Source organism: Daucus carota, chromosome 3 (genome assembly GCF_001625215.2).
Source record: "Daucus carota subsp. sativus chromosome 3, DH1 v3.0, whole genome shotgun sequence".
Classification (NCBI taxonomy): domain Eukaryota; kingdom Viridiplantae; phylum Streptophyta; class Magnoliopsida; order Apiales; family Apiaceae; genus Daucus; species Daucus carota.
The window spans coordinates 12894082-12965216 of NC_030383.2; the positions used below are offsets into that span (position 1 = coordinate 12894082).

The 71135-nt window shown below is 35.0% G+C and overlaps 7 protein-coding genes across 11 annotated transcripts in view; 5 read left to right on the forward strand and 2 right to left on the reverse strand.

The window, feature by feature from the left end:
• Nucleotides 1–2291, reverse strand: part of LOC108210780 (inositol-pentakisphosphate 2-kinase) — a 6812-nt gene extending 4521 nt beyond the window's left edge. The window contains exons 1-5 of one of the 2 annotated variants that reach the window (XM_017382186.2): nt 2001–2291; nt 1583–1786; nt 1183–1330; nt 389–429; nt 168–281 (exon numbers count right to left, since the gene is read on the reverse strand). In XM_017382186.2, coding sequence (XP_017237675.1) covers nt 168–281; nt 389–429; nt 1183–1330; nt 1583–1786; nt 2001–2105 — 612 coding nt within the window. In that variant the 5' untranslated portion in view covers nt 2106–2291. The remainder of the gene's footprint in view (nt 1–167; nt 282–388; nt 430–1182; nt 1331–1582; nt 1787–2000) is intronic. The other variant, XM_017382187.2, reaches the window with a different exon arrangement.
• Nucleotides 2292–8099: 5808 nt separating this feature from the next.
• Nucleotides 8100–15226, forward strand: LOC135151378 (uncharacterized). Its single transcript, XM_064089798.1, has 3 exons — nt 8100–8903; nt 8996–13629; nt 13795–15226. The coding sequence occupies exons 1-3, from the start codon at nt 8100–8102 to the stop codon at nt 14423–14425; spliced, it is 6069 nt and encodes a 2022-aa protein (XP_063945868.1). The 3' UTR covers nt 14426–15226.
• Nucleotides 15227–19705: 4479 nt separating this feature from the next.
• Nucleotides 19706–24959, forward strand: LOC108210611 (glucose-1-phosphate adenylyltransferase large subunit 1). Of its 3 annotated transcripts, XM_064090740.1 has the most exons (16): nt 19715–19830; nt 19931–19989; nt 20195–20428; nt 20871–20993; nt 21232–21405; nt 21606–21698; nt 21775–21858; nt 21944–21999; nt 22222–22315; nt 22564–22749; nt 22879–22959; nt 23277–23363; nt 23437–23541; nt 24093–24199; nt 24477–24537; nt 24659–24931. In XM_064090740.1, exons 3-16 carry the CDS (start codon nt 20198–20200, stop codon nt 24758–24760), a joined length of 1584 nt encoding a protein of 527 aa, XP_063946810.1. In that variant the 5' UTR covers nt 19715–19830; nt 19931–19989; nt 20195–20197; the 3' UTR covers nt 24761–24931. The 3 variants fall into 3 exon arrangements, with proteins under 3 accessions (XP_017237463.1, XP_063946810.1, XP_017237464.1); XM_017381974.2 differs by having other exon boundaries at nt 19706–19989; nt 24659–24959; XM_017381975.2 differs by lacking the exons at nt 19715–19830; nt 19931–19989 and having other exon boundaries at nt 20010–20428.
• LOC108210613 (mannan endo-1,4-beta-mannosidase 7) lies at nt 24792–27253 on the reverse strand. Of its 2 annotated transcripts, XM_064090741.1 has the most exons (6): nt 26630–27253; nt 26427–26527; nt 26059–26253; nt 25859–25981; nt 25510–25712; nt 24792–25411 (listed from the first exon to the last, which is right to left on the reverse strand). In XM_064090741.1, the coding sequence occupies exons 1-6, from the start codon at nt 26748–26750 to the stop codon at nt 25000–25002; spliced, it is 1155 nt and encodes a 384-aa protein (XP_063946811.1). In that variant the 5' UTR covers nt 26751–27253; the 3' UTR covers nt 24792–24999. The 2 variants fall into 2 exon arrangements, with proteins under 2 accessions (XP_063946811.1, XP_017237465.1); XM_017381976.2 differs by having other exon boundaries at nt 26427–27253.
• A 1760-nt stretch (nt 27254–29013) lies between these two features.
• Nucleotides 29014–33236, forward strand: LOC108215091 (proteasome subunit alpha type-1-B). The gene is made up of 2 exons (XM_017387431.2): nt 29014–29501; nt 32478–33236. Exons 1-2 carry the CDS (start codon nt 29151–29153, stop codon nt 32955–32957), a joined length of 831 nt encoding a protein of 276 aa, XP_017242920.1. The 5' UTR covers nt 29014–29150; the 3' UTR covers nt 32958–33236.
• Nucleotides 33237–36537: 3301 nt separating this feature from the next.
• On the forward strand, nt 36538–39458 carry LOC108213822 (protein RER1B-like). The gene is made up of 4 exons (XM_017385608.2): nt 36538–36666; nt 37073–37448; nt 38871–39051; nt 39204–39458. Exons 2-4 carry the CDS (start codon nt 37099–37101, stop codon nt 39246–39248), a joined length of 576 nt encoding a protein of 191 aa, XP_017241097.1. The 5' UTR covers nt 36538–36666; nt 37073–37098; the 3' UTR covers nt 39249–39458.
• Nucleotides 39459–58789: 19331 nt separating this feature from the next.
• On the forward strand, nt 58790–60529 carry LOC108210656 (NAC domain-containing protein JA2L). Its single transcript, XM_017382036.2, has 3 exons — nt 58790–59085; nt 59246–59514; nt 59635–60529. Exons 1-3 carry the CDS (start codon nt 58905–58907, stop codon nt 60187–60189), a joined length of 1005 nt encoding a protein of 334 aa, XP_017237525.1. The 5' UTR covers nt 58790–58904; the 3' UTR covers nt 60190–60529.
• Nucleotides 60530–71135: the final 10606 nt, after the last annotated feature.

Consider the following 71135-nt stretch of genomic DNA (forward strand, 5'->3'; position numbering starts at 1 on the left):
TCATATTTCTGTCAATGATTACATTATATTTTATATATACCCGCCTGCAAACATGTTATGGAACGGGATGCTTTATTGAACCAAATCTATAAACTAGTGGTTTAATCACTGTATTCTACAAATAGCAGCTTGTCCTCCAGAATAAAATAGCAGGGGATGAAAGATACCTTTCCTTGATGTAGTTTCAGTGCCTGATGCATTTTAAATCGAGTTATACACCTTTTTACATAATTTTCATCGGCAATAAATCTTGAAGCTGGCAGAAATCCACATTTAGGCTGCTTAACAAACATATATATAAATGAAACATTAGTAAAATAATTTGTCTATTTAAAAACAATAAACCAGCAGAAAACACTCATAGTGAGAAAAAAAGGAGGTCCAGTACCTTTATCTCAACAGAGATGCAGAATTCATCCTTAAGAGTACCTGGGTAAAAATGGAAAGAAAAAAGGCAGGAAGCACATCATATAGCAATCAACAAACATCATATGCACCTTAAGATCATTGACTATATTTGTACATGGATCCCTTTCTTCATAATGCTTATGTCAGGTACTTAGTTGATAAATCATGTGGCCACCCTTCTTCCCGAATAATCAAGGATATAGTGAACAATAAACAGTCGTGATAAAAGAAATGCAGCTTGGTTGTTCCTTAAATTTTAGCTGCTATGAATACTTCAGTTCTATGGTACTCAGCAATAAACGTAATCAAATATATGAAAGCAAAAATGATTCTCCATTCCAACCCTAGAGACTACTGGGGTTTATTCATTGTTTTCCATGCAACAATTACAATTATGCATTACAAACTCATGATCCTTGATACGAACAGATGTCATTCAAACTGTTACATTGTAGTCTGCCAATGTGATGACAATCACATTGTTTCATATTTAGTAAGTAAACTGGACAGGTGTTACAATGTCCTCACTTCTTAAAAGTAGTCAAACGAAGATCTGACAAGACATCACAACTGTTTTCGGTTAAGTACAAAAATCAACATCAACTAAATATTAAATACTTCTGACTTGAATCTTCTTAGAGCACAAATTTTCAGAAAGATGGTAAATTAAGTGGGAGAAACTATATTCTCTGGGACCTCCACATATTTCAGATTCGAAACAGTTAAAAGGTACATCCTTGGATAGTGTGAGCCCTAATAAAAGTTGGTTCTTACTGCGGGGAAAGACTGAGACATCAGATAAAAGAAGTGCAGATTCACATTGTGTGTTGGATATCGCATCATTGATTCGCCAGGAAGGACGTTGAGAAAGAACATTGCTTTCAACAGCCTCTAAAAATTCTTTGGCCACAAATACACAAGTCTGCCAAATATAGAAGGGCGAAGGTCAGCAATAAAACCGTTATAGGGGTAGGAGCCCAACTTATGAAAACATAAATGTGAACTTGTCGAATTAGCGCAAGTATAGAACACATCAAACATAAAATCATGGACTGCACTCAGGCAACAAGATTAACCTATCCACGAAGGACCTTGATTAACAAAAAGACCAAATTATAATTAAAGAACAAAAGACTTTGACAATTACGTAAAGACGCACAGATCACAACCTTACCCCAGAGTCAACATGGTCGGTACCCAGGAGCGGGCACATTACATGCTGCACATAAAGATGCTCGGCAAATTCCCTGGTAGGGGCTAGCACCAGATCATCGATTTCCTTCCACAAAAGGCACTCATGAATGGTTAAAGCTGTGAGGGCATTCTCACATTCAGAATCACTCCTCGAAACCTTATGCACACGTAGTACTTTCCCAACCTATGGATAACATAATCAGCAACAAGCAAAAGAACAAAACGTATAAGCCTCTTTTCGAGGAAATTGAAATATGAGCACTGTAGGTGAGTAATAACAGATAGAGTAAGTGGTCTATATTAACAGTGGAAAAGACAATTAAGTTAGTAAGAAGAATGTAGAGAGTAAAAGCAATAAAGTGGAGAAAATAAAGACAGAAAGTGAAAAGAAAGCATACAAAACGAGGAGAAGATCCGGAGTAAGCGAGAACAAGATTAGCAGCTCCTTCGCCCCTGTAAGTCCAATCTCCTGCATGTGTGGCGTCCAGGACCACTTTCTCCATCCAGATTTGTATGATATAAATACAATCAAATGTGTATAATATACTCCGATATAGCTACTACACATACAGGCAGTAGAGGATGATAGAGTGTGATCAAGCTTCTTGGGGTTTCTGCCCCAAACGGAGTGAAAAAAAACCCTCTACTTTTCTCTGCATTTTTAAGGTTTACTATTACCGGTTTACCCAAAATTAAAGATCCATGTTCTCTAAACGAGAAAATAATACTCCCTTTGTCCCTCTCATTTCTTTACAGTTACTATTTTGGGATGTCCCTCTCATTTCTTTACATTACCATAAATAGTAAGTTTTTTCATCATTACACCCACTATCTTCCCCCACTATCTCATATTTAACAATAAAAACTACTATTACACCCACTACTTTCCTCCACTATCTCAAATCTATTATTATGGGTCCCACCACTTTACTCACTTTTCATCTAACTTTACTCATTTTTCATACATTGTCTTGGTCTCCGTGTCCCCCTCCAATGTAAACAATTGAGGGGGACGGAGGGAGTATTAATGATTCATATAAGGGTTTTGTTCCATGAAAATCGATTGTCACAAACGTATTACCCAACACACAGCTCCATTGCCATCAGATTTTTATTTTAAAGGTTAGGATTGAAATCTGTTTTTTTAAGTATCCGTTATAATTTTTCGCGGATAGGGAAAGTTCCTATCCGCGGATAAGGATTATAGCGGATACTAAAAAAACGAAGTTTTAATCTGAACCCTTGAAATAGAGATCCGACGGCCCTGGAAGTGTGTATTAAATAACCTGTTCCTGACAACCAGTTGTCAGGGATCAGGACCCTTCGTATAGGGTTTTGGTCCATGACAATCGATTGTCATGTAGGTATTATCCAACACACAGCTCCATTGCCATCAGATCTGTATTTCAAGGGCCGGGATTGAAACCTGTTTTTTTAAGTATCCGTTATAATTTTCCGCGGATAGGGAAAATTCTTATCCGCGGAAAATTTCCGTGGATAGGGACTTTCCCTATCCACAAAAATTATAACAGATACTAATAAAACGAAGTTTTAATCTGGATCCTTGAAATAGAGATCTGACGGCCCTGGAAGTGTGTGTTAAATAACCTGTCCCTGACAACCAGTTATCAGGGACCAGGACCCTTCATATAGGGTTTTGGTCCATGAAAATCGATTGTCATGGAGGTATTATCCAACACACAGCTCCATTGCCATCAGATCTGTATTTCAAGGGCTGGGATTGAAACCTGTTTTTTTAAGTATCCGCTATAATGTCCCTATTTGCGGAAAATTATAGCGGATACTAAAAAAACGAAGTTTTAATCTGGACCCCTGAAATAGAGATCCGACGGTTCTGAAAATTATAGCGGATATTAAGAAAACGAAGTTATTATATCACTAGTAACTAGCATAAAAGCCCGTGCGACGCACGGGCCTCTAGTTTCCGTTGTATTTTAAATAATATTTATGTGTCAACTGTTATCATATTATTTTGAGCATAATTATTATGTTTTATTTTTTGAAAAAATATGTAAATATAAAACGTAATATTTGCAACCTAATAGTATTAATAGTAATAAGCACTATATTTTAAAAAAAATATATGGATCAAAAATTACATTTGGCCTGATTTTTCTATATTCAAATCATTAGGATAAAGAAGCTATTACCATATTATCAACATGTTCAAAATTATATTTAAAATTAATACTGAAATTTTTAGATTTTCGCGTTGTTTTACATGTATTTCTTCTTTTTTGAACGTACGTTTGTGTAATAGTTAAGTGATACATGATGGGGCAGATCATTAACACATTTTTTTTAGCATATGTTGCACACACTTTGTATAAATAAAAATTGAAGCATATGTTGTAGGTAAAAAGACCGGTACCTTATTTTATTATAAAAGCATCAATTGAACTACTAACTTTATAATTGTACCCATAAAAATTCTGACGCCTTTGATGTGTCTTACCCTTTTAATTTTCATATCAATTATATAATATTTCAATGTCTTAATTTTTTTATTGTTAATTTAAAATATTAGATGATTATTATTTTGATACAGTATGTTATAATATTGTCTCGTTATAAAATTTTAATTTACATCGTTAGTTTTTTTGAGTTTGTTGATTGAGTCTTGTAATGATTTTTCATGTAATTGTTGTAAACCAGCTCTCAAAATGATTTTCTGGAATTTTAAATAGCAAAAAGAGAGTAGATATGAGTTAGGCCTCATGAATCTCATAAAAACATGAAATATTTAGTTTAATTAGTCATGTGATTACATTTTTAGCTTTGTGCAAACTCATATTTTTAAATATATATTTTGATGCTCGTATTTTCTTAAGAGTGAGCAACGTAGTATATCATGTTCAGTTGTTAAAAATCAAATCAGGTATTCAATATTCTAGATGATGGAAAAACTATTCTTGATCTAGTCCCATTTAGTCAGATATTAATTTTCATCATATCGCGTTGGATTATCCGGTTCAGAATTAATTATATTTTGGTTCAGAATTAATTATATTTTTTAGTTTAATTTGTAAATGATCAATTAATTTAATTGTAGTATGAATCATTTTATTTACTTGGTATGTTATATATTGATTGATGGCATATTAATATTATAGTTTTAAGACCTTAATTAACATATATAACTTATTTCTCTGTGTTATTTTATTTTAACCAAGTAAAATTTCTAACTCAATTCTTTTTAGTAGGTCTCATAAACGTTTTTTATTATTATTTGGTTGATTTTTAATTAACAATATAGAATTTCTCTAAATTCACCTTATATCGCAAGTTAGAATATTTCAAATTCATATATCATCAAAAATTACGTCATTTAGATATATTTTCTAACACTAAATTTGATGTCTTTGTCACTATTCTTATATCTATAATTTTTTTAAAAAATATTTATTTACATGTCGAATTCTGAATTCATAAATAAGAATATTTTTTCGGTTATCTTATTTCGTGTTCTCCAAAATATTGTAATCTCTTTATAAATCACTTATTATAATAAAAAAAATTAATATGGCATAGTCCATGTTGAAAGTCTATCCATTTTTCCTTTCAAAGTTGCTCACCGAAATCTTAATTTTTGTGTTTATTCCTCACATTCAAGACTTAAAGTTTCTATAATATTGTATTGGTACTCATTTAGATTATTAAATTAGATTTAAATTTGTTCATTTCTATTCGAATATAAATTATATCTATTTTTAGAAATCTAAATCATGGTTCGAACCCGATTATTTAGATTCTTATTCAATTTTAAATTTATCTACGTAAATAATTAACTTATAGATATTAATCTATCATGTAAACAATATATGAGACTTTTTGTTTTTGAAATTGAACAATATATGAGACTTAAGTGAAATAAAAACTTAATCTCAAATAAATAGGCTATTGATGAAGAGAATATAAATGCAACTGCCTTAATGTATGTATTTGATGCATTTCAATAAAAGACTAAATGTTTGTGTAGCTCAAATGGTTTGAGTGGTGTACCTGAATTGGAGAGGCTTTGGGTTCGTGTCTTATAATAACATTTTTTTATATATATGAGAAAGAGTTAGGTTCGGAGTTAGGCTCGGATTCGGAGCTAGGTAATTTATTTGCTCAGGAGGGAGGCTTGACACTAACATGTTGGGCTATTATATATATAAGTAGATAAGTAGACACTAACCTGTTGGGCTATTATATATATAAGTAGATAAGTAGATTTTGCCGGATGGATCATGTTGGTAATTTTTATATTTTAAGAACTGATCATTTTATCAGTAAAAAAAAACTGATTATTTTTATTTGCAGACAGTGAATAAGAACAGGTCATTGTGTCTGTTTCCAATAAACTGTTCATTTCATGCAATTTTAATTATTTTTTGTTCAATTTTTTTTAGTGTCCCTATGTAATAGAGGGTTAACATTTATGAAGTTTGTTACTCAAAAGGTGAATATCCTTGATAAAATTGTACGTATCGTAATCGTAATTATAATCTATACTATAATAAGTCAACATGGATATAATTTGTACTATAAACTTTTAGTTATAATTTTTAGTTTGGTATTATCCCTCTGCAACTACACGTCTACAACATATGGAGGTTTATTACTCTCACATTATTAAATAATTTCAAATACTAAAAACACTAATGATAATATATTATCATATAATATTTCATAAAGAAATTATAATGATGTTAAAAATAAAATTGTAAATATATTATTTTGAATATCATTTTTTAACAAAAACCTTCATATAACTCTTTTTAACTCTAACATATTCTATTTCAATACAAACACAAATCATTACGTAACTTTTTTTAACTCTAATCTGTTACACAACAAATATATTCTTTTCTCACACATATGAAGATATACGAAATATGAAAAATCTAATTTAAAATTAATTGAATAATAAATTATCACATATTAATAACAGAAAAACATCTATAAATATATTATAAATTGTTAAAGTTAATTTTTCGTGAGAAAATATAAGTAGTTGGTTAATATAATTTAATTAAAATTCAATTCATTAATATTAAAATACTAATAAATATGTTAAAATTTAAATTATAAATAACAATTTTACGAATTATATAATCGTCCGTGCTTCGCGGGTTAAAGGCTAGTTATATACAAAGATCAATCAATAAAATTGATTTATTTTAATTGGTTTAAGGGGGTGTTTGGCCGGGCTTAAAGCCCGGCTTCTAGTTTATAAGTTAGAAGCACTTATTTGTATCGTTTGTGTAAAAAAAAGAAGTACTTATATAAAGTTAAGAATACTGGCTTTTATTTCATGGTTTCTGCTTCTTTGTCAAACACTTTAATCATATCTTAACTTATTTTTTACTTCTTTACTTTAAATAAGAAACACTTATTTTAAACTCACTCAAACCGCGTTCAAGAACCTCTTGCTTCGTTTGTTGCTTTAAGTATTTGTTTATATTCAACTAGCCTTAAACCCGTGCAAAGCACGGACGACAATATAATTTATAATTTATAATTTATAATTTAAATTTTAATATTATCTTAGTATTATTGATTAAAGAATTGGATTTAATTAAAATATATTAATCAACTAATTTTATTTTCTTATGAAAATTTAACTTTTATAATTTATTATTTATAAAACTAAACAAACACAACCAAAGCAAAAATTTGTACGATTATAAACTATATCTGGCTTATTATAGTATAGTAAATTATAGTATAGTGTTATATGCGAATTTGTCAAGATCAGCTAAATGGGCCGAGCCCATCAAAGGAGGTTTGTTCAGCCCAAGAAAGTCAAGATCACTTCAGTCTCAGAGTAACCCTGTCAAAAGATAGGGCGCGCCCTATCTTTAGGCGCGCCCACTTGCCGAGGAAAGTTCATTTTGTCATAATTTTGAAGGGCAGTGAGAAGGTACTTAATGTTTAGGGGGACGCCCTTGAACATGAGTAGATCTCATTGTTAAATTAAGAAGACCCTACCTTGTAGTCTAGGGAGTTGTCCTCCTTGGGAGGTAGAGGATAGAGAAGAAGACATCTTGGAAGGTCCTATCTCTGTAGTCTGGCGGGTTGTCCCTGTCGGGGAGTAGGAGAGCGTCCTTGCATTTGGGGTAAGCCCAAAAGGCTAGGCCTCATCGTATTGGACCCCTTCCAGGAAGAAGATTCTAGAAGGGGAGGCCCAGCCCACATGGGTCTCTTAGGAGAAAGAACTACGTAACGGCTTGATCCCCTATAAATAGGGGTACGTAGGCAGATTGTAGGCATCGATCATTCTTGAGAGCTATTCCAGTTAGCAATCTAGAACCCTTTGCTTACAATTGCAGCCGCCTCCATAACAAACAACCAACCACTCCCTATATTCTCGCCAACAGAAATCTTGATCCACACCGCGAACCTCATCTTTGTTAACCTACCAGTTTTCTCCGTTAACAAATTGGCGCTAGAAGGAGGGCATAGTTCAAGATTTTCCATCGAGGAGAAAGATGTCGAATCACGGCGAGACAACGCCCGGCGGGAACCAACCCCCCGATCCTAGATCGGGGATAGGCGATAACCCTCCCGTCGACAACACGCCGGTCGGGAACGCCTCCCAGGACAGAGCAATCATCATAACAGACGGAGAGTCGGGCGTTATGAGACGCCCCATCTCCGGCTCGCCGCCGGTATTCATAAGCAACGAGGAGTTACTCAAGGAGTTGCACTACTTGAGAAACGAAGCGAGAGAACAGCAAGCTCTCAGAGAGCGAGTTGCCCAACTGGAGTCCCTTGTTCCCGGAACACATCGTTCCGGGAAGCAGCCCTTTGAGGAGGAAAGTCAGTCAGGCCATCGCGATGATAGAAGGCCTGTGATTGTTCCACGAAACTTATTCGCGTCAGGCGGCCAGACTACTGCCGGAGGAGAGAGCGCCAGGGACGGAGGAAGACCCCCGCAAGATAGACGATCAACCGCACATCTGGAGGAAGCCAGTCGAGATGTTAACGCTCTGGCGGAAAGATACAGAGGAAGAGTCAGTAGGGCGGATCTTTTGGCCCTGATCAAAGATCTTGAAAGCAGACCTGAATATGCGAGTACCGGATCAAGAACGGCAGGCACGGGACGAGAAGGACATAGGAAGGAGATTCCGCATGGATCAGACTCAAGAAGCTATGACCGATCGCAAGAACAAGAACCCCGTGGTTTAGGAGGAAGATCGGAGCGAGACCCGATTGTGCTTGAAGGACGGCAGAGTCAGGGAGGAACGCGCGAGCATGCGACGTCTCCGGGCAACGGAAAGACTCATCATCAGGTTCTTTTCTTGTCTCCTCTTTGTAAATTATCGTAAAAGTTATGTTATATTCCGTTCTGGTAGTAGTAGGATATGTAATAATGAATGGTTAGGCAAATCTTGATCAGACCATTGCCGATCCGCACATTCAAGCCTCGTCTCAGGCCAATGCTCATGCCAATCCGCATATTCAAGCCTCATCTCAGGCCAATGCGCCCCCATCTGCTCAGACTCACGCTAATCAATCCAATCTTCTCGCCACGGCAAATGACCTCATGGCTACCGGAACACTACCATCAATGACTCTGTCACAGCCAAACGTTCAGACCATTCCAGGCATCGGAGCCATTGATGTCAACAGCCTGAGGAAGCTTCTGGCACATTTCGACGGAAGCCAAACGTCTCTTTCAAGCCAAGCCCTATCACCATTCTCTGCTGAAGTGATAGAGGCTCCGCTGCCAGCCAATTACAGAAACACCACCTCCGATTTAAAGTTTCATGGCAACTCAGATGCTGTAGAGTTTCTTGGAAGATTCAATGTTGAGATGGGTGTCTACCAGATACCGGATCCTGTCAGGTGTAGACTTCTTGCGGCCACATTCAGAGATAGTGCCTACCAATGGTTCCGGAAATTGGAACCAGCATCCATCACTACTTGGACAAGCATGCAGACTATGTTCTTGACTCAGTTCCAGGCAACCGTCAAGTATGCTCCACCGGTCACCACTCTGGCAAATATCAAACAAAAGGAAGGAGAGACTCTTCATGCCTACTTCAAACGCTTCAATGCAGAGTCATCCAATGTTCGGGGGGCAACTGATGAGACACTGAAAAGCTTCTTGGTGGCTGGGCTTCGAGTAGGAACTGATTTTTGGAAGCACTTGCAAGGCAATGATCCCAAGTGTCTGGCAGATTTATATGCAAGGGCTGAGGCATACAAAAATGTTGAACAGTCACTGGCTGAGAGTCGAAAGAATGAGAGAAGCCCTGGTAAGGCTCGACAAAAGAGAAGGGACCGGTCCCCAAGTCCTAAACAAAGGGGGAGGCGACGAAGTCCCAACCGGGTCAACACCATGTATAGAAGGAACTACACACCTCCTCGAGATCATGAAGAAAGGGAAGATCGCTGGACACCGCTTGCCGCGCCAATTGATCACATCTTCGAAGTTAATCGTGACAAGGGACTCTTCCGCAGGCCAGCTCCACTAAATTCTTGGCAAGCCAAGAATAAGGACAAGTACTGTGAGTACCATGAATCAACCGGGCATGATACCCATGAATGTAGACAACTGAAAGAGGAGATCGAGTTGCTAATCAAAGAAGGCCAGCTTAATGAATGGATAGTACGAGAAGCCCGGTCCCGACGAGATATTCGAGCCAAGGACAGAAGGGGGATTGGCTATACTGGCAATCAAGAAAGGGGAAAGCAAGAGGACATCCAGTTCGTTAAGGAGGGAAGCATTCGTGTCATCTTTGGAGGGCCACATTTGGCCGGTGAAGGGACCAGGGCTATGGAGAGATATGCAAAGGAAGCAAAAGAAGAAGATGCCAGATGGGTTCACCACCCGCACAATGATGCCCTGGTGATCGCCCTTCGTATTGGTCCAATGAATGTTCATCGTGTGCTCGTTGATAACGGAAGCTCTGTCAACATTCTTTATTATGGCACCTACCAGAAGCTTGGCCTCCCTGATAAGGATATGAAAGTTGAGGATGTCTATATTTATGGGTTTGGTGGAGAGGCTGTAAAGGTAAAAGGAACAATCCGGCTCCCGGTAACTCTAGGAGAAGGAACATGCTCAGCCACTCAGGTTATGGATTTTATGATTGTGGATCACGACTCATCACACAATGCCATTATTGGGCGACCGTTACTGAAAGAAATGAGAGTGGTCACATCAATACATCATTTGTCTATGAAATTCCCAACACCTGGAGGGATTGGAGTTGTGAGGGGGTGCCAATATGACTCCAGAGAGTGTTACCTGCAATCTTTTAAAGGTTTCAAGAAGAGTGGAGCACTGAAAGAACCCCTTGTTGCCAACACTGGTGGGGAGGTCAATATGACTTACTTCGTCCAATTTCCTGAGGAAGGAGATAATCTCGAACAATCAAAAGGGAAAGAACCAATGGAAGTAGATTCAGATGCAGAGCTTAAGCCCTGCTCTATATGGGAAAAAGGGGAGACGTCTGGAACAAAAGACGAGTCTGACCTAGACCCAAGGCTGCCCCTAGAGTCAACCAAGACCGGTCCAGCTGAGGATACTGTTGAAATCCAGGTTGGGGAAGCCAAAGAGGCCAAAATATTAAAGATAGGGTCTAAGTTGAAAGGGGAGTTGAAGGCAAGCCTTATCCGTTTCTTGAGAAGCAACTTGGATGTTTTTGCTTGGTGTCATGCCGATATGGTAGGAATCGACCCAGAAGTAATGAGCCACCATTTAAATATCGACCCTACCAAGAAAGGGATGAGACAGAAGAGAAGGCATGTTAGTGGAGAAAGGGCCCAAGCACTAAAGGAAGAGGTTGACCGGTTGTTGGGTGCTAAGCTGATCAAGGAGTCGTTCTATCCTACATGGCTTGCTAACCCGGTCCTTGTCAAGAAGCCTAATGGGAAGTGGAGAACCTGTGTTGACTTCACAGATCTGAACAAAGCATGCCCAAAGGATAGTTTCCCACTCCCAAGGATAGACCAGTTGGTGGATGCCACAGCTGGACATGCCTTGCTGAGTTTCATGGATGCCTATTCAGGATACAATCAGATCCCCATGCATGAGCCAGATCAAGAACATACCTCATTTATAACAGACAGGGGGTTGTATTGCTATATAGGAATGCCATTCGGGCTAATCAATGCTGGCGCAACTTACCAACGCCTTGTGAACATGATGTTTAAAGACCAGATTGGTAAGACTGTGGAGGTTTATGTAGATGACATGCTGGTTAAGTCCAAGGAGGCGCAAGATCACATTCGGCACTTGTCTGAAATGTTTGACATACTTAGGAAGTATCGAATGAAGTTGAATCCCCAGAAGTGTGTATTTAGAGTTGAGTCTGGTAAATTCTTGGGGTTCATGGTAAATCATCGAGGAATTGAAGCTAATCCTGCAAAAATCAAGGCATTACTTGATATGAAGTCTCCTCAGAATGTGAGGCAGGTTCAGAGCCTTACGGGAAGGATAGCAGCATTAAATAGATTTGTGTCTAAGTCCTCAGACAGATGCAAGGAGTTCTTTAAGGCTATCAAGAAGGCTGGGAAAACGTTTGTATGGACGGATGAATGTGAAGAGGCCTTCCAAAAGATAAAGGAACAATTGGGAAAGCCACCTCTCTTGGCCAAACCCGTAGAAGGGGAAACATTGATCTTATACCTGGCTGTTTCAAGATATTCGGTCAGCGCCGTTCTTGTAAAAGAGGAGAAGGATGTTCAGTGCCCGGTATATTATGTTAGCAAAAGGCTATTGGATGCTGAGACAAGATACACTAGCATGGAAAAGTTGGTATACTCTTTGATCTTAGCAGCAAGGAAACTTTGTCCATACTTTCAGGCACATAAGATTGAAGTAAGAACTTCATACCCTCTCCGTCAAATTATGCATAAGCCAGAAGCAACGGGAAGATTGATGAAATGGGCAGTAGAGCTAGGACAGTTTGATTTGGAGTATAAGCCTAGGGCTACTGTCAAGGGTCAAGCTCTGGCTGATTTCTTGCTAGAATTTGAAGATGATAACCAAGAATGGGCAATAGTGCCATATAGTCCCAACATTGAGCCTATCGACGGACTTTTGATAGAGGATGATGCATGGTGGAATTTGCATGTTGATGGAGCTGTCAACTCGGATGGAGCTGGTGTAGGGATAGTTTTGGTTAGTCCCGGGGGGTGTCGATTGTTAAGTGCCATCCACCTAGGGTTCCCTGCAACCAATAATGATGCAGAATATGAAGCTTTGATCAATGGTCTAGCCCTAGCAGTAGAAATGAAGGCTAGGAACCTTATTGTGTACAGTGATTCGATGTTGGTAGTCCACCAGGTAAATGGGGGGTTCTTGGCTCGGGGTTGGAGAACGAACTTATACATGACCCATACGCAAGAACTGATGAAGAAGTTCAGAGAGGTACATTTGGAAAAAGTTCCTCGCGAGAAAAATGAAGGTGCTGATGCCTTGGCCAAGGCCAGTTCTAGAAGGGACACCAAGTTATTAGGAACTATCCAATTCTGTGTTCAAGAGAAGCCCAGTGTGTCAGAAGCACAGAAGGTCACCCGGTTCAGAGGAGATCTGATGGAAGTAGAGAAGGAAGTCGTGGATACTTGGATGACTCCTATACTTAAGTTCATCCAGGAGGGTCAACTCCCAGAAAGTATAAAGGAAGCCAGAAGTCTCAGATACAAAGCAGCGAGATTTGTAATATATGATGGTGTCTTGTACAAAAGAGGGTTCAATCAGCCGTTGCTGAAGTGCATTGCAGGGGAAGAGTGCAATTATATCTTAAGGGAAGTACATGAAGGAATATGCGGCAATCACTCGGGGGGTAGTTCACTTGCACTGAAGATCCTTAGGCAAGGATACTATTGGCCAACTATGAGGAGTGAAGCAAGCAAGTTCGTGCAAGCTTGTGACAAGTGCCAGCGATTTGCCACATATTCGTCTCGTCCTGCAGCAAGTATGACTCCGTTACTCAGCCCATGGCCATTCGCTTTGTGGGGGATAGATCTCATTGGAGAGCTTCCAAAAGCCAAAGGAGGAGTCAGGTATGCAGTAGTGGCAGTAGATTACTTTACAAAATGGGCCGAGGCCGCGCCTCTAGCAACCATTACTGCTAAGAAGATAACAAGTTTTGTATTCAATTCAATTGTGTGTAGATTTGGTATCCCATACAAATTGATATCTGATAATGGGAAACAATTTGATAGCAGAGAATTGAAGAAGTTATGTGATGACTTGAATATAAGGAGGAACTTTGCAGCTGTGTATCATCCACAGAGCAATGGACAGACTGAAGCAATCAACAAGATTATCAAACACACGCTGAAGGCCAAGTTGGAAGAGAAGAAAGGTGATTGGCCGGAGGAGCTTCCAATGGTACTATGGTCATACAACACTACGCCAAGGACAACCACTGGGGAGTCGCCGTTCATGTTGACCTATGGTTGTGAAGCAATGGTTCCGGTAGAGGTCGGAGCAGGTTCCTTCAGGAGAGACCACTTCCAGGAAGAGGACAATGTTGTTAACCAGAGGCTACATCTAGATATGTTGGAGGAAGTCAGAAGGGAGTCGCAAGTTAGGTTGGCAGCATACCAACAAAGGACAGCCAGATTCTACAACAATCGAGTCAAGCCTAGACCATTCAAAGTAGGAGACTTAGTGTTGCGCAAGATGATGCCAGGGATGAAGGTGCCAGGTCACGGAGTGTTCGGGGCAAATTGGGAAGGACCCTACCGCATTCGGGCTGAGATCTTTGGAGGAGCATACTACTTGGAAGACATGCAGGGTGAGCCCATCTCCAAGGCATGGAATGCTGAGCATTTGAAGAAGTATTATCAATAAGAGCAATATGGACTCTGCTAATAGGAATAGCATCTAGATATGAAAAACACCTTGTGTAATCAAGATTCAGTATATAATGGCAAGACTCTTTCATTCATTTTTACTACCTGCAAACACAGGGCGCGCCTAAACATGGGGCGCGCCTACTTGCTAACAACTTGAAAGATTACTGAGTTATCAAGGACAGTAACTCCTCTTAAGAATTCTGATTAAGAATAAGCTCGCGGGAAGAGTAGTAAAGCAAAACGATCAAAATACATATTAGACCAACTGCTCTTTCTGACTTAAGTGAGATCAAGACTGGGCGCGCCAAGTGATACGGCGCGCCACGTGTTCATTTGCAAATATTTTATAACACAAGCATAGTCAGGGAGATTTTCATATACAGGATGAAGTATAAGAAAAATGAACAAGCAAGCAATATCATAAAAGATAGCACTTGACAAAGGCAGTTAATAATTAGGTGCAAAAACAGCAATATGAGGGCGCGCCTCATATTCAAGATCCATCACAGTCAAATAAACAAATTTAAACAAGTTGCAGGGTTACAGGGACCCGCGCCCAAATGAAAGTTCAGAATAAAACAGAGATAAATATCAGGCCTGATCTTGAGAGGAGTCATGAGGGTTAGGCTGAGATCCAGTTGTATCAGCCGTCTCAACAGCTGGAGGATCCTGAGAAGCACCCACGCCTGATTCAATCCTAGGGATAGGATTTTCCAGGGACTCTTGGTGATCCTGGCGCGCCTCAAGTGGGGAAGATTGCTCGAGGAATTTGTTTGCAGAATCTGAAGCAGCCTCCAGTTCAATCTCCATTCTCTTATCCTCGATAGCCTTGGCTTGTTCCACCTTGAATTCCTCTATCCATAGTCTGGTGGCAGGAACGAACTTGCCCCAGTCATAATCAGGATCAACAGCAAGAAACCCAGTTACATAACTCCGAAACCCTTCAGCAAAAGCTTTCTCATGGGACGCGCCCAGTTGGGTGGTCAGTACTGCGACTTTGTTCTCTAAGGATAATACCTGTTCGCTGGCTGCAGTAAGTTCTTGAGCTGTTTTATTCAGATCTGTTCTAAGAGTATCAGCATCAGCCTTCAGCTTAGGGATATCCCTCTCAGCCCTTGCTTTATAACTCTCAAGTTCTTTCTTCTCTTTCCCTGCTTCAGCCAGTTGTTTCTTTAATTTGGCATTCTCCTCATTTGCGGCATCTAGGCGCGCCTGAAGTTTTTCAGTATCTGATGGGTTGCATGTCAGATGGAAAAATAACTCCCCTGCGGCGCGCCTACAGGCTTCAGCTGCCTGTTCGCCATTTCTTTCACCCCAGTTTTTAAATCGACCAGGCCCTATATAAGCATCGGCCATCTTGGCGAACCAATCACCTGCTGCCGTAACCGGGGCTTCATAGGGAAATGGAGAAGTAGAATCTGTTGTCTTCTGTCTCTTGGGATGATCAAGAGTGAGATTGTTTGGTTTCCTTTTCTCTAGCTCTTTCTTCTTGGGAGGAGATTTCTTTAGAGCAGGTTGACCCACGGATACCTTTTCTTGAATTTTAGAACTAGACGCGCCCACTGTCTTGGCGCGCCCAGTGTTGACTCCAAAGCCCGCAGGAAGAGACATATCTGAAATATGGATAAAACAGATTAAGACACTAAAACATAGGCATTTACAGACAATAAAACAATCATATCAGAGTAATGAAAGCAACTAAAGAAAATGCAGAACGAAGAATAACCATAATGAGGCGCGCCCTCAGAATTATCAGAAGAATCTTCCTCTTCCTCAGGAACTTCAACTTCTTCAACTTCTTTAGTTTTTCTTTTAATAGGACGACCTCCGTAGAAGTCTTGGTATGGGCATATCTCCCCCACGGCCTCGCTCAAGAAACCATATTCCTTTAAGCGCTCGGTCGTAACCAAGTGGTTGATAATCTTGGCTTCATAAGGAAGATTGATAATATTCTCTGCACGCTTCTTGGCGCGCCCTGATAGGGCAGATTGTTTCCTTTCAACTAAGTAAGAAGAAGGAAAGAAGGCGTCTAAGTAAGTTATAAAAATGAAAAAGAGATAAGAGATACGACGCGCCTGAAGATATGGCGCGCCAGAAGAAAGCTTACTAGGTGAAGTGTTGAATTGAGTTCTAATTCGTTCTTCTGGCCAGGCATAGAAAAACGGTTCCTTCCACTTCTTTTCGTTGCTAGTCTTCCCTTCAGACCAGCCAGTAGAATTATGAGATCTCCGTACTACAAGATAAAAGTACCCAAGACTGGACGCGCCTAGTCTGAAGAAATAACTTAGATCTTCCATAGTGGGCGCGCGATTGTTATGATCCTGGTATAACATGTAAAGAGCAATGGCCAGTTTCCAACTGTTAGGAGAAAGTTGTATGGGAGCGATGTCGAACCATTCGATGATCGACCTAAAATAAGGGTGAAGGGGAGGACCAACGCCTAGTTTGATTAGCTTGGGAGTAAGGACCATCCTGGGAATCCGCAGCCTGGGATTATAGTCAAAGATATGGGGCCTCATCCAAGGATGAGGGCGCGCCCAAATGCAGCCTTTATCATAATATTTTAGGCACCATTTGATTTCAGCGTTGGAAGCTGTGGAAGATAGACCTGCACACGCCAGCTTGCCAGCCTTCTTGCGGGCTTTGGCTTTTAAAGTCTCTCGAACCTCTTTATCTTCATCCCAGTCAAAATCCAGTTCGTAGTCAGAAATCTGAGGATGAGCATAAGGATTGGGGGAGGGTAAAGGAGAAGGAGGGCGCGCCCCCTCTTCCAGTTCCTCATCATCTAAGTTATGATAAAATGTTTTAGCCTCTTCCTCAGCCTCAGCTTCTTCCGAATCCTCCTCATCTGCACTAGCCTCAGGATCACTATCTTCCACATTATCTTGGTGATCGTCATCAGATTCCACCACTTGAGAAGATCTTTTAAAAGGAGCGCGGAGGTCATGTTCGTCCTGATCTAAGAGATCATTGATATCTATGTCGTAAGTTTCTTGAAGTTCAGGGGAAGAAGCACCACTCTCAGTCATGGTCACAGAAGGTGGAGGGGGATAAGATCGTATGGGTGTTGGTGAAAGAAAAATTGGCGCGCCTGAATGGGCCAGCTGCAAGAGAAAAGGAAGAAAAGAGAAAAGCGAAATGAGAAACTGGGCGCGCCAAGGTATGAACGAAATAGATGGAGACGAGATGACAGTACGAATAGAAAAGAAGACGACATATGCACTAAGAGGGCGCGCCTTAGATCAGGGCGCGCCAAGATAAAATAAATAATATATATATTACAAGGAGCGTGACAGGTACGAGTTGGCCATAAAACCTAAGTATGCACCTATACTGGGGAAAAGATTGGGGGAATCAGGCAGTAACAAACGCGCCTAATCTTATATTACATGGTCCAGGTAATACAAACACGCATTTTAAATCATAATTGACAGAAACAAAGATCAAACGGAGATACATACACATATACATACAGCGTAAAGAATGAAGAACAGCGAAGAAGGTGAAGGGACACATGCTCAAATACAGTGATTTAATCGGTCAAATACAAAGAAAAAGGGATGTATGTGTACCTTACAGCAAGAGGAGTCGTGGGCTGGCTTCGAAATCACAAACAAAGCTGCGATGCGACTTGAATAGCTCGGAGAAGAAGAACGGCGGCGAGAGGGTTTTTTGAGTAAAAGAGTAATAGAGATAAAAGTGAAAAAAGATGAAAACCCGTATTTATACTAGGGTAAAAAAATTAAAGAATTAAAATAAAGTAAAAATGCACGGGAAATGGAATACAGCTGTTCACAATAAGGGTTTCAACGGTCGGCAACATAGGGCGCGCCTTGATAGGTCGAAGACAGTTGCTTAAAAAGAGTGAAAGTCTCAAGATCTCGTTAATATTTTCAATACCACCAAGATCTGGGGGGTAGTTGTTATATGCGAATTTGTCAAGATCAGCTAAATGGGCCGAGCCCATCAAAGGAGGTTTGTTCAGCCCAAGAAAGTCAAGATCACTTCAGTCTCAGAGTAACCCTGTCAAAAGATAGGGCGCGCCCTATCTTTAGGCGCGCCCACTTGCCGAGGAAAGTTCATTTTGTCATAATTTTGAAGGGCAGTGAGAAGGTACTTAATGTTTAGGGGGACGCCCTTGAACATGAGTAGATCTCATTGTTAAATTAAGAAGACCCTACCTTGTAGTCTAGGGAGTTGTCCTCCTTGGGAGGTAGAGGATAGAGAAGAAGACATCTTGGAAGGTCCTATCTCTGTAGTCTGGCGGGTTGTCCCTGTCGGGGAGTAGGAGAGCGTCCTTGCATTTGGGGTAAGCCCAAAAGGCTAGGCCTCATCGTATTGGACCCCTTCCAGGAAGAAGATTCTAGAAGGGGAGGCCCAGCCCACATGGGTCTCTTAGGAGAAAGAACTACGTAACGGCTTGATCCCCTATAAATAGGGGTACGTAGGCAGATTGTAGGCATCGATCATTCTTGAGAGCTATTCCAGTTAGCAATCTAGAACCCTTTGCTTACAATTGCAGCCGCCTCCATAACAAACAACCAACCACTCCCTATATTCTCGCCAACAGAAATCTTGATCCACACCGCGAACCTCATCTTTGTTAACCTACCAGTTTTCTCCGTTAACATATAGTATAGTATATTATAGTATAGTATAGATAGGATAGATTCATGTTAAGTAATAAAAAGCAGTTTAAGGATTCCTACAATCGTAACACTAAGAAATTTAGTGGATCTATCTAATTTAAATTAGAGAATATCACTTTTAAAATTATAAGTAACAATTTTTTGAAAGTAACAACCAATATTATTTGGACGGCAGGGAATTGCTAAACACAAGATTAGCCATGCATTAATCCATTCCACATGCTTTAACAAACAACGTGTAGTTTTGTTAAAGACTCCTTTACGTATATGGGCTGGAAAAGAAGCACATGTACCCTATTTACAAACCCAGTCAGTGTAAAACAAAAACATTACTCCCTCTGTCCCATTTAATTCTATACGTTTCTTTTTCACTGCTCGACACGCACTTCAATGTTCTTATAAAACATAGTTCTATAGCTTATTTTTAAAATTTTCTTTTTCTGAATAAAAATATAACATTCAAACTTTTATACAGAAAAGAAAAATCTTAAAAATAAGTTATAGAATTATACTTTACGGGAGCATTAAAGTCCGTGCCGCGTCCCCGTCCCCCGATGTATATAACTCAGAGGGACGGAGGGAGTAATTAGCATAATACATGAGCTAATAGTAATGCTCGTACTAGTAATTATTATTGCATTGAAATTTGAACCCCATGAGACTTTTGTAATTCTTGTAAAAAAAACACTCACCCCAAGTCCCCAATAGAACTAACTCGTGATTCTTCCTCACTTTTCACGCATTAAGACTTGTGATTCTTCGGATCTGCTCATTTCGTTCTCATTGCAAATCTCTGAACTTTTCACATTTTCTTTATTGCCCCCCTACTTTTAAAAATCTTTCCTTTTCAGGGGTTTTATCATATAGCGTCTATATCTAAGCTTGCTTCGTTGATCATTTGTTAAATTGGGTAATTCTCCTACATGGGCTTCTTTGGATTTTCTTACTAAGTGTTAAAGTTGTTACCTTTATGTGGTTCTTGATTTTCTGACTAGTCTAAAGTTGTGTTACTTTTTGCAAAAGTAGTGTAGGTATTGTATGCAAGTATAGTTGTACTTTTAGTTCTGTAGTTGATATTTTGTTGTTGATAAACTGTTTGGTGCTTGTAAAACTAGAAAATGGATTCTTGTGTGGCTACATTTAAGGCCAATGTGCAGCCAGCACAAGCTTACAGAAGTGGTTATAATGAAAGTGGTGGATTTTTGGTGAAGAAAATTGGTGGGAGTGTCAACAGCATCGGCAAGTTTACTCAGTTGTGGAAGAGTTTTACAACTCAGAAGACTAGAATAAAAATCAAACGTGGGACTGTCTCCTCTGTTCTTACATCTGATGTTAATGATCAAATTGTGGTGAGTTGAGTCTAGTATTTTGTTTCCTTTGACTGGTATGATATAATTTAGGGGTGTTTGTGACTTTATATGTGCTGATTCACGTGTCAATTCAGGTCATTGTAGAACTTACTAAAATTTGATTGAAATGATTAGGTAAAGTTAATGGGTGGATTTTTAAAGAAGAAGTCATTTTCAGGTTTAGACCGGGATAAAACCCTTACTCCCCTGCTTGGATCTTATGCATTGTTAATACTGCACTTATTAATTTTGTCTTGGTTCAAATTGGGGTTTGGGTGGTGTTTGACATTGCAACTGTAATTTTATTTCTTAAGCTTCGACAGCAATGACTGTTCAAAATAGTTTTAGAATTTACTATTCACCCAGTGTTGTAACTTTTTGATATTGGTTGATTGCAATTTGAAGTAGCACTTTATTCTGTATGTTTGAGCTTTTATTTCAGGAATTTGAGCCGCCTGTATTTGTACATCCTGAGGTAGACCCAAAAACAGTGGCTTCTGTGATTCTGGGCGGAGGTGCTGGGACTCGTCTCTTTCCACTCACCAGCAGAAGAGCTAAACCAGCTGTAAGTGATTATTTTATGCATGTTTCCGTAATAGTTATCTCTGTTCTACCACCTTCTTACATGTAAGAGGTGTACTTTGTGCCGCACCTAAAAAAAGAGTAGTTTTTGATACATTGAGTTTCGTTTAGGGTGTATGTAATATATTCCCAATGCAGAACTCTTTTTACAGGGAACTGAAGATTAACTTTGACGAGTTTGTAGTAATATGAACTCTTGGTTATTAATGGGTGTTTTGCAGGTTCCAATTGGAGGTTGTTACAGGTTGATTGATGTGCCAATGAGTAATTGCATAAATAGTGGTGTAAGAAAGATCTTCATCTTGACCCAGTTTAATTCTTTTTCCCTCAATCGTCACCTTGCACGCACATATAACTTTGGAAGTGAAATGAACTTTGCTGATGGCTTCGTTGAGGTATGCTGACTTTACTGATTGAAAGCAGTGGCATATGGGAATATAAACTATTAATTACATTATATTGATATTCTTGGAAGCTGGATGAAATTTGGGAGACGCACATTGTTGATTTGTTGTTATATTATTATATTGTATTTAGGCCTGGCTTTAAGGTTGAGCTTTTAACCTAGTATAAACATTTTTGTTATTGTTAATAGGTTTTGGCTGCAACTCAAACCCCTGGAGAAGCTGGAAAGAAGTGGTTTCAAGGGACTGCTGATGCTGTGAGACAATTTGTTTGGGTATTCGAGGTGGGTACGAATTGTGCGTAATGTTTGACACATTTAAGAAAGATATGAACATATATGTAAAATGAGTTGACTACAGGATGCGAAGAATAAGAATGTTGAGCACATATTAATCCTGTCCGGTGACCATCTTTATCGGATGAACTATATGGATTTTGTTCAGGTGAGAAATTACTTGTGTATTCGGTATCTCCTTCTACCTCTGATATTGGTTGAATCTGGGAAGTTTACTTGAATTGTACTTGCAGAAGCATGTTGACACAAATGCTGATATAACAGTATCATGTATACCCATGGATGATAGGTATTTTTCCAATCTTTCTGTTTACTTGAAATGCTTTCAAATTTGGCTGTGGAAACTATCTTCAGAATTTGTTATGCATTTTTTTAAAAATTAACAATGTGAACTATAAGAAGAGGGCTTTTGCAAATTTTTCAGCTCTAAAGATGTGCTCAGAAGTCGTTCTCTTTCTGAAAGATTGAAACATATATCTGTGTTATCAACTGTTTACTCTTTTCTTCACAGTCGAGCTTCAGACTATGGTTTGATGAAGATTGATGAGACAGGGCGTATCATCCAATTTGCCGAAAAGCCTAAGGGTAGTGCTCTGAAAGCAATGGTATGATACTCGACTTGACTTGGGTAGCATACAACTACTTCTAATTTTAACCAATGTCTTGTACAATGTTTTCTACATTGTGTGCTTGTATTCAATGTACAGTAGCTTTTGGCATCTAATACATGTTTTACAATATGGATTACAGAAAATCAACTAGTTTTTCGTTCAAATTCTATACAATGTGTATTTGTATTTGAAGCACATAATGTTTATTGGTGCCTGACATTTATTCTAAACTGCAATTTCAGCAAGTCGACACTTCAATTCTTGGACTTTCTGATCAGGATGCCTTGAAAAATCCTTATATAGCTTCCATGGGTGTTTACGTATTTAGGACTGATGTTTTGCTAAAGCTTTTGAAGGACAAATATCCTTCAAGCAACGACTTTGGGTCTGAAATTATTCCTTCTGCAGTGAGGGATCACAATGTACAAGTAAGATATATTTTTTGCTCCAAAAAATTTTCTCAGCTCAATGATTTTAGGTAGGGTCTTGACGTTTTACTCTGTATATGTCAGATCTATATCAACTACTAATATACCAAGCCTTTCATTTTTAATTAGGCATATCTGTTTAGTGATTACTGGGAGGACATTGGAACAATAAAGTCTTTCTTCGATGCAAACTTGGCCCTCACAGAACAGGTTAATGTTGCAATCATAGACCAATCTTTTTTTTTTTTTAATCTACTCGACGAGGTTTGGTTTCACTTTTGTTTATTCGATGCATGTTACCTTAAAGGGTAAAGGAATTGGTGTCAGATGACATACATTTATTGCATGGAGATTTATATGCATCAAACATGGATGTTTATAGTCCTTATTAAGAATCACAAGATTTAGTCCAGAAATTTAAAGCTGTCATCTAAATATATGTGCCTGTACTAAACTGAAAATGTTAGTGCCAAAAGGGCTCTTAATTTTCCATCAATAACTTGCTCTAATTTTCATATTTCATGCAGCCGCCAAAGTTTGACTTTAATGACCCAAAGACACCTTTTTTTACATCTCCCAGATTCTTGCCGCCTACTAAAGTTGAAAAATGCAGGGTATGCCAGTGACTGAAAGTTATTTCTATTTGACATAAATACTCCTTTATATCTCACAAATTGATTATTTCAGATTGTGGATGCTATAGTGTCACATGGTTGCTTCTTGCGAGGGTGTAGTGTACAGCACTCGATAGTTGGTGTTCGCTCGCGCTTGGACTATGGCGTAGAACTCGTGGTAAGTTGCGGAATCTTTATTTTTCACACACGTTATCCAAATAAGCTTACCTCCTATGACAATCCAGTATGAAAAATTAAAGAAATCGACAGTAGGAGTTGACCATGAAATCAGAAGTTGAAGAGTATTTTGTACTTCATGTTGAAAAATTGTGACACGCTAAAATGTTTAAAAGCAATCTGCAAGGCTTAGCCTACCAAACATTCCTCGTCCCTTAAGCTGCATGAGTATTTATATCTTTTGTAACTGAACTTCAGGAAAATAAAAAATGTTTATAAGTAGCAAATGAGTAGTTAACAAGTCAAGTGTCCAGTTTTGTGTGTGAACTTTTTACAATATAGCAGCTTTATGTGAATGTACACATAAACACTAAAACACATCTGAAAGTAGGAAGGTACCAACTTTGACTCCTTGCTCTTGCAACTTCTTATCAAGTGCATGTGCGCACATGTCTATTAGAATTTGTTTTTGAAGGATTTTCAATTGTGAATATACTTATGATTTAGAGATTTAAAATTAGATGTGATTGATAGCATGCTTTATTTTTCCAGGATACTATGATGATGGGCGCAGACTACTACCAAACTGAATCTGAAGTTGCATCTCTACTTGCAGAGGGTAAGGTTCCCATTGGTGTTGGACAGAACACCAAAATCAGGTAAGACTAGAATTCCTTTAGTTATTCCCGCTATGCTAACTTTTCGTGTCATTCATGTTACTTAACATGAAGAGAAAAAAAGATATGATGTTTTGCTGTTGCTTAATCAGCCAAGATATGCTGCATTAATGTTCTCTGCTAAAAGTTAGTCTTATAGTCTTTCTCTCAAACATACAAGCACATAATAAAGCATATACACACCGTAACGTAATCTGAGTCTGTGTCGTAAGTACTCCACAAAGGTTTTCTTCTCATATCTAATTTCATCTCTGTGAAGGAATTGCATAATTGACAAGAATGCAAAGATTGGGAAAGACGTGATAATTACAAACAAAGATGTAAGTTTTCCCATTTACCTTTGCAGTTCCTAAACTTAACGTTTTTTCCAAGTGCAAAATTCAGTTTGCATACAAGATAGTGGTACTATGTTTATAAAATTATTGTCATTGAATTTTTTAGGGTGTTGAAGAAGGTGACAGGGCAGATGAGGGATTTTACATTAGATCTGGAATCACAGTGGTGTTGAAGAATGCAACAGTTAAAGATGGAACAATCATTTAAGATAATATAACTGAGCAAACTCGGAATAGTCTTATGAATGGGCTTAGTAAGCATCTTGCTGTGTATTACAGTACTGATTTAGATAATTGTATGTATATTCCTTCAACATATCATGGGATTCATATTTCTTTCAGTTTACATATGAAATGTACAAGTTCTTTTTAAATTTAATTTTAAATAATTAAGAATTGGGTTTTTACTTCTTTTGACCTCAAATTAACAGTCTGTCCGTTTTCACATCAGTATCCAACTTCATTGTTCACAGTTTCGTTATCCTCCCTATGCCTCGGCCAGGCATGCATTTTGCGGATCCCAGCGAGTTTTTGTGACTGTTCATGAATCAGAAAAGCAGTAGAACGGCTTTCATTAAACACAAGTTCGTAACCATCTCTGTACGAATCCATTCCTTCTGTCAGTAGTTGCCAAAACATGCAGCCGGCAGCTACACCTCCACAGCTAGCAGACGAGTAAACGTCTGAATAAACTGTACCAAGCAGCTTATCCCTCGTTTCTATATCAAAACCTGATTTTTTCCATCCAAACTCGGTAACTAGAAGTGGCTTCTGGAGAATTGTCTCCGCGTCTTGGATGTGTTTGTTAATCCAGTTGTTTGAAAATGTCTGTTGGGTTTCTTCATCAGCATCTGGTATCCTGATCACAATAATAAGTTATACTCTAGTTCAAGCGAAAGTGCAAGCCTAGGTTTCTAAAGTATTTCGTGCATCATATATGGGTGGTGTCAGAGTTACCATTGATCAGGATACAAGTGAATTGTAGCAAAATCAATGCCAGGGATTTGATTATTTGCTATAAAATCCGTTCCCAGCTTGGCCGTTAGATTGAATTGCCTGTCTGCGGGTGCAGACTCTCCATAAAATCCTTCCAAGCCAACTTCCAGTAGATGCTTCGTGTCCACTGATTTCACGTAAGATGCCATCTCTGTAATCCAAGCCTGTGACAGAAGTGCAGTAGAAGTAGAATTTATTTCATCTGTGCACTCTGTATTACACTTTCTGTACGCAGAAGTTGTAAATCTTATGTTTTTTATGTGCAAGTTTACGAAATTAAAGTGTCATTTAAGAAGATATAGAATCAAACCTGTATACTGTTTCGAGATGGGTCTGAAGGGCATCTAGGCTCATTCATAAGCTCCCAAGCCATTATTGTCTTGTCATCTTTATAGCAAACTCCTGTAATGCTGTTGCGCCTGTTGAGAACAGTCTAAACAAAAAGAATAACATCAACTGTGTGTCCCTGGATCAAGTCTAAAGCTTAGGCAGAAGAGAAATCAAACTCACGTTAATGTGGTTTTTATAGAATCCTTTCACTAGAGAATTTGTAAAGAAATCATCTTCAGATGATATGTTCTGTCCCTGATCTCTTGCCCAGTTTACGTACTGATTCTTCCCTCCAAAGTCTTTGTAGTTGTTCACAAGGCTCAGTATTAGCCTGATCCCATATCTTCCTGCTTCATATATCACAAAATCTAACCCCTTCATATAACACACAAAAACATGTATCAGAAGGCTATGATCTTGGATGTGAAATATGGATAGTAAAAATCTTTAGAAAAACGGAAAGAAATCTTCAAGAACATTGATGCATGCATTAAGAATGTTAAATTTTGATTCTTGAAGAAACAGGAGATATGGAAGACAATAGTGACCTGAAACATTTGTTCGTTATAAACGCCTGGAGAGAATTGCAAAGCTTGAGGTCCACCATCACTGAATGCCCAAGTTCTTGAAAGTGTAAGGTCATTTGAGACTGCTTCTTGAAATACAGAGGATATTTTACATCTTTGAGATGGATCAGAAGCCACAACCATTAGCCAATAAGCATTAAAACCATTTGCATAATAAAAGCTACCATTTAACATAAAGTGCACTCCCATGCTTTCAATGAACTCAATTCCTGCTGAAACCTGAACAATTTTTCCATGTTGATTCAACAAGAGAAAAACCAACCAAAGCAGACACCAGTTCCTCATCTCTCTCAACTTGCAAGAAGTGAAACAAAATCTGCGCTATAAAAAATAAGAAGAAATGCGTGTTTAATGTATTTCACTCGTAAGTTATAAGAGGGTGAGATGTACGCTGATCTTACTAACAAGTTGGAGTCTTTTATCGCGCGTGTTTGTATAATAATAATAATAATAAATGCATGCTTATTTCTCCAATTACTGCAACTGTATATATATGCAGAAATTTCATATCTTCTCCCCTAAGAATGCAACTAAACCTATGAAAATGGCAAGAACTTGTAACAGAAAACAGTATATTCTGGAAAGTAGCTGTAGTAATATGTTGCATTCAGATAAGTGTTATCCATACACGAAACAGGATCATTCTTGTAAAAAAAAGACTTAGAAATGTGAGAGAGCAAAAAAAAGTTACTAAAAATAGTTACTGCAGTTAAAGGGTAGATAAATGCAATGCAATAAAACTGGCCGGTACTGGGATTAATTAGAGCAGCTCACACAAGACAAGTAACAACTTTTGGTCTGTGAGAACAAAACATTCACACTAATCTTCATTAAGACAAACTCTTCTTGTATTAGAAGGTTCAGATTTAACAAAACGTATATTCCAAGGTTAAATTTATTGACAAAATATAGTAATTTAATCACTTTATTCATATAACTTTTTATCTGGTCACAAGAAAAGCAACATCAATACATCATTTTAGTTAGTTCCTAGTATTGAGCTTTATTTGATTAACCATATCCTTTACAAGAGAAATGAAGTTTTCTCTTGTTTTTATATATTTATTTCTTCTGCACATGATTCAGCTGTGAAGAGAACATAGGATAGCACTCCCTAGCATACCCTTATATGGAGTTACATACCACACCATTATAAATATATACCTAATATATATTTTATTATATTTTTTATGAAATATAATTGCAAATTTTGATTATTAAACCAAAAACGAAGTTATACAATTTTTTTCTTCCAAAAATATCTAAAATTATGCAATATCTCAACATGATTCTATAACAGAATAATAATCATCCAGAATTATTTTATTGTAGAATCAGTTTCGAAAATATACTTTTTTTCATCAAATTTTAAGTGTTAAATTACTTAAAATAAATATATTTTATAATATTTTATATTAGAATCACGTTTTATATGTATTCTATAACAGAATTTATAATAAAATTGATGATTTATAGTGGCGCACTATGTAACTCCATACAAGTAGTTAGAATGTTGGCCCATATTTATATCTCTAGAATGTGGCCCATATTTTATATATGATTTTTTTTGTAAATATAAAACTAATCTCATGTGAGAAAAGAGTTGAATGATAAAAACTATGGTATGAATAACTAAAAATATGTCGATGGGAGAAACTATGGAATAGTATTTATACTATCTCCGGCTTTGTTTTGTGATATATATCCCGTCGTAAATGCTAACACTAGTTTCGGCCCACGGGTTGCTCAGAGCGTCTCTGATATAGGGGACCTACTACCGCAGCTTCATTTACTTCTGTAAAAGAGGATCCATGTGACTTTGGCAGGCTGAGAAATGAGAAAGATCGATAACTGAATTAGCTCTGGAGATGCATGTCATATACAGCTTGATATGTTCTCTTTCCAAAATGACAGTGGTTTTGATTTTTTAGACGTAATTTAAGATATAAAAAAAATATGTTTTATAAATTATTTTTCTAAATTTTTTTGAATAAAAATGTAGATGTTAATTTTTTTTTCAAAAAAAAATTTGAAAAATAATATGTAATTAGTGCAAGGTTTTTGTTGGATATTCTGGTCCATGTAAGAAAGCTAAATAGTGATTTGATTGAAAGTTTATAGTAGTACAATTATTGAATGAAAGTTTTTTGAATTTGATGATCCAAAATAAAAATTCTTAGTCAGTTGAGTGATCAAAATGTCATTTAATCAATAAAAAATAACTTTCATTCGGTATTATGACTCCGCATTTATAATATGATTTTTATTTTAAAAATAATTTTAATTTTTACCGGACAAAACTAACCGAATTTCTGATTCGGTCCCTAATAAAATTTTGGTCCAGTTCCATCCAGGAAAAATATGAAATTTCGGACCGAACAGACAGAATAAACGCAAACCTTGGCCCTCTTTATTATCTAGGCGTCGTATTTGATATGGGCCAAAGTGAAAATCAAAACGGGCCTAATAAGCTCTGATCCAATCTAGCAATAACACAACCCACATCATCATTTTAATTTCCTTTTAATTTTTACAATCTAAACTCAACTCCTGCTAGCTTGAACAAAAAGAAAACAAAACAAACTCCCAAATCCCCAAATACAAATACACTCACTCAACACACCTCCCTCTATAATCAAAACCCAAACCCCTCCCAAACGACGCCGTAAAGCCAATCAGAACACCATGTTCCGCAACCAATACGACACCGACGTGACCACATGGAGCCCGGCGGGTCGGTTATTCCAGGTAGAGTACGCAATGGAGGCTGTGAAACAAGGCTCTGCTGCAATCGGTCTCCGATCCAAGACTCACGTCGTTCTCGCCTGCGTTAACAAGTCTAATTCCGAGCTTTCTTCTCATCAAAAGAAGATCTTTAAGGCGGATGATCATATCGGAGTGGCTATCGCTGGTCTTACTGCCGATGGACGTGTGTTGTCTCGCTATATGAGATCTGAGTGTATTAATTATAGCTATTCTTATGAGTCTCCGCTTCCGGTTGGCCGTCTCGTTGTTCAGCTCGCCGATAAGGCTCAGGTCATACACTTTTCCAAACTCCTCATTTTCAATAATATATTGTGAATTTCGGTTGCGTAAGTTAGTGTCTATGAATTCCGGTAGAAGTAAATTGGTTGTAACAGAATAAATAGAGTGTCTATAAATTGCTAATATTCTATTAAGGTATAGAGGTTTATCGTAGGTTTAAGATATATGTTGTTACATAAAATGCTGTATTTGATTTGCCGAAATTATGGTTTTGAGATGAGTAAGGATTTGATATAAGTGTTTGTTGGAGGAAACAGATTCGTATTGCCTTGGGCTTTTTCATTGGTGTATGTTTTGTTTGATTTAAGATTAGATTATCGAGCAACAGAAGTGTAAGCTTTGAAGGTGCCACGCTCTGAAGCAAGATAACAGATGTTAGGTTTAGTTTCTTTGCCTCTTAATTATTGGTTTTCACAATTTAGTTACACCTAAATGTGGACTGGTGGAATTTAACAAGGTGGGAAATAAGAAGAACTAGTGTCTAGATAAAAATTGTGGTACATCTTGGTCTTCATAAGATTTGCATGATTTTGTTCTGAAATGCGGTTGATATACGTGTGAAATAGGAGTCTCTAATTCATCACCACTGGCTGTGTAAATAAGTTTGGTTCAATTCAAATTTGCAAAAGAGCCAGTAGGTTACACTAAGCTTTTTCTTTTTTTAATACTCCCTCCATCCCAAATTAGATGAACTCGTTGACTTTGGGCACACAATTTAAAGTTCATTGACCGCATAGCTACATTACTTATTTTTAAATTTTTATTTTTGCAAATAAAAATTGGAACATGAAATTTTCGTTTACAAAAGAAAAACTGAAAAAATAAATTTCGGAACTAGACGGTGAATACACCTTAAGTTACGTGCCCAAAGTCAACTAGCTCATCTAATTTGGGATGGAGGGAGAGATGTACACCTTAAATATGTCGAGTTATGTTACTCGTTAGGTAGTTGTACCCGTATCCGACACGACACTTATTACATGGACACTATGACTACCTAAAAGACCTCATATAAGTTGAATATACAATGAAAACCAAAAAAAACAAAAAGAAAGAAGCAAAAACAAAAAACCAGAGAACCTTAATTTGCAAAATTCTTTACAAATTGTGTTTGATCAGAACTTGATAGTTTGATAGTTACTTCTGGTTTAGGTAGTTGCTTATCATGCTTGTTTATTAATGTATTATGTCATGTCCCGGTACCCGTATCCAAAAAATAGGACTGCATCCCCGTGCCCCTAATATAAGTTGCCTTAAATTTTGTTTGATAAGAACTTGATAGCTACTCCATCCCAAATTAGATGATAAGCTAATTGACTTTAGGCATGTAATGTAAAGCCATTGATCGCCTATTTTTATAATTTTTCTTATAAATAAGAAATTCATACTTAAATTATTATTTTCCAGGAATTTTTATTAAAAGAAATTATGTAGCTATACGGTCAATGCATCTTAAATTGTGTGCGCAAAGTCAACGAACTTATCTAATTTACGGAGAGAGTACTTTCTGTTTAGGTATCTACTTACAATGCCTGCTTATTAATGTATTATGTCGTGTCCACGTACCTGTATCCGGAAAAAAGGATAGTGTCTCCGTGTCCCCAATATAAGATTTTTCGAGTCCGCCATTCAGATATGTGTCGTGTCCGACACTTCGTACCATAGTCAGAGTAATATAGATGGAAACTAAATTAATCTCTACTGTGAAACCTGTGTGGGACGTGTTCAATTTAGTCCCCCATGGTGTTTATTTGCCATTATAAACAGCGACACCTGCTCCTAGCTTAAAAGGCAATTGTCATTTTTGATTCTAAATTAAACTTGTATATTCTCTGGAAATAGGATATTTGCTCCGGTCCTTCGAATTGTGAAACAATAAGCTTCCTCAATTATTGATTTTGATGTAAAAAGTTTTAATTGTGATTGCCTTTTAAACTCTGGACAATTGTTACTCACAGAATCTTATATTGCCAGACTTGAGGAAAGTGTTAAAATAATTAATCAGTAATCATAAAGATGTCGTTTAGGTGTAGAAACTCTAGGCATATTTTGGCTACTCAAACTCATCATGGCTTTGTATTATATAGTTCACATGAAGCTAGTGGATTTTCAGTGCCATAGGTTGGTTGAGTAATCATTTTGACAGTTTCATGGATAATTTTTCAGTAAAACTTTTAAGTATATTTGCAATTTGCCTCTGGTCTAAATTTGTGCTAAGCTAAATAGACCAAATTTTAAAGTAATGCATGTTCTACTTTTTTTCCGGAATCAGTACCCTTTGCTAAAACAAAATAGGAAAATGTAAATTGGGTGTTTAGAGGCAATGCGAACTTTTCTTATCGAGACAAATTCATTAATCAAGCTGTTTCCTTCTTTGGACTGTAATAAGTTATTGATATAACCAATCTCTACTAATTGCCTTCCCTTTGTTTGTTGTCTGTTAAAAATTTATTTTTTCAAATTTCAAGATATGGAACAAGCTATAGTAAATAGTAATAATCAATCTATAGTAGTAACATAATTGATTTGCATTGCTCTGATTGGCTATGATATTGTGTGCAGTTTTTTTCATAGTAAACAGAACTTCTTAGCATCAGGTTGGATATTACTTGCAAACCCAACAAATATATGAATTTATAATTTTTTCAGTTAAACTTCAGTTTTTCTATTTGGATATATCAATAAAAGCCTTGCTACTATAAATCTCAAATTGGAATATCAAAATAGATATGTTCATATTGATTGTGATCCTGGGGAATGTTTAGCTGTTTGTTTTCCTTGATTTATATTTTGACAAAACAGAGTTGTATTTGTCAGCCTTATACTTGTTTTGTTTAATCAATATGTTACTAATATTGTTGCTTTAAAGGAATAAAACCTTGAGGTGCTTATATTATTTTCTATTTGGCATGCTGTAAAGATGGCAGTTTGATCTGTTTATATTGTTTTATGTATAAAAATGGTCAGGTTTGCACTCAGCGCTCATGGAAAAGACCTTATGGTGTTGGTCTGCTGGTAGCTGGTTTGGATGAATCTGGAGCTCACCTCTACTACAATTGTCCAAGTGGTAATTATTTTGAGTATCAAGCTTTCGCTATTGGCTCTCGCTCACAAGCGGCAAAGACATACTTAGAGCGCAAATTTGAGAGCTTCAGCAGCTCATCTAGGGAAAGCCTTCTGAAGGATGCACTATTTGCCATAAGGGAAACCTTGCAAGGTGAAAGGCTTACGAGCTCCATATGTACTGTTGCTGTGCTAGGAGTAGGAGAGGCATTTCAGGTATTGGATCAAAAAACTGTACAAGCTCTAATTGATGCATTTGAGATAGCTGGAGAAGAAGCTCCTGCTGCTGAAGGTGATACTCCAGACCAAACTGCAGCAGAATCAGGTCCTGCTACTGACCAGGGACCCCCAGCCCAGCCAGATGTAGCTCCTATGGACATTTGAGGATATAAAAGTTGAATGCCAGTCTGTTAACATTGTCCTAGAATGAGACTTTCTAAGCAGAAATGAGGTCACAGTTATGGGTGGTACCATGAACAATTGTCTCCGATTGTTTTCGTTTACTTTCTTATTTATCTCCTGGCTTCGTTGGTGCAAACTCTCCTCTCTTGAACTCTGTTTTTACATGATACATGGATGCTATGAGTAAGTTCAGGTTTTTTCGTAGCAAATTTACATGCGAGTATTGTGGAGTTTATCGTAATACATGCTGTTTATGATTAAGTTCAGGTTTTTCCCTAGCAAAATTCACACGCTTTATTGTAACACCTGCTACTCCTAAAGTACCAAAAATCACTAACTACTTTGCCATTGTTGACTGCTCTCTGACCAGTACCCGATATAAGTGTTTGTTCAAATGATGAGGGGCTAATATGTTGCTCCTAGTCTTAACTGCAAACTCCACTACGCACACTATTGTTCTTGCTGAATTTTGGAACAGTGTTATGGTCAAATGTACAAATAATGAAGAAAGCTTCAAACAGGTGGTGAGATGTAAGATTAAGGATGTTAGCATCACATTTGATAAAAATGAAATGAACTATGCTTTGGGGTTGCCCGTGGGGAATCATGCAGTTCCTTCTATTGAGAATGAGATTTATCAATTTCTGGCATGATAAGATATGCTAATAAGGTGGATTTGACCAGGCTGACTAAGAAGCATCTAAGGAGAGAGTGTAGTTTCATATTTGATTCTGTGTTGAGGGTGTTCGCATGCATAAAAATTAATTTTGTTCACATGTCAGGAATGACACAAAATATTGAACAATCTTATCACAACATAACTTAATTTCACGTACCGTCTAAGAAAATCATCTTTTTATAAATCATAATTATATTAAAAATAATGAAAAATGACATATTTGATGGAAGGGAAATTATTTTTTAACTATTAATAATCATTTAAATTTAAATCATAAATCATAAATCATACTATAGGTTTTTTCAAATTTCAAAATTAAAATACATTTAATATTATAAAAGCTAGCCTTTTTCACTAACAAGTATAATACAATTATTATGCACGGTAACTTGCATATATATATATATATATATATATATATATATATATATATATATATATATATATATATATATATATATATATATAGGGGCTGTTATACAGCCACCGTTGGATAGTGAACCACCAGATCTGAGCCGTTGGATGAGAAGGAATCCCCTCAATGAAACATTGCAACCCCGCAATGAAACATTGCGGGGTAATTAACTCCCACAATGACACATTGCGGGGTAGTCAATACCCGCAATGTTTCATTGCTGGGTGTTAGTTACCCGCAATGATACATTGCGGGAAGCCTAGTGAAAAATTCATACCCTCAGTACCCTTCTGCCACATGCACCTATATTTTATTTAAATAATATTAACTACTTATTTATTTATTATATTGTTTATATTAATATGTATATTTTTTTTAAATTTTAAATAATATAAAATACTTATTTATTATATTATTTATATTAAAATAAATAGTTTCATTTAAACTTTTAATATTATAAACTATTTATATAAAATAAATATTTTTAACATCTCGCAATACTTTGTAACTGAAGTGAATTTATTTTTTATAATATTTGTATTAAAAATATTTTTGTTTAAATTTTAAATAATTAAACTATTTATTTATTATATTATTTATATTATTGATTAAATTAAATTATTTTGATATAAAAATTGAATTTTATAGAGTATAAAATTAATTAAAATGCCTGAATATAAAATTAATTTAATTTAATTATTAATTAAATTAAATTATTTATATTATTAATTAAATAAGAAATTAAATTAAGTTACATTATCAATTTCAATATATAGTAAAATTTATTTATTATTGAATTTTATTTCAAAGTTTATATATCTCCTTCTTAATGGACGACTACCAATGAAAAACATCTATTGTCAAACTGGTGTCATTACTTGTCCTGAAACTGCAAGGTACAATGTTCGAATCCTTATTTGGTTGTTTTGGAGTAAAAAAATATCCCCCGCAATGATTATTCATATATTGTACTAAGAAAAATTAAAATTTTCTCACCACTTCTAATCTTAACAATATATTTTTTTTTGACGAAATCTTAACAATATTTTTAATATAATTTAAAATGTTAAATGATAACAATTTAATTTAATAAACTCTACAAGGCATATAATATGTGAAGGGAGGGGTAAAAGGGTCCAGGGAATAAAAAGAGACTCCCTGCAATGAAACATTGCGGGGACTTGTATACCCGCAATGATTCATTGCGGGGTTGCAATGTTTCATTGCGGGGACATGTATACCCGCAATGATTCATTGCGGGGTTGCAATGTTTCATTGCGGGGAGTCTCTTTTTCAACGGCAGGATCACAGCAACGAGTGGTTATGATTTGGTGGCTGGAAACCGGTCTTTATCCACCGGTGGCTGTGAACCGGTTTCCATATATATATATATATATATATATATATATGATGGATTTGGCTAGCATGTGCCATGAACACATGCGAAGTGATAAATTTGATATACTAGCCTTTAACCCGTGCAAAGCACAGACGGGTATATAATTCGTAATTTATTATCTATAATTTAAATTTTAACATCATTTTATTAGTATTTTAGTATTAATGAATTGAATTTTAATTAAATTATATTATTCAACTGACTATATTTTCTCCCGTTTACTTGAAAATGGACAAACTCGAATAAATATATATATACATTAGGATTTTGGTACATTTAATCCGAATTTAGTACACGTAGATTTAAAAATAAAAAAATCAGAAAATTCAAATCTTTTCCAAACATAGCCGATCGTGTAATACTTTTGAAAGATCCGCTAATCCAATCAATCGAATTTCAACGTAATTTTGTAATATTGGTTTTTTTCGACAACAATAACTTTTAAGATTAGAGTTGAAAAGAGTTATGTAATGGTTCGTGTTTATATTGAAATAGAACATGTTAAAGTTAAAAAAGCTATATGAAGATTCTTGTTAAAATAGATATTCAAAATTGTATACGCATAACATCATTAAATTTTTTTAAAGGAAATATTATATGATAATGTGTTGTTATGAGTGTTTTTAATATTTGAAACTGTTTAATAATGTAAGACTAATAGACTCCATATTTGTAAACTTGTAGTACCAAAAGGAGAGTACCAAACCAAAAAATATAACTAAAACATTGTACTACAAAGTATATCCATGTAGGCTTATTATAGTATAGTATAGATTTAGCTTGTTTTGATTGGCAGAGTTCATGTATGTGCAGGGGGGCAATCATTATTAATAAATAGTCGCCAATCAAAATAAGCTAAATACATGAAATTTGGTGTTTAACATGTGTTCATAGGCACATCATTGAAAACAGATATATGATGACACATTTAATAGAGTGCATTCAAGTCAAATAAACTTGGCATTTGATACCCTTGCTATTATCATTTTCTGCACAAAATTTTAATAAGGTTATTAATGTAATTTATGCGAACTGTGTTAAGTAAAATCAAAACTGTATTTAGCAACACCTTTCATTCTCTAATACTTTTTATAGAAACATTTATTTGGAGTTTGAGAAACATAGACACGTAACAGATTTGATCTTGTCCAAGCATTGCTTACATTCTTCTATCAGAATACTAAAATTACGCTCGCAGGTAAAATTACTATACATCTTCATCTACACCCTTTACTATGCTTTTCATGTTTATAATCTTGTTTGATTCCACAAATTATGTGTATTGTGTGATTTTTATGTGTATCAATTTGAATCATATTTAAGTAAATGTTGTATATCTAGTATAGATTCATAATTTTCAATTACTCCAATATACTGCAGTTAAATCGATTCAAATCAATTGTATCTAGACCAGAGAATTTATTAGGATTGTATTGTGATCAAGAGAAAATAATGATTTTGGATGTCATTAAAATTTTGAGGAGTAGTAATTTATGTGTACAAGTTACTTGGTGGAATTGTTATTAAGCTTAGTTTTTCAAGGTGGTAACATATTAAATTTGAAAATTTGTGATTGTTCATGGTATTTTGAATTTTTGTGATAGTTTTGCAAAAGATTGAAGCTCGTTTCATGGAGGGAGTGTTAGGTGAAGGTGCCTCGCCACTGGCACCGATAACTACCTTGAAAAATGATTTCTCCAAGGTTTTTCAGTATTATTTGGATAAGTCCACTCCTCTTCCCGTCCATAGGTGGATAGGAACTCTTGTTGTTATTGTTGTATATCTCTTACGGGTATATATACTTCAAGGATTCTACATTGTCACTTATGCACTCGGGATCTATATTCTGAATCTGTTAATTGGGTTTCTTTCACCCAAAATTGATCCTGAATTGGAAGCTTTGGATGGTGCTGAGTTGCCTACGAAGGAAACAGATGAGTTCAGGCCTTTCATTCGTCGGCTTCCTGAGTTCAAGTTCTGGTTAGATTGCCATATCTTATTTGTCTATTATTACTTGTCTTCTGTATTATTATTCTTCAAGTTATGTTAGTTTTACATCTCACTTGCCTATTGTACGTTATTTGTCCTCTGCATTATAATCGCTTTAGGTGTTACTTTGGCTTCGCTGTGAATGGATACAAGTTGATATACTTTGAAGAACATGTTAATTTATATATGTTCAGAGAAATGGGGGAACTAGATACCTTCAATATTCATAGTTGGAAATGGAATGTGTTTTTTTATATTCTGTGAGTTATATCATAGGCAGTTATTATCAGTATCAACGTCATTCGTGAAATTCGTTATTATCCTGCTTCCTTTTCATCCAGGCTTACAATTAGATACTTTTTACTCCTTGCATTTGGTTGAATTGAAGTTAAGTATAGAAGTTATTTTTTTAGCAGAGAGTTAATTTCCCAAACCTGTTCTGATATTAATACAGTCCTTGACTCACTTGGTTCGTGACATACTATTATAGATGAATAAAGTAAATAGAATCTATGATATACGATCAACTATTATGCAAGTATATTGTAATTGTAGAGGTAAAGAAATTATGTATCAACGAGTCGCACCACCATGTTTAGTTACTGATCTTATTGTGTGTTAGGTTCATAGGTTAACCTTTATCTGTCAGGTTGAAGGTCTAACTCATTGATGCCTCAGCTTTATCCTAGACCAGACACTGATTCATGCATTGAATCGCTGAATATCAACAAAGAATTACTTATCCATGTAAATAAATAAAGATATTTTTATATTACTTTCAAACTTTAAGGTCATATATAAAGACTAGTACTTAATATTTTTTATCTTTCAGAACATTATAAACATCTATTGTCCTTTTGCCCATGTACCTTATTAACTAGGTTACTGAGTTCACATTTTTTGTATAATGTGCCACAAGTAAATCTTTGATGCTTTAAATTAAATTTAAATTTTACTATAATGAGTTGTGGGATGAGCATTATTTTCATCGATTGAAATGGATGAAAATCTGCTATGAAAAATAATAAAAAGTTCATGTAGCATCTTTAACCAAGAGGCAAAATGTTTCAACTTAATATTTTTATTAAATTTTGTCCTTGTCCGGCCAGAGGTGCGTAAGTACTGCTCCCAAGTTTATTACTTTTATCCCTTGTCCTTGTAAAATAAGATATATTTTTGTTCAAATTTAGCTGTCACCTCTTAAAAATTAATTGAGGCCAGAATTCTTGGGTCTATAAAAGTTTTATTTTATCACAAGGTGATAATTTTTATTGAGAGAATGATGAATAAGAAAAGTATCACGCGCATATGCACAATTATTGCTTTTATTTTGATTGTCTATAGCTTCATTCATAAGAGAATTGATCATGATGTATTTGCCTCACAATAGTCGTTGCTTTGATTTAATTCCAGGTATGCAATCACCAAGGCTTTCTGTGTGGCCTTTTTAATGACTTTCTTTTCATTGTTTGATGTCCCTGTTTTCTGGCCTATACTTCTATGCTATTGGATTGTTCTATTTGTTCTCACAATGAAGCGTCAAATCATGCACATGATTAAATACAAATACGTCCCTCTAAATTTAGGAAAACAGGTGAGAGTTTGTTTGTTTGAGTTTTAATTCCTCATTTTAGTGTAATTGTTCCTTTTGTTTGTACTAATTAGAAATTAAGATTTTACTCCGGGAACTTATCTTTTGGCAATATATTGAGAATAACATGTATTTCATTTATTATATCATGGCAGACATACGCCGGAAAGAAGAGTGGTGGAAATTCACCAAGGGACTGAAATTGAACGTAGTTCTGATAGGATGGGCACCTCATAGGACTGACACACACAACTTGGATTAGAGTTTCAGTTGAAATATGTGTTTATATTCTAAATGTTTCTTTATAGCTAATTAATGAATTATATTGCAGATTTTTCTAGTTCTTTTTAACAAAAGCTGATGTAAGCTGGATATTTGAAGCTGGTGACTACTTTTGTTAGTTTAATATATCACCTAGTTTCTGAACTGAACCTCTGTTTGGATATGTTCAATATGTATATAAAGATATTGAAAACTTTGCCTAGCAAAGTAGTTGCGCCTTTGCATGGATGTCAAACATCATCAATTCTTAAAATTCATAATTGACATTTTTCAAGTTTTCCCTACCGAAATCTTGTTTCTGCAATACTGCTAATTTCCTTGATCAAATACAACTGAATGTTAGAAGTTATATATAGCCAAACTTTCTAGCATGATTCAATGTTTACATTTTTTTCTTTTAGACTAAATTCAATTTACTAACTCTTTGACTTTTCAGGTGAATACATGAATCTTGTCCTCTTTCAAATCATTCTAGAAATTTCTAGAATATCATTTATTTCTCTTGACGAGCAAATTGATTTAATCTAACAATGCCTCCGTTAAATTAGACTTGCTCATTAGTCCCAAGCCTATAACATGCATTTAAAGACCTGTCTCCTAAGCGGTTTTAGTGAACAATATATTAGAACAATCTTTATTTCAAACTTTAGCCTGATAATATAGTTTAATATTGGATATACATATAGCTGGCATTAGATGATACTCTATACAATTTCGTCGAGTGTAGCTAAAATTGATACTTTTTTTTTTGATAAAAAGGAATTAATTCATTAATTAAAAGCCATACGGCATCTACAAACACAATCGAAATTGGACAGACGCTGAAAAATATCGCTGTTGAATCCTTCCTTCTTGGAGAGGCAACTGAGCGATTTGAAGATGATTTGAATATACACACTTGTTTCCATCTGATTGGTTTTCACCTGAGTGTTCTGAACAATCGACCATAGATGTGATCCCATGATAACCTTTAAATCTGAATCAAACCCATGAAAATCATGCCGATCTATAACCTCGGTCATGAAAAACATCAAAACACACCAAACACAAAACAAACCAACTCTCACAAGAAGGAGAGACTAACAAAACCCAAATAAATTGGGAACTTATTGAATGAGAAATAAGATTTCAAAACAAGAAAACAGGAAAAAAAAGGGAATCGGGGCTTTCCACCAGTGAAAACTGATGGAAGCCCCTTCAAAAATCTTTGACGGAGGCTAGGGAGGCTAGGGTTTTGAGAGAGAGAAGAGGAGGATTTTAATTTTGGGGAAGCTAAAATTGATACTTCATGAAGTGCTAAATTTATGGTGTAATTTATCGGTTAAGATCTATTGTTTCTTCTCAACTATGTTGTAGTTAGGGCTGAGCAAAAAATCGAAAAAAACCCGAAACTGAACCGAAACCGATAAAAACCAGTGAAAACCGTAGCGAAGAAAACCGATCCGAAATCGAAACCGAAAAATAAAAAATCGAACCGATGTTATGGGTTCGGTTCCGGTTATTGGTTACAACCGAACTGGAAAAATCCGAACCGAACCGATTATTTCCATAAATAAATATAATATATATAATAAGAATAAAATGCCATTAATTTTTGATGATATAAGAATTTATATTGATCCAAGTATCAATGTTACTTGAAGCAAGGGTTGCAGTATCGAGATATGCCTTGTGATGTACTAGTCTTTTTTCTTTGTTATATTATGATCCTGCTGGTGTACTAGTAGTGTGAATCTGGGCATAAGCTTGCTAGACTGGTGCTCCTCCTGCATGTTATTGCAGTAGTTGAGGAGCCATAATATCAACCATGCCAGCTTTTTTTTCCTTCGATCATATTCAAGTTGTATTAATTATTCAGTCTTTCTAAAGTCTAGATTACGCGCACCAATATGTCTCATTTGTATTTTATTTTTCATTCTTATATTTGCCGGTTTTGTAATTGAAACCGAGCCGATTACAACCGAACCGGGGTTTTTTAAACCGAATCCAAATCCGAACCGGTGGTTGCGGTTTTCGATTTTAAAAATTGAAGTTATATGGTTGCGGTTCCGGTTTTATCCGGAAACCGAGCCGAACCGGCCATGCTCTCCCCTAGTTATAGGGGCCGTTTGGCTAAACTTAAAAGAAGTAACTTCTTGTTTAAAATAAAAAAGTGGAGTAGAAGTGAAAAGCACAAGTAAAAATTTTAAGTTATGAAGTGTTTGGCTACTTAAATTTATAAGTTTTTTTAGTGTTTGGATGATTTGACTTTTAAGTTCATGCGGTGTTTGGTACATTACAATATTATTTTTAAAAGAGTGTAAATTGATAATAGATAAACTTGCTTAGAAATTTAAATACAAAATACTAAACTCAAATAATTTAAATAAAAATAATGTAACAATTAAGGATCATTTTATGCAAAACCAACAATTAAATAAATCCAGCAAAGATACACTCAGAGTGAAGGCTCGTAAAAGAAGAGCACATCAGCTATGTTTTTCTGTTAGTGAGGTTATTGTTTTGGAAGGTGAGAAGAGAATAAAAAAAGCATAGATTTCTGGCTTCTCTATTTCCGCTTCTGGAGCCAACTTTAAGCGCTAGACTTTTTTTCCCAAACATATGACCAGCTTCACTTTTGGGTTTCTGCTCAAAAGAAACCCTTGCTTCTTAAGCCCAAACAGTGCAATGAATATGTATTTTTCATATACCTAGAGGTTAAGGATTCGAGTCTTATCCATAATTTTGTAATTTGAATTTGGATGTTATCTTCTCCCGATGACGGGACATTATGAATGTGTGATTAGTTTTAAGAGAAATATGAGTTAAAAATTTATAATTCATTTTAGTTGTTTCAGCGATCTTATTACCGTGAACACCGAAATTTCAATAGTCAAGTTGCTTAATTTTAAAATTCATCGTTCTTACACGGCTATCTAAATTCCAAATTATAGATATCATATTTTAAAATTTTAGATCAACTGACCTACTTAAGAGACATATTTATATTAGTGTTCTCAAATTCTTTTCTTATTATAATTTAGTTTAATTTTGTATTTTTTGATGAAAAATATTTAAGAAGAAGGTGAACTAATTTAATCATAAAAGACTATTGTATTATCAATATAATTTGAGAGGAATAATACGCAAAAAAAATCACTAAACTCATAAACAATTTGCAATTGGATTACTAAACTCAAAAAACTTGCAAACGGATCCAAACTTAACCTTGCAGTCAACTAATTGAACTAATAAAAAATTGCATTTAGATAATTGCAGTTATCACATTTGTTAAGTATCAATTGATTTTAATGAAATCCGTTAAAAAAATAAAAAAATATGTTAAAAATCCACAAAAAAATGAAAAAATAGGAAAAAACATATATGTTAGGTCCTATAAACTCACTATATAATCTGATATAGTGATCACAATCTGTAACACAGTAAGACAATATAAGAGATTGAAAGTAATAAACTCTTATATTCACAAAGCTTTAATGGTTACAAAAACTCTCTCAGTGATTTATAATGTATCACTAAGAGCTGCTAGGGTTCTTAACAATGTACTCGATAACTCAACTCATCTAGAGTAACCCTAATCTGTGTTTATATAGACACAGTTACAAAATCAATCTCTGATTTGATATCCTATAAATCTGCTATAAATTCTATCAATCAAAAATTGCTCCAGTTTTCTGTTTAGTTTCCATAGTCAGCAAATCACTCCTCAGCTTCTATCCTTCCTTGAAGTATATCCGCTTCTGAGCTCCTTCCACGTGTAAACTCTGACGAGTCTTGACTATGTAAACTCTGGTCAGACTTTATCAAACTCTGTCAGACTTTATCAAACTCTGTCAGACTTTACTAAACTCTGATCAGCTTCCAGATTAAACTCTGATGATTCCTGTTCTAAAACAGACTTTAAGAATATTAGTAATCATCAATTATATCTAACAATCTCCCCCAACTTGTGCATAAATAAGTTATGTGCAAGTTAACAGATAATTGATGATGTCAAAACATTTAAGTCAAATGCAACAGAGTTTAACTATATAACAGAAAACTTTTAGAACTTACAGATACTTTACTCCTTAGCTGCATAGACACCATTTGCTGTCTGTAGATACCCTCTGAGGAGTTCTCTTTCAGCTTCTTCAAGCACTGTAATCATTTGTCTCTTGATCTCTCTCAGCTCTGGATCTGAAACTCCAGTTTGATAAATTGCAGCTCTGAGATCATAGATCTTGTTCTTCTTCAAGTCCCTATCCAGCCTGATATTGTAAGCTTTATCAGAATCTTCATTAAATGCCAGAGTTCTGATTCCACCTATTGTTTCAATTTTTGCTGAATTTTTCTTCATCTCCACCAACTGTCCTTTATGATTGAGGTATTTAGGAATGAAAGGTCCAGCATTCTTGTTTCCTGTAATACCCATCTTTCTTCTGATTTGATCCTTGAGCAGGTTGGAGATGTGTTGGCATGACTTGTTCTTCACTTGAAATATGTGTGATACATATCTCAATTCCTCCCAGTGTTTAGCATAGAGATCTGCTTCAAGTACTCTAAACACTGTTCCATCAGACATGAAGTAGATAAGAACATTATCTCCTCTGTCATTCTTCACCAACTGGACTGAATCAAGTTTATCCATTTTGTCTTGCAATACTCCAGTCTTGGGAGCACAGAGAGATGAGGGGTCATCTGGTCTTGATCCTATACTCTGATCAAATTTTTCATATTTGGATCCCAGCCCTCCTTTATCTCTTCCTGCCTTACGATGAGAGATTGGTTGAATTGAGCCCTTTTCAAAGCTTATCTCAGTCATCAGAGTAGGCTTTGCAAATCCAGCCAGTGGAGTAGTTGTTGGTTTAAACACAGCTTGAGCCTTGTCAGAGGTTGTGTTTGTCTTTGCATCCTTATTAACTTGAGCTGTGTCAGAGGTTAATCTTTCTTTTTGAGATTCTGCAACATGAGCTTTGTCAGAGATTGCAGCTTCTAATTTCTTTTCCTTTACAACTTGATCCTTGTCAGAGGTTGTAGACTTCTTCTTATCCCAGCCTTTTTCCAGATGTTCATCTACTTTGCTTTTACCCTTGGAAGTGTATTCATATTCAGAGTATACCTTTTTGACTGGTAAACTCTGATCAGCAACAGTAGATTCCTTAATCAATATCCCCTTTTCTTTTGGTTTGGCAGTTGACTTTGCAGGCTTTTGGATCTTTCCAGAGTTTATAGCTTCAACATGTTCCTTTTTCAGCTCAGCTTCCTCTGCAGCAATCAACTCCAAATCCAATTTGGCTTCTGGATTTTCTTGTTCAAAAATCAATCTAGCAAGCTCTTCATCAGTCATGGGTTTGTCTGATCCAATCACTGGTCTTTGTTTAGATCCAGATGTGAAATTATGTGTTGGAGCAGACTTTGTGCTTTGCTTAGATTGTTTCTGACTGTCAGAGTTTGAAACTCTTCCACCAGTCCCTGCTTGAAATCTCTTGTGCTTTGTGAAATCATCAATATCATCATCATCATCCTTCTTCTTTCTCTTCAGAGTTTGAGTAGTAGACTTGCATTTGACTTGAGCTACTCTCTCCCCCTTTTTGACATCATCCTCATCAGGAATCAGTATTGATGTGATCAGAGAAAGTGAAGATTGGATGGCTTCAAGCTGCTTGGACATCTTTTCTTGATTTGATTCAATCATGGTCATCCGTTTGTCCAGAGATTCATTGGCAGTCACCAGCTTCTGTACATTCTCTTTCAGAGGTAGCATGGTCCTTTTCTTTTCCAGTTCAGTTGTCTCCTTGATATTTGCCACCTCTGTTCTTAGACTATCTATGGATTTAGATGTCTGAGCATGAGCTGGATGAAATGTCTTCAGATAGAGAATTGTGCCTTTGAGGCTTGACATAACATCAGAGTTTGAAATTTTGTTTTCTGCCATAGAGAGAAAATCTTCAGCTTTTGCTGGCTCCAGAGAATGTTGGTGATTCAGCCAGAGTTTATCCCATACTTCATTTGGAGGATCAACCTGAAGATCCCTGGGAAGTGGCTCAGAGTCTGTATTCAGAGTTTGTAGCCTTGCATTGTACTGGCTAGTAGACTCCCACTTTTGTTGTGTCAGAGGAACTCCATCATTTTCATCCTTGTCAGTATCTGAACTATCATCATCCTCAGTATCAGCATCAGAGTTTGCTTTGTCAGCATCAGGAACAGTATCAGCAACTTTCTCCACAGTATCTTGAGCAGATTTTTCTTGAGCTTCAGACTGTGATTTGATAGGCTCTTCACCAGTCTGAGCAAGAGACTGTAGAGCTTCCATAGCTACTTTGTCAGATTCTTCAACTTCATCAGACCTGTAGTTTTCTGGAGCTGTATCATGAACAATGGCATCCTCTGGAATTTTCATTGGAGATTGAGGAATTGGACCATGATCAGATAATGGAGTATGAGGATTAGACATATGTGCTCCAGCTTCAGTTGTAAATGGTTCATCACACTTTATTTCTTCATCTACTTCAGAGGATGAAGTAGATGCTGTAGGAGATGTGAGAGGAACAGCTTGGATAGGAAGCACCATCAGAGCTTGAGAATATTCAGCAACTGGAGTTGATGGTGTGTGGTCTTCCTCAACTGTGAAGTCTGTGATCTCAGTGATTGGGACTTTTGCTCTTGCAGGCTTTTGAGCCCTCTTCTTGAATCTGGCTGGCTTCTGAGGACTGGCTTGAACAGGTTCAGAGGCTGTTGTAGGAGTAGGTTCAGAGTTTACAGCATGTGCAGGTTCAAGATCATCATAGTCATAAGCTGCAACCAGTCTTCTTCTTTTCTGCTTTTGAAGGGTAGCAGCTTCAGTGTTTTCTGGGATCTCAGAGTTTGGAGCTTCAGAGTTTAAGTGAGCCTCAGAGTTTAAGTGAGCCTCAGAGTTTACTGGCTCATCAGTGTTTGTCTGCTCATCAGTGTTTGGTTTCAGAACATGTGTGGCAACAGAGGTTCTTGTTCTTTTTGCAGTAGAAGGGGCTGCATCAGACTTTGCAGCCCTTTTGGACTTGGATGCAGAAGTTCTGGGTGCTTGGGGAGAGACTGGAGATTGTTGATTTGCTGGAGGCATGTTCAGTCTTTCCCTTATTTGTGCTGGAACCTGGAATGGCCTGAGAACTGGCCTCTTTTCATCTTTAGAGATGAGATCTTTGAAAGCCCTTTTATGCAACTTAAAAGGTCTGATCTCATCATCAAATGCTACCTCTCCAACAGATGCATTGAACAATAATTGGCAAAAGCGTGAAAAATAGACAACTTGACGATTTTCATGCATTCTTTCACCAATATTTCTAATAACTAATCTACCATAATCGAAATTAGTAGAATAGATCAGAGAATACCCAATTTGTAGCATGTCCATGGGTATTGCATCCCAGTTGGTAGATTTCTTCTGGAAGGCTCTGGTTATGCAATCAAAGAAGAAACTCCACTCCTTCCTGAGTCCAGGACGCTTCAATTGTCCCAGTTTGTCCAGAGAATCATAGTAGCCCAAGTCAGTCATCATAGTCCTTAGATTTGCATCGCCATTAGTGACATAAGCAGTGTCAAGCTCTGGTAGGTTGAATGCTGTCCTGACTGTGGCTGGAGTAACAAAATACTCCTCCCCTTCAAATGAAAACACAATTGATGGTGATCCATTTTCACCACCATTGTCGTACTTACCCGTCCTCCAAAAACTGATGATTTGGCTTCCTAAGAGTCTGGCAGGAGCGGTAAGAGCTGTAGCAATAGCACTCTGGGCAAGAAATTGCTGCATGGGATGATAATCCCTTGGAGCTTCGGCAGTGTCAAGAATGGTTGTATAGTTATTGGGGACAAAGTCCACACCTGCATGGGTGAATGTAGTAGTTGCCATTTTAACAGAGATTGTGAGTAGAGAAAAGTGTTTGAGAAAATGTATGTGAGAAGATTTGAATTTCGGAGAGAAGAGAATAAGAGTTTGTGAAGAGAGTGTGTGTAGGGATTGAGTGTATAAGAGAATAATGAGCAATAAAATCTGATGTGATAAACCCTTCAGATTTTGTGTAGCTGTACACGCATGTCTCTTTGTTCACATGGACACCTGTCAGTTTTTAACTGGTAGATAAGAGTTAGTGGGATGGAGAAAAGAGAGTAATAATCATGAGCGCAGTAAAACATGTGCAGTTATAAATGCTGATTACACGTTCTCCTATTAAGATGTTTTTGAGGTAAACCCACTAACAATACACCCGTTTGAAATACTCCCTTCATATTCTCTGAATATTTGTACTCCTGAAATGTACAAGATTTAAAAATCAAGATTAAATCTCTCGAATCTTAAACTCTGAGATTTACATCAAAGAAAATAAATTTCTAAGTACCTCAGAATAAAGACATGATTTTTAGAAAGTTCATCAGAAAATCAGAGTTTGTCACAAAATCCATAGCTCAATAATGTGCTTGTGACATTATGTGTGTGATTTAACATATTAAATCAGAGACTAGAGAATTTCACAATTTCATAATTATAAGGTAGACAAGAATAATTTATTTAAACTCTCAAGGCATAGACAAAAGATATACTCTGATGGAGAAAAATATAAAATAACCCAACCCCCTTTTTTTTTTTTCAACAAGGACGCTTTTCAGTGTAAATGAATCACGACCTTTAAATATTATTTTTGCAACAGTATTTCTCCAGTAATCAGAGATTGTGACTGGTCACCATAGATTATAAAATCTTGGCAATTACTTAATACCAGTAAGTGTTTGGGTCTTCCCAGTCACTGTCATATAGACATCTAAGATCTCAAAGGAGTACTATGCTTATTTGCAGGGGTATGTATATAGCATCAGAGTTTATAATCACTGTCTAATTTTACTGAGAGAAAATTCAAATTAGTCAGTCTCACTTATAATTAAGATATGTGAAGTAATAGAGTCTCAATGATATCAATATGCATATAGTGTTAAGTAGTAGCACAAAATTGAGATCAAGATTAAAGAACTGAACTGAGATTCATGATTACTAATTCATATCATGCTTCATAGTATCTTCACAGGTTTGTTTTCTCAGAGAAATAAAAATGAAATCATTAATCAAGATTCAGAGTTTACAAACATCAGAGAATATCGTCAGAGAATGATGATCAGAGAATATCATCAGAGTATAGCACACAGAGTATATCATCAGAGAATGTCATCAGATTTTAACAATCAGAGTATAGCATGGCAAATTTGTGAGCAAAACATATGGTAATTTGAAAGATCTGACCATTATGTTTACTCAGTTCCTGATATCATTCCTAGCTCATTCACCAGTCTAGTGAAGGTTGCTTCACTTAGTGGTTTGGTGAATATGTCTGCTAGCTGCTGTTCTGTGGGAACAAAGTGAAGTTCAATGGTTCCTTCCTCCACATGCTCCCTTATAAAATGATATCTTATACTGATGTGCTTTGTCAGAGAATGTTGAACTGGATTTCCTGTCATAGCAATAGCACTTTGGTTATCACAATAAATAGGAATTTTAGAAAAGGATAACCCATAGTCCAACAGTTGATTCTTCATCCAAAGAATCTGAGCACAGCAGCTGCCTGCAGCTATATACTCTGACTCTGCTGTTGATGTTGAAATAGACTTCTGCTTCTTGCTGTACCAAGAAACTAGTCTTCCTCCTAGAAATTGACAACTCCCACTTGTGCTTTTTCTGTCAATTTTGCAACCTGCAAAATCTGCATCAGAGTATCCAATTAGACTAAAATCTGATTCTCTAGGATACCATAATCCCAATGATGTGGTTCCCTTGAGATATCTGAATATCCTCTTTACTGCAATCAGATGAGGCTCTCTTGGATCTGCCTGAAATCTTGCACATAGACATGTGGCATACATGATGTCTGGTCTACTTGCAGTCAGATAAAGCAAAGATCCAATCATTCCTCTATAGTTTGTGATATCCACTGATGCACCAGTGTCTTTGTCTAGTTTGGTTGCTGTTGCCATAGGAGTAGTTGCAGCTGAACTGTCTTGCATACCAAATTTCTTCAAAAGATTTCTGGTATACTTGGCTTGATTTATAAAAATCCCATCTTCAGTCTGTTTAACTTGTAAACCCAGAAAGTAACTGAGTTCCCCCATCATGCTCATTTGGTACCTAGACTGCATGAGCTTGGCAAATCTTTGACAGAGTTTAGCATTAGTGGAGCCAAAAATAATGTCATCAACATAGATTTGAACTAAAAGCAGATCATTACCATGATTCAAATAAAACAAGGTTTTATCTATGGTACCTCTAGTAAATCCATTCTCAAGAAGAAATTGAGCCAGAGTTTCATACCATGCCCTTGGAGCCTGCTTTAGTCCATAAAGTGCCTTGTCCAATCTATAGACATAGTCTGGATGCTTTGGATCCACAAAGCCTGGAGGTTGTTCAACATATACCTCTTCATCCAGTTTCCCATTTAGAAAAGCACTTTTGACATCCATCTGAAATACCTTGAATTTCTTGTGAGCAGCATAGGCCAGAAAGATTCTGATTGCCTCCAATCTTGCAACTGGAGCAAATGTCTCATCATAATCAATACCTTCCTGTTGTGAATACCCTTTTGCCACAAGCCTTGCTTTATTTCTTGTAATGACACCCTCACTGTCAGTTTTGTTTCTGAATACCCATTTTGTACCAACGATAGATCTGTCTTTAGGTCTTGGTACTAGGGTCCATACTTTGTTTCTCTCAAACTCATTCAGCTCTTCTTGCATTGCTTGTATCCAGTCAGCATCTTGAAGAGCTTCTGCCACCTTTTTAGGTTCTGTTTGTGACAGAAAGCAATGATGTAAACACACATTTGCTGTAGCTGTCCTTGTTTGCACACCTGCTTCTGGATTGCCAATTATTAAATCAGGTGTGTGAGATTTTGTCCACTTCCTGGCATGTGGAAGTTGACCATTTTCATCATTGGATCCTCCCCCTTGATCCATGCTCTCCTGATTCTGTTGATTATTCTCTGTAGCTCCCCCTAAGTTTGTGCTATCAGAGTTTGAATCAGTATTCTCTGATGAGTTTGAGTCAGCATTCTCTGATGAGTCTTGGGTAGAGTCTGAAACATTCTGATGCTCCCCCTCAGCAAGTGCTTCATCATCATGAACTTGTAAATTTTCATCAGAGTTTGCTATATCTTGTTCACAGTCAGAGTTTGACTGTTCATCAGAGTTTATCGAATCAGAGAATATTTCTTCATTTTCAAAATGCAGTTTTTCATGATCATCCATATCTGTTAAGCCAATAATTTTCTTGTCATCAAATGACACATGTATGGATTCCATGATCACCTTGGTTCTGAGATTGTAGACTCTGAAGGCCTTAGTTATCAGAGGGTAACCTACAAAAATGCCTTCATCAGCTTTTAAATCAAACTTGGTAAGCTGTTCTGGATGAGTCTTCAAGACAAAGCATTTGCACCCAAATATATGAAAGTACTTCAGATTTGGCTTCTTTTTCTTCACCATCTCATATGGGGTCTTGCCATGCTTATTAATCAAGGTTGCATTTTGAGTAAAACAAGCTGTTTGAACAGCTTCTGCCCAGAAATAAGTAGGCAATTTAGCCTCATCAAGCATAGTTCTGGCAGCTTCTATAAGAGTCCTGTTTTTTCTTTCAACTACACCATTTTGCTGTGGTGTACCAGGTGCAGAGAATTGTTGCACTACACCTCTTTCTTTGCAGAACTCTTCCATTGTTGAATTTCTGAACTCAGTTCCATTATCACTTCTAATGATCTTCACTTTGTCTTCAGATCCATGGTCCAGTTGTGTCACATGATCCATCAGATGCAAGGCTGTTTCATCTTTAGAGTGAAGAAAATATACCCAAGTGTATCTGGTATACTCATCAACAATGACAAGAGCATATTTCTTCCTTGCAATGGATGGTACATTAACTGGTCCAAATAGATCAACATGTAGAAGATGATATGGTTTCTTTATTGAGAATTCAGTCTTACTCTTGAAGGATGTCTTTCTTTGCTTGGCCTTTTGACATGAATCACATAATCCATCAGATGTGAGTAGTGATTCAGGGAGTCCTCTCACAAGCTTTTTCTTTATAAGCTCATTTATAGAGTTGAAATTCAGATGTGAGAGCTTCTTATGCCACTTCCAACTTTCTTCTGCAGAGATTCTTGTAGATAAGCAAATTGCTTTTCCTTCAGAGTTTGTAGGCAGGTGGATTTCATAAATATTTCCATGTCTGTGAGCAATCACTGCCACTTTGCCTGTTGACTTGCTTACTATCTCACTGTGTTCTTCATAGAAATCAACATGATATCCTCTGTCACAGATTTGACTGACAGAGAGTAAATTGTGTTTTAGCCCTTGAACAAGAGCTACATTTGATATGATGACATTTCCAAGATTGATGTTGCCATATCCCAGAGTCCTTCCTATGTTGCCATCTCCATAAGAAACACTTGGGCCAGCCTTCTCCACAAACTCTGACAGCAGGGACTTATTTCCAGTCATGTGTCCTGAACATCCACTGTCCAAGACTAGAATATTCTTCCTGTTGCCCTGCAATCACAAAGACCACTAATTGTTAGTTTTAAGGACCCAGACTTGCTTGGATCCTTTGGCCTTATTAAGTTTGTTAGCTTTTGCAGCGGAATATTTATTATTATCAGAGTTTGAGCTAACAGACTTTGCAACAGAGTTTGTACTAGAAACAGAGTTTGTACTTGCAGAGTTTTTATTAACCTTTAAAGAAGGTTTCAATTGATAATAATCATAATACAAACTATGATATTCTTTGCAAGTATAAATAGAATGCCATAAACTACCACAATGAAAACATGGATCTTGTGGTTTATATCTAATACTACTTTTTCTAACTCCAGACTTTGTAGGTAAAGAGTTAATGTCCTTGTTCTTCCTGCAAAAATTAGCAAGATGATTAGTATTCCCACAGTTATGGCATGTCTTCCTAGGTGCATTTGGAATAGGCATGTAGTTATTACTCTTGTCTATTCCAATCTTGCCATTTCTATTTTTCCTAGGCTCCCTGTTTTTGTCATCAGACTTTACTCCTTTAAGCTTATGTTTAAGCTGTTTCTGAGTCATCAGTCCTATGTTAACCTGTTTGGGCTTATCAGATTTTAAATTGTTGTTAATCTCTGATTTTGGTCTATTCTGTTTAGACTTAGAGGATTCAGCAACAAATTTAACAGGTTTAACCTTAGGTTTTTGAGTTTTAACAAACTCTGTTTTTGATGACTCAGCTTCTGAGTTATCAGTGTAACCTAGTCCTTTCTTCCAGTTTCCACTACCTAAGATATCCTGAGTAGTTTTGCCTGAATTAGTCCATGTCTTAATGATTTCCCTTTCCTTAGCAAGTTCTGATTGAAGAGATGCATACCTCTTTAATAATTCATCTTTGACAATGACAGCATCATCTCTTTCTTTCTGAACTTCCAACATCTGAACTAATTCTTTTTCTAGATAATCATTCCTTTTCTTTACACTCAGAGTTTCAGATTTTAATCTTTCATTTTCTAAAGTCTGATCTCTAAAGCTGATATGTAAAGTTTTAAGAAACAATCTTAACTCAGTTATATCTTCAGTATCAAAGGCAAGAGTAGAATGAGGTACCTTAGCAGGAGATTCAGAGTTGTTGTCAGTGTTTGCCATCAGAGCATAATTGACTTCTTCTTCTGAATCAGATGTATCTGTCCAGTTTCCTTTCTTGGTGATAAAGGCTTTTTCTTTTTCCTTCTTGGCTTTCTTGCATTCAGATGCAAAGTGTCCCTTTTCACCACAGTTGAAACAGGTATACTTGTCAGCTTTTCCAGCTTTTCCTTCTTTGCCCTCGTTCTTCTTAAAGTTCTTCTTGTCATAAACTCTGTCAGAGTTTCTGTCTTTCCTTGAAAAACTTTTGCCTTTGTTGAACTTTTTGTAGGCCAACTTCTTGAAGCTTTTCACCATCAATGCTGCTAACTGCATCATCTCATCATCACTTTCTTCAGAGTCTGAGGGAACATCAGAGTTTGAGTCATCAGAGTTTGATGATTCAATGTCAGACTTTGTGACATGAGCTTTTCCTTTGCTCTTAGCAGTTTCCTCTTGAACTTTCAGAGCAACAGACTTTGATTTTCCTCCATGTCGTTTGCTCCTTTGCTCCATTTCAAGTTCATGAGTCTTCAGCCTTCCATAAACGTCATCAAGAGACATTTCTCCAAGATCAAGATTGTCTCTTATTGTAGTGACATACTTGTTAGGTCCAAGATCAAGATGGAAAAAACATACTTGTTAGGTCCTATAAACTCACTATATAATCTGATATAGTGATCACAATCTGTAACACAGTAAGACAATATAAGAGATTGAAAGTAATAAACTCTTATATTCACAAAGCTTTAATGGTTACAAAAACTCTCTCAGTGATTTATAATGTATCACTAAGAGCTGCTAGGGTTCTTAACAATGTACTCGATAACTCAACTCATCTAGAGTAACCCTAATCTGTGTTTATATAGACACAGTTACAAAATCAATCTCTGATTTGATATCCTATAAATCTGCTATAAATTCTATCAATCAAAGATTGCTCCAGTTTTCTGTTTAGTTTCCATAGTCAGCAAATCACTCCTCAGCTTCTATCCTTCCTTGAAGTATATCCGCTTCTGAGCTCCTTCCACGTGTAAACTCTGACGAGTCTTGACTATGTAAACTCTGGTCAGACTTTATCAAACTCTGTCAGACTTTACTAAACTCTGATCAGCTTCCAGATTAAACTCTGATGATTCCTGTTCTAAAACAGACTTTAAGAATATTAGTAATCATCAATTATATCTAACAATATATGTAAAACGAAAAAAATTCCTAACATATTTACATATATGATCTCGTTTTATATTGTTTCTAATAACCATTAATTACATCATTTTATATCAAAGAAAAATATGACTGAATGTGATTTTTTTTTTATAAACAGAGATGCTACAATATCTGTTTGAGTAATTTTGACTTATTAATTATTTAAGGATTATTAAAATATAACAACAAAAATAAAATTAATTTCAAAAAAAAAACAACAAAAATAAAATTGATTTATGAATAATTTATAAATTACGGATAATTTTTATTTGAATTTTTAAAAAAAATTAAATCAGTGAAAAAATTACATCAATCTAATATTTAATTTTTATCAGTTTTTAACATGTCCCGACTTCAAATCAATTTCTGTCTTAAATAAACCATTTTTTAAGCTCGCAACTTCGAAGCCTAGCGCTATCTAGATAAACATGCTCACCGTTTATTAAGTCATAAAGAATATTCCATACTAAAAGCAAGAATAATGAATTAAAAAGAGTCATGCACAAGCACACCACATCCTCTGTTGCATAAATACTTGTATTCAACTGTAAATGATACCGATATTATTGACAAATATACAGAAAATGCATGCGTAATTTGAATTATGTACAAACTTCCAAGTTCTTCCTCAAAGTTTCAAGGTCTCATAGAGAATTTTATATCCCCTCGGGTCTCGTGTACATAGATTACTTAACCAACAGACTCGAAATCGATGGCCGGGATAAATTCATCGGATTATAAAAGTATTGGCGGTAAAAGAACAATAGCTCCGTGCTCTTTTGACCGACCGACCGTTTCCAAAGTTGCATGCTCTGCTGGTTTCGCTTCTTGTTCCTCGAAGCTTCTCCTTTGTTGTGGACGTCCACGTGCACACAATTCTTCACCTACATCTCAATTAGTCAGCCAATACTTTTATTTATTTTATAGGAGACCTTTTCTGTCACATAATAAAACCAAAAAAGATTTCATCAATCTTATCGTCGAAGAAATTATTAAGCTTTTCTAGTAATATTATATTAACTTGAGAGAAATGATTGCTTGGAGTCGGAAGAAATTGAAACAAAAATCAATACACTGAAAATAAATACTCCCTCTGTTGTTAGGATTATGTACACCCTTCTTCCTTTTTTTGTCAGGAACAGTAAAATGGTATTATGTGACTTTTGATTTTTAAATGGTCAAGTCGGCGAATTTGACTAAACATTACATATTTTCTAAAAAAGAGAAAATATAGAAAAAAAAATATAGTATAAAATACCTCTAATATATTTCACATATTAAATTTAGTTTTTTAAATAATATATTTCCGTGATTAAAAATTTGTTAATTTGATTTTTCATTTTCGATATTCTTGCTAATAATAATATATATGGTCTATGGATAAAAAGAGAGAAAAGCATTCGACACGAAAGCGGACAAAAGAAGCTAACGTGTAAAGAGATTGAAGAGATTGTGGAGTGAAAGAAAACACAAAAATAAAAGAAAAAGGCGGAACTAGAAGACAAAAAACAAGAAAAAGAAAGAAGCTAACGTGTCGAAATGTAAGGAAGCGTGACCACCCATGCACTAGCTTTCTCTCCGCTCCCTCTCACTATCTTTATTTTGGAAATATCCTCCCCGCCTAACTTCTGTAACGCCACACTTTCTCCGTCATGCTGCCCACGTGTCTCTCTTGTTTTGCCGACGTGTTATGTCCGGCGCTTCAAAGTCCAACACCTTTGGTTTTACATGGTTCAGGACTTCGCTCTCACATGAGCACAATTTACAGGCGAATACAGTACTTGTTTGTCGCGTTTCATGCGGGCTATATACTCCCTCCGTCCCACCAGATTCTTTACAGTTTTCTTTTTGGGACGTCCCATCCAATTCTTTACATTTCAAAACTTACCAAAAATAGTCGATGGGTCCCGCCACTACCCAACTTATTCTCCCTTTTCACACTACTTTTACCCCCTTTTCACACTACTTTTACCCCACTATCTCTTTTTTATACATTAAAAATTAATGGGTCACACCACTTCACCCACTTTTGTATCGGGTTAATTATCAACTGGATCACTTATTCCAGTCCAATGTATCATCCGCATCACTGCAAAATTTTTGGACTCACATAAATCACTCATCAGACTAACGGTTGCATGCCGTTAAATCAAATCAAAATAGACGTTAAATTTAACGTTTTCCGTTAAGTTCAAGTTAAACATGATATTTAACATTACTCGTTTGCTTGTTCTTTTGAAACTTAAGTATTTATACTTGTCTTTAAATTTTATTTAAATTTTACAACTCTTAGATTTTTTCAATTCCAGTAATACTAGAAAGTAAATAAATCAAATACAAAAAAAGAGATTTTCTATTAATAAAACTAGAAAGTAAATAAATCAAATACAAAAAAATATGACAAAAGATTTTATATTAATAACACTAGAAAATAGTATTAAACTTTTAATTTCAGTACAAGTCCAAAACGTCAGATACACACGCTTATATTTATTGGGGAATGAAGTGAAGTGGAATACACAGTCAGCAAAAGTAGCTGTTATTTTTTCACCTCAGTTGCAACCCTTAGCTTTTTTAATTTTATTTAACGGAATGCAACCGTTAGTCTGTTGAGTGGTTTATATGAGACCAAAAATTTCGCAGTGATGCGGATGATATATTGGACTAAAATAAGTGATCCAGTTGATAATTAACCCCTTTTGTATCTCTTTTTCACTACTTTATACATATTTCTTAACCTCCGTGCCCAAACCAAACGTAAAGAATTGGTTGGGACGAAGGGAGTATCTTTTATGTTTCAAAATATAAATATCTTTTATGTTTCAAAATATAAATCTTTCATTTATAACATAATTTCTGGAATCACACATCTATAAATTATGTTTTTCTAACCTTCACTAAATTTATAATTCAAATTGAGTCCAGAATTAACCTTTTTACAAACGCGCGGTAAAATATCTAAGTGATAACATATATCACTCTTACTAGTATCGGATCATGTTAATTTTAGTTTGTTTAGATTTGAATCCGAGATAGTATTTACTAATTTTTAATTGGAAATTTTATGATCCACCCATTCCGAATATGAGCCGGATCATGATATGAAAAATTATATGACATCTAATTTGAGCGGATATAAGAATGCTCCTATACGGGATCATATATTATTTCGGCTTAGTTACTCTGCGAGATTTGGATTTTTTTCAAAATAAATATTAACGAACGAAATATTATATTGATTAGATTTGAGAACAAATTGAGTATAAGAAGTGAATCATTCTTTCTGAATGTGATCTCTAGTATAACATAAAAAAGTGAAATAAAAGAATGAATAAAATTAATAAATAATTATTCGTTCAAATTTAATATCATACTCTCTATATTCATTCATCTCAACCAAACACATTTTAACGCATCTTCCAAATACTTGACCAGAAGTTCATCCCCACATCTAGGGGTGAGCAAAACCGAACCGGAACCGAAAAACCGGACCGAACCGTGCAAATTCGGTTCGGTTCGGTCCTAATTTTCTGAAAGTTCGGTCCATTCGGTCCGGACCGAATAGACCGAAATAAAGTTCGGTCCGGACCGAATAGACCGAATTGTCCAAAATATATATAATTTTAATTTATATTTATATTATATATGTATCTTATATGTTATAATTATAATATCTAGTTTGTAAATTTAATTATATGTATCTTTAATGAAGTGGGGGTGATTAATTAATATGAAAATTTTAAAATAAATCATGAATTTTAGTTAAAAAATATAATATTTTTTTATTTTAAAAATAATTTCGGTTCCTTGGGTCCGGACCGAACCGAATTATTTCGGTTCGATCCGGTTCGGTCCATTATAAAACTTCGGTCCGGTTCGGTCCGAAAAAAATCTAAACTTCGGTTCTCGGTCTATTCGGTTCGGTCCGGTTTTGGACCGAACCGATCGAATGCTCACCCCTACCCACATCTTCGTCAAGACATTTTTCAGAACTCTTAACTTAAAAATTGTTAATAATATTATTTTAAATAATAATTTAGAGATAGTATGAAAATTTTAAAAAAGTTAGTTATAGATTATCCAAATATTTTTCAAACATAACATCTATATAGCAATAAATTTATAATAATATTCATTGACACATTATTATTTATATGAAAGAAAAAACAGGATTTTATAATTCAAAATCTAACTTATACGGCTGCATAATTACAACTTTTCAATCACTACTTTTCAATCAACTCTAATTAACTTGTACAGTACTTCAAAATCTAACTTATACGGCTGCTTAGTCCAGTTAACCTCTGCAGTAATTCAATGCCTTTCAAATAAATTAATCTGACCTAAACTTAAACAAACATACCCCAATTAGAAAATGGAGCTTCCATGTTGATATTCCAGCTCGCACACGCTAAAATAGCACGTGTCGAATTGACTGGGGGTGTTTTATTTTGGTTGGCGACGCATTCATGCACTTGGACTTTGGCTTTGGGCTTTTATTTAAACCCATAGGATAAACTCGAACACTTATATCCGTGTCCACAGTTTAACGGTGATCGACTCTTGGCTTGGCCCACCACAGCTTATTGAAAATGACTCTGTATTTATCTCTTCCCCCTGTGGCCTATATAATGGCTAGCCATCCCGCAACCAAAAAAAAAGAAAAAGAAATAATATTTCAAGCCTCTCTTCTCTATCACCTCTTTGCATCATCATTCTATCTTTAGAAATTTACGTAGATGGGTCTGCAGGACACTGACCCTTTGTCTCAGCTAAGCTTGCCACCAGGGTTTCGATTTTATCCAACGGATGAAGAGCTTTTGGTTCAGTATTTGTGCCGAAAAGTGGCGGGTCATCATTTTTCTCTCCAAATTATAGCTGAAATTGATCTCTACAAATTTGATCCTTGGGTTTTACCTAGTAAGATTTTGCACCATTTTTTTGTATCAGTTTTATTTGTTTAATATGATCGTGTTATTATTGTACTTAGTGCACAAGTCTCCCGGACCAGTTTCCCGATTAGAGAGTCTGTACTCTGATATGTCACTAGCTAAAGTCTAACTTTTTTTTGTATGATTAGGTAAAGCGATATTTGGTGAAAAAGAGTGGTATTTTTTCAGTCCAAGGGATCGAAAGTACCCGAACGGATCACGTCCGAACAGAGTAGCAGGTTCGGGTTATTGGAAAGCAACAGGAACTGATAAAATTATAATGAGTCAAGGAAAAAAGGTTGGAATCAAGAAAGCTCTGGTTTTTTACATCGGTAAAGCTCCCAAAGGAACAAAGACTAATTGGATTATGCACGAGTATCGACTTTCGGAACCTCAAAGAAGAAATGGAAGTTCAAAGGTATAAATTAATCTACTTATATATATATGATCATGTTACATCCATATGTCTATGTATTTTGATCTGCAATTAAATGTGAAATTGTTTGTAAAATGTTGCTCTGTATTTTTGATGAAACAGCTGGACGATTGGGTTCTATGTCGAATTTACAAGAAAAATTCAAGTGCACAAAAAACATTATCAGGAGGAATTGTTAGTACAGAGGCTAGTCATAGTCACGGATCATCATCTTCATGTTCTTCCCAGTTCAATGACGTAATGGAAGCTCTGCCCGAGATTGATGACAGATTCTTCGCTCTTCCAAGAATGAACTCTCTCAGTGACAAATTGAATTTCCAGAACCTGGGCTCCGGTAATTTTGACTGGGCAGCCCTGGCAGAACAAGTTTCGGGAGCTCCAGCAGCCGCGGTAACTCAAACGCAAGGCCTAATGAGTAACAGAAACAATGTTGACAACACGAATGGCTTATATGTTCCTTGTAATTTAGTCTCGCAGCCTGGCGGTGTGGACACGAAGATTGAAAGGAGTATTGATGAAGAAGTGCAGAGTGGACTTAGGAACCATGGTTCGGAGTTCATGAGCTTCAATAACTATTCCCAGTGTTTTACCAACGCTACTGATCCGTTTTCTATTCGCTACCCGAGCCAGCCCGGGAACATGGCATTTAGGCAATGAAAATATAGGAATTGTAGTAAGAAGAAGAAATCATAGATGAAGCTGGAAAAAGGGGAAATATGTAAATAAAATCTGATATTCTTTGGGTGGGTTTTGAAAGGTAATGCAATTTTCAAAGCAATGGAATAGTGAAGAAATTTGACCATGCAATTAGGAGGTGATCAGGGGAGCTGAAACTTGAAACATTGAATTTTCACATGTTTTTTTGGTGGCAATAGGTGCAATGAATACAGTCAATGTTTACAGAATACTAGAAAATGGTAGATTGTAGTACTAGTATTAGCATCAAAATTTGTACTACTAGTCTGTACCTAATTGAATTATAAACTTCTTTTCTTTACTTTTTGGCTTCACTGCTTGGTCATCTTTTTCGCTTTGTGGATTGAGTATACATTTGGGATTGGGGGATTGGATCAGATCTGAAAGCTGCAGAAATTCAGATTTTTGCCAAATAGCACTCATTCCGTCCTCCAGTATTGTATACGGAGGAGACACAGCACACACTCTAATATTTCATTAAAAATTAGTTTTATAATTTATTTTTTGAATTAAAAATCTTAAAAATAGTTATACAATTATATTTTATAGAAGTATAAAGTGTGTGTAGTGAATGTATAAAATTAAATGAGACCCTACCCACATTGTAGTAGCAAACTCTCTCACAAAAATTAGGGTTTGAAGAGCCGCTTCTCATTTTTTGTCTTTGTCCTTTTCCAGGTTAGTCGAGGGGCTTCGACTGATTCTTCTCCCATAAAAAGCCTCACCCATTTTGTTTTTCTTTTGTTTTCATTGATTTTCTTTTAATAAAACCCGATTTTTTGGATGTTCGTATGTCTCTCCTCTAGAGTGTTTGGGTATTCGATTTTTTTAATTATATTATGTTTTTATTTAATTATGTTTGGAGTTGTTCAATGTTGAATCTTTTGAGAATGATTTTATTGATGTTTTTGAGATCTGGAAAGCCCGCGTCAAATCTCAGCCGATGGTGGTAATTATTGTAAGAGTTCAACTTTCACAACCAAAAATTGTTCATCTACAATGGTTTTACACCTTAGGCATGTCTATAGTTGATATCCGACATGTAGATAGCTCGGGTGCCGTTCCTCTTATCTCAGTTTATGCGATTAGGGTTTCTGAACACTGGTCTACTAATGACTTTTATGTGATAAGTTTAATTGTGATGTTGCTGTTTTGTGGGATGTTGGTGCAATTTGGATCGCTTGAAATATCTTTAGTTTCGTTCTTAATTTTAAAAAATTTGAAATTCTATATGTTAACTTCAGTTTTGTTCTTAACTTTAAAAAAATTGAAATTCTATATGTTAAATAATCACGATACCAAACAGCTAATTGTTTTTAGTATGTTATTAGTTTTCCAATCTGATTGTATCTGACAGTTGGGGGATTATTCTGATTAATAAAAGTGCATCCTTTTCGGGCAAAAAAAAAATAAAAAATAGGTACCTGCCAAAATATTCCTTATAAATTACCTACCAAAATATACCTTATAACCCATTTTAACTATTTTACACGTATTATAGGTGTAAAATAATAACATATAGATATAATTACCTCTTACAACATTTCAATCGAATAAAAATTTACATTTTACATTTTAATTGACAATAATTTATTGAATATTATCATTAATTTCATACATTTTAATATACACATAAAAAAAATTGTAGATTATAGACCGGTGTATTTTACGCAATAAATATTGCTTCAAATCAACCATGTTAAAAACATAACGAGAGAGTCTGTACACTACCTCAGTAGGGCGGATGTACGAAAGTCAGAAAAGCATGGAGACACGTCTCATTTCTAAGTTGTCTTTTTATAGTTTTTCATCATTATTCATTAATTTTGTTAAATTATACTCTTTCCGTCCCATTTTAGTTGTCATATTTAATTTTGTGCTGGTCAAATTGATCAGAGTTTGATTGAAATTCATTAATATTTTATTAATTGAAAACATAAAAAAAATATGTCACCGGAAATAACTTTTAATCTACTTTAAGATGTAATTTTCAGTTTTTTAAAATAATGAAAAAGTGACTTATAATCTGTGGTCAAAAGTTAGTCCATTTGATCAACAAAAATAGAAATGTGACAACTAAAATGAGACAGAGGAAGTAAATTGTCTTCACAATTTCACTAAAATTTGCTTAGTGTCCCAAAATTTTAATCTTAGACCGGTCCATAAATTGACAATCCCCGTCTCATTTTACCTCTCTGTTTTTTAGCTGAGCTGTTAAGCTTATATAATTTGAAATCAAACTTAAAATTAGCAGTTTTTAAAATTAAAAAACATAACTTTTCTATTTATATTTTATATTCATTTTCAGAATAAATATTAAAATAAGAAATTTATATTAGAAAAGAAGATTCGAAACAGTTACAAAGTTATCTTTAAAAACATGTTTACAAGTCGAAGTTAATATTAGAAAACATTTATTTGAAAGGAGCTGAACTTAAGTTTTTTTTTCTACTTTAGATAAGATCAATTTGATGATAATACAGATCATATTTTCTTTTATATTATTCGAGTTCCGAAAATATAAAATATTATTTAAGTTTTATACACTAGAAAAGTCGTTTAACCTGTTGGAAAGTTTTAAATTCTAACCCGTTAATACCTATTTCATTCAACTCAAAAGTAAGAAAAAGAAAAACCAACTCATTCATATAATGATTCCACCAGAATTGTCCATCAACAATTGAAGGTGGAATACTACTCCCTCCCCTCCGTCCCTCCCATTTCTTTATCATTTGGGTTGGGCACGGAGGTTAAGAAATATGTATAAAGCAGTGGAAAAGAGAAAGAAAAGTGAGTGAAGTGATGAGACCCATTGATTTTTAATGTATAAAAAGAAGATAGTGGAATAAAAGTAGTGTGAAAATGAAAGAAAAATGAAGAAGTGGTGGGACCCATTGACAATTTTGGGTAAGTTTTGAAATGTAAAGAATTGGATGAGACATCCCAAAAAGGAAAGTGTAAAGAAATGAGAGGGACGGAAGGAGTATTACCTAAAGATAAAACAAACAAAAAAGCAGCAAAAAAAATTGGAATAGTCTAAAGAAATGGGTTGAACCTGAAAATAGAAAGGCGTTCCAGAGAATATACTAAACTCAAATTCCCTGGCTGGCAGATTTGGAGTGGAGCAGATTTGCACAAAAGCGTAAGCTCTTGCGTCAACTGATGAGTCCTGTGATGCTGCTGATTTGACACACTGATAATTCCCAATATTTCAGATATAGTAATTGGGCACAAGTCAAGATATGTCACTTTCAGCAACTCACTCGTATAGTCGTATGGTACTTGCAATACTTAATGTCATTGTACTGTACTTATCATCATCATATTCATCAGCGTAATCTTATTTAGTTTGTCGTTTCTTATGACTCATTACCTGCATGAACACCTACATTCTTCTTCATCTTTCCAGGCCACTCGCTCCTACAATATTTATCAACAAGTAATATTATTCGATTCTTTCTTTTTACTTTTCCATCTAATTATTATTTGAAAAAACCCTTAAATTGATCATGCAATTATTTAATTGACTATGATCATGTTAAATATGTTACTTTGTTCCGTTAAATTTTTATAAAATATAATGTTATAAATTATTTTTTTTTTCTCTTATGAATAAAATTTTAATATTTAGACTATTATATAGAAACAAAATATTTAAAAATAAATTATATTTTATTCTATAAAAATTTGAAAACACGTGTCAATTACTCCCTCCGTCTCTAAATACTTTTCCTGTTTGTACTTTTCACGTTTGCCAACACACACTTTTGATCGTTAATATCTTTCGTTTCGTAGTAGCATTAAAGATAAAAACTTCACCGTATTAAAGTACTCGTGAATACGAATCTAACAAGATCACTCATGACTATATTTAATTTTATAGATTAGATGTAAATTAGTAATTTGTCTCATGTTATGAACAGTACCGACATCACAAACATGAAAAGAAAAAAGAAACGGAGGGAGTACTAAAAATACGGTATTAGATGAATAGTCGAAAGGAGTATACCTTGTATACATAATAATCATTCATACCAACTGAAACTCATTTTGCCAGAAGTAACAAAAGAAAATTTGTTCATACTTGATTTGGATTGGGATAATTAATTCTAACATCCCTGAATTATAGGTTGTCTATTATCTAAGTTCCTATCCTATTATTTGTAATAATGCGATCTTTAAACTTTCAAATTTTTCTGATTCAGGTCCTTCCGTTAAAAGTCAACTAACATCCGTTAGTCAATGCTTACGTGGCAAATACAAAAAATTAAATTAGTAATAGCTAATTCATCATAGAAATACTCTCTTCTATCACCATCCTCTCTTCTGAATCTCTTTCTCCCTCTCTCCTCTCTCTCTCTCTCCCTCTCCCTCCCTAGGATATGCAGGATATGCAGGAGAAGAATTGGAGGGAGAAACTAAACACAAAACCCATCAATCAGACCTATTAATACAATTATTTGCATTATACATACACACAAATGTTGTGCGTATCTCTGTGCGAGAATGTAAGTATGTGTATATATATACTCCACAGCCTATTAATATATGTACACTCCCCAGTTTCTCTAGGTCCAAGATAAAAAGAGAGGATGGTGATGGTGATGGTGACGGTGACGGAGGAGAGTATTGTTGTGATGAGTTTGTATGAGTCAGCTATTATTGTTTTAATTTTTAATTTTTTATTTGCCACGTAAGCATTGACTAACGGATGTTAGTTGACTTTTAACGGAAGGATCCGAATAAAAAAAGTATGAAAGTTTAAGGATCGTATTAATGTAAAAAATAGGATAGGGACCTAGATAATAAACAACCTATAGTTCAGGGATGTTATAATTAATTATCCCATTTGGATTCTGCAAGTAACACTGAAATCAAAAAAAATTACTCCCTCTGTCCCTCTCATTTCTTTACAGTTACTATTTTGGGATGTCCCTCTCATTTCTTTACATTACCATAAATAGTAAGTTTTTTCAATCATTACACCCACTATCTTCCCCCACTATCTCATATTTAACAATAAAAACTACTATTACACCCACTAACTTCCTCCACTATCTCAAATCTATTATTAAATATTGATGGGTCCCACCACTTTACCCACTTTTCATCTAACTTTACTCATTTTTCATACATTGTCTTGGTCTCCGTGTCCCCCTCCAATGTAAACAATTGAGGGGGACGGAGGGAGTACAGTATAATATCCACGTATCTAAAGTTGGTGGTTATGACTCAAAAGCTCTGGCACCTTAAAATTCAAGACACCTAGTAGGCTAGTACATCTCCAAAAGGGTTGGACCTATTTTGGCTTATTATTTTTAAATTTGTTTCTCGACTAAAGTTTATAATTTATATTTTTATTCATAAAAGTAGAATTTTGGAAATAATAAGTAGAATTATGTTTTTCGGTCACTTTATATTGCGTTCAAAAAATTAGAGTGACAACTAAAAAGGAAGAACATGAGTTATGAAAAACTGAGCCAAGTGTGAAAATAATTCAGAATTATTTTAAATTGTTATATAGTTCTAGTAGAATAAATAAAGTTATTTAAAAGATTATTTTCTTAAACTTGTCCGTAGTGATATATTAGATATATCGATATTTTACAGGAATACTAGTTGATGAGCCGTGCCAAGCACGGGTTTAAATAAATTTTTAAAATTTATTATTTATTGAAAGGATAATATTTTCTTAGTTATATTATCATATTTTTATTCTAATTATTATAATTATTTTTATTTAAAAATAGGACTTTCTATATATTAAAATTTGATCTTATTTTATATTTATTTCATAACAATATGGGTCCCCTTTTATGGAGTTCACAAAATACGGAGTATTGGAGTCCAAAATTATTAAAAATAATCTATTCGTTTTAATTTTAATTTGTTTAGTTTACAATATTTGTAAACATTCGACAATCTGCAGATTATATTCTACGATATAATCGCTGCAATCAAAAAAAAAAATCAATTATTTTATAAATCAGTAAACACTATATTTCTAAAATGTAACTCATAAGAGAATAATGAACTTAATGATTGTTGGAGTTGAAAGATGTTAATGATTAATTTATAATTATATTTTCAACTACTTAAAGATGATATATTATATATAAACTAGCGTTTTTGCCCGCGCTCCGCGCACGGGCTTCAAATTTTTATTGAATTTTGTTATTATTATTTCACAAATACATTTAATAAATAATTATATTTGAATTTTCAAATAAAGTATAAAGCAGGAAGAAAAAAAATTATATTAGACATAAATCTCTTATACTTAAGCTTATTATGTGCCTGTTTGGGCTCAAGAAGCAAAGGCTTCTTTTGAGCAGAAGCCCAAAAGAGAAGTTGACCATGTGTTTGGAAAAAAAAGTTTAGCGCTTAAACTTGGCTCCAGAAGCAGAAAAAGAGAAGCCAGGAATCGATGCTTTTTTTATTCTCTTCTCACCTTTCAAAACATAGCTGCTGTGCTCTTCTTTTGCGAGCCTTCACTCTCTGTGTATCTCTGCTGGATTTATTTAATTTATAAGTCATATTTAATGTGAAATTAATATAATTTTGTTGGTTTTACACAGTAAAAATGATCCTTAATTGTTACATTATTTTTATTTAAATTATTTGTGTTTAGTATTTTGTATTTAAATTTCTAAGCAAGTTTATTTATTATCAATTTACACTCTTTTAAAAAATAATATTGTAATGTACCAAACACTGCATGAACTTAAAAGTCAAATCATCCGAACACTAAAAAAAACTTATAAGTTTAAGTAGCCAAACACTAAATTTTTACTTCTGCTTCTCACTTCTACTCCACTTACTTCTTTTAAGCAAGAAGTCACTTCTTTTAAGCTCAGCCAAACGGCCCCTATATATCAAGAAAATTCAAGTGAAATTATATGTCAAACAATATTAAACTAAAATTATATATCAAATAAAACATTATGTTAATAAGAACATCAAAATTATACGTCAAATCGAATAAATAGATTTGAATGACTATCCACTATAATGATAGTTATACTACATTCTTGTTTCATGAGGTATAGGGCAGTCACAATTCTACCCGACCCGAGTCTAACTCGTACCGAGCGGATTATGTTTTACCAAACCCAAATTATAGGGTTTTGGATAAAAATTTGTTTTTAAACCCGAATAATTTTCGGGCCAGGATCGGGTTTGATTCGAACCCGACCTGAAAACCCGGAACTCATTTCGAACCCGAACCCGAATATATATATATACATACATACATACATACATACATACATACATACATACATACATACATACATACATAATATCTTTCATAATATATTTATTATTTAATATATAATAAAATTAAAACAAAATTGAGATATTTATATTTAATAATATATATATATATATATATATATATTGAATAAATAATAATTACTCGTGTAATATCCCTCAAGTTCAGGTTTAAGATTCCTAAAATTTTCAAGTTTGGGTTCAATTTTGGTATTTGCGAAACCAATTTCGACCGACCCGATTGCTATCTGCAACAGTGATACATATCTACTATGATCAAGGTGACCTACCTAAAATGTTTAATACGTACTATTAATGACGTAATATTAAAATTTATAAAAATACTTTTTATAATATCTATATCACTATATTAGACGACTCCCGGATATTAAATATTAAATAAAAATATAATTATAAATTTCAATTTTAATTTTTAAACACTTTATTTATATCTAAATTTATATAATTAACGCTTAGTTATATGATACATGATAAGCTTAAAAATTGTGACAGTATATTCAATATAATTATCTTCTTAAATTTTCATTAGTTGTGTACAAATTCAAAATTCAAAAAATGCTATGATACATGGAATGTAGTTATTGCATTACCATTCAAAATTTAATATAATTGTCATTCATTGATTACGCCCAATTTTAGGATTTTTAGGACATGTGATTGGTCTAAAATAAATATGGAATATGATATGACACATCAAAATTTAAAATAGGTGTTTTTGTCGTGGATTTTTTTTTGAAATATGCGGCATTGATGATTTGGCACTGTTCAGGATTTATAATATAATTTGGGTTCGATTTTGGTATTTGTGAAACCCGTTTCGACCGACTCATTGATTACGTACAATTTTAGGAATCTTAGGACATCTAATTGGTCTAAAATAAATATGGAATATTATATGACATGGCAAAATTTAAAATAGATGCCATTGACTTGGACTCTTTTTTTTTTGAAATATGTGACATTGATGATTTGACATTGTTCAGGATTTATAATATAGTTTGGATTCGATTTTGGAATTTGCGAAACCCGTTTCGATCCACCCGATTGCTGTCTCTAAGTAATAGTACATATCTACTATGATTAAGTTGACCTACATAAAATGCTTAATACATACTAATTAATGACGTAATATTTTTATAAAAATACTTTTTATAACTCTTATATCACTATGTTAGAAAATGTAATATATATTATTTCAAAAATTAAAAAGCAACATATTTGTAACATAGCTAAATTTTAGACAACTTCTGGATATTAAATATTAAATAAAAATATAATTATAAATTTCAATTTTTAAGCACTTCATTTATTTATATATAAGTTAATATAACTAAAGCGTAGTTATATGATACATGATAAGCTTAACAATTGTGGCAGTATATTCAATATAATTATCTTCTTCAATTTTAATTAGTTCCGTACAAATTTAACATTCAAAAAATGCTATGATTATGGAATGTAGTTATTGCATAACCATTCAAAATTTAATATAATTGTCAGTCATTGATTACGCTCAATTTTAGGAATTCAAAGATATGTGATTGATTATTCTGATACGCTTAAATAAATAAGGGAAATTATAATGACATGGTAAAATCTAAAATATGTGGCATTGAGGTGGACTTTTTTTTGAAATATGTGGCATTGATGAAGTGACACTGTTCAGGATTTATAATATACATAGATTTGAATAATTAAAAATATTATTTACGACTAAACTAAAAGATTATGACCGGTACTTACTACAGCTTAAATGTGGGCATTGTGGAACTTAACTCTAACAATATGTTTTATTTTAGTAAAATCATTATATTGTTTGATGATTTTTAAATTGTGAAAATAATATTCAAGATCAACACATATAAGTTCGTTTACAGCGTCTTTAATCTTGAATAAAATTCAAAATTTTAAGTCGTAATTGTTATGTTGAATCTAATAGGCAAACGTTATATATAATTATATTTGGAGTTCTTGTAAATATGACAGTGGTGTTGTATGTTTGACAAACTAATATTGTAGTTTGACAAAATTAATTAACTTTTTAAAACTAATTTGATATCAAATTGACGAATGTCTTGTGTTTCGATTCTTTTATTATATGTTGCAATATGGACAATGACTTCATTCTCGTCAAGTCAGTGTTACCACCGCCTTATTCATCTTTATCGCAATCTTCTGAAGAGCACGGAATGAATTAAAATTTATATTAATAATTTGTAATTGTTTTAGATTTATAATAGGTATGAGTAATGTTGGTTGGTTGGAGTTCTTTGCACATCTAGGAGTTGTAGTTGTTGTATGACAAATTAATATAGAAGTCGAAAGAAAATTTGAAGTTATATAACTTAAATATATTTTATAGACAAAATTCGTAATAAATAATGAAACAACAATAAAACAAAATAATAATAGAGTTTTTTAGCCTGTTTTTTATTTTATGTTCTCATATCCACACAAAAACTCTGCCGACTCCTTATATTTATTTGATATGAATTTTATTGAGTTGATTCATATTTGATTGATAGAAATTTTATACAGTTAATTCCTATGTTAAATTGTTCGATAAATCTTTAATTTGTAATTAATTTAGAGTTATAATAGATATGTGTTACGTATATTTAATCAGCAATTGTTTGAGAGTTAGAATAGGTAATTCTAATGTGGGTGGGAATTCTTTTAGACGTAAGAGTATTAATTGTTTGTATGACAAACTAATATAGAAGTCTGAAGGAATTTTTAGGTTAAATAACTTAAATATGTTTTGTAAATAAAATTCATTATTTAAATATTTAATTTATTTATGTTCTCAGATCCGCACAAAAGCTCTGTTGACTCCATATATTTATTTGATAGAACTTTTATAGAGAATTCATATTTATGTGATAAGGATTTTATAGAGTTAATTTCTAAGTTAAATTGTTTCGGTTTTAAAAATTAAAATATTTATTTATATTGGGATTGAATTTTATATCATGAATAATCGTTACGTAAAAAAATTCTGATCAATATATATATGTCTTATATCTTTTAATAGGAGTATTATACTTTTAATAGGAGTTTAATAATGATATGATAATAATAATTAAATATAATATATGATGATCAAATTTTAGTACTCTGGTACTGATGTTCCACCAAAACGTGGTTTCGCTTGTTAATAAAGGGTATTGATGTTTCTAAATCTATATAATTCTTAAAGCATGAGTCATTTTTTAAGGCTGCTTTGGTAATTTCACTTTCTCTTGGATCAACCCATTAAGCTTCGGATCGACCCGGCAGCTTTCTCATTCAACTTAACACTATGAAAGAATATTTCGGGTTTTTATGCGACCCACCCGATTTCCACTGGGCATGCAGCAAGTTCCTGCCATATCAGGAGCGTGGCATTTATTGCTGTTCCATTGATCAAGCCACTCATTGAGCTTTTTGGATCTCATAGCATCTTCCAACCATATGAGAGTTTGAAAAAGGCATTGAATTCGGTTCCTCCAATCATGGCACTCATTACTACGTCTAATTGATTTCAAATTCAAACATGATAATTAATCATAACAAATCCATGCTTATTTATCTAAATCAATCTCTTCCTCCTCCATTATGCTCTCTGCTATTTT

Coding starts and splice junctions, on each gene's coding strand:
- LOC108210611 (XM_017381974.2), top strand. CDS start 20,198: ATGGATTCTTGTGTGGCTACATTTAAGGCCAATGTGCAGCCAGCACAA. Junction 21,859..21,943: donor ACTATATGGATTTTGTTCAG/GTGAGAAATTAC, acceptor TTGTACTTGCAG/AAGCATGTTGACACAAATGC. Junction 22,750..22,878: donor TGAGGGATCACAATGTACAA/GTAAGATATATT, acceptor ATTTTTAATTAG/GCATATCTGTTTAGTGATTA.
- LOC108210613 (XM_017381976.2), bottom strand. CDS start 26,750: ATGAGGAACTGGTGTCTGCTTTGGTTGGTTTTTCTCTTGTTGAATCAA. Junction 25,982..26,058: donor TCTATAAAAACCACATTAAC/GTGAGTTTGATT, acceptor CTTTTTGTTTAG/ACTGTTCTCAACAGGCGCAA. Junction 25,713..25,858: donor CATCTCGAAACAGTATACAG/GTTTGATTCTAT, acceptor CTTCTGTCACAG/GCTTGGATTACAGAGATGGC.
- LOC135151378 (XM_064089798.1), top strand. CDS start 8,100: ATGTCGAATCACGGCGAGACAACGCCCGGCGGGAACCAACCCCCCGAT. Junction 8,904..8,995: donor ACGGAAAGACTCATCATCAG/GTTCTTTTCTTG, acceptor ATGAATGGTTAG/GCAAATCTTGATCAGACCAT. Junction 13,630..13,794: donor AAAGCCAAAGGAGGAGTCAG/GTATGCAGTAGT, acceptor ATTTGATAGCAG/AGAATTGAAGAAGTTATGTG.
- LOC108215091 (XM_017387431.2), top strand. CDS start 29,151: ATGTTCCGCAACCAATACGACACCGACGTGACCACATGGAGCCCGGCG. Junction 29,502..32,477: donor AGCTCGCCGATAAGGCTCAG/GTCATACACTTT, acceptor AAAAATGGTCAG/GTTTGCACTCAGCGCTCATG.
- LOC108213822 (XM_017385608.2), top strand. CDS start 37,099: ATGGAGGGAGTGTTAGGTGAAGGTGCCTCGCCACTGGCACCGATAACT. Junction 37,449..38,870: donor CTTCCTGAGTTCAAGTTCTG/GTTAGATTGCCA, acceptor ATTTAATTCCAG/GTATGCAATCACCAAGGCTT. Junction 39,052..39,203: donor CTCTAAATTTAGGAAAACAG/GTGAGAGTTTGT, acceptor ATATCATGGCAG/ACATACGCCGGAAAGAAGAG.
- LOC108210656 (XM_017382036.2), top strand. CDS start 58,905: ATGGGTCTGCAGGACACTGACCCTTTGTCTCAGCTAAGCTTGCCACCA. Junction 59,086..59,245: donor TGATCCTTGGGTTTTACCTA/GTAAGATTTTGC, acceptor TTGTATGATTAG/GTAAAGCGATATTTGGTGAA. Junction 59,515..59,634: donor GAAGAAATGGAAGTTCAAAG/GTATAAATTAAT, acceptor TTGATGAAACAG/CTGGACGATTGGGTTCTATG.